Source organism: Eutrigla gurnardus (assembly GCF_963514095.1).
Source record: "Eutrigla gurnardus genome assembly, chromosome: 22".
NCBI lineage: Eukaryota > Metazoa > Chordata > Actinopteri > Perciformes > Triglidae > Eutrigla > Eutrigla gurnardus.
The window spans coordinates 18,254,474-18,326,562 of NC_139933.1; the positions used below are offsets into that span (position 1 = coordinate 18,254,474).

At 44.3% G+C, this 72,089-nt stretch overlaps 2 protein-coding genes across 3 annotated transcripts; both read right to left on the minus strand.

Moving 5' to 3' along the window:
- Window positions 1–22,815: 22,815 nt before the first annotated feature.
- Window positions 22,816–29,883, minus strand: pmp22b (peripheral myelin protein 22b). Its single transcript, XM_084002141.1, has 5 exons — window positions 29,740–29,883; window positions 29,101–29,191; window positions 28,792–28,885; window positions 25,938–26,078; window positions 22,816–25,184 (listed from the first exon to the last, which is right to left on the minus strand). Exons 2-5 carry the CDS (start codon window positions 29,176–29,178, stop codon window positions 25,024–25,026), a joined length of 474 nt encoding a protein of 157 aa, XP_083858267.1. The 5' UTR covers window positions 29,179–29,191; window positions 29,740–29,883; the 3' UTR covers window positions 22,816–25,023.
- Window positions 29,884–37,436: 7,553 nt separating this feature from the next.
- On the minus strand, window positions 37,437–42,060 carry tekt3 (tektin 3). 2 transcript variants are annotated; one of them, XM_084040142.1, is made up of 8 exons: window positions 41,944–42,060; window positions 41,147–41,789; window positions 40,563–40,646; window positions 40,405–40,475; window positions 40,134–40,277; window positions 39,248–39,470; window positions 38,190–38,344; window positions 37,437–37,731 (listed from the first exon to the last, which is right to left on the minus strand). In XM_084040142.1, the coding sequence occupies exons 2-8, from the start codon at window positions 41,714–41,716 to the stop codon at window positions 37,515–37,517; spliced, it is 1,464 nt and encodes a 487-aa protein (XP_083896268.1). In that variant the 5' UTR covers window positions 41,717–41,789; window positions 41,944–42,060; the 3' UTR covers window positions 37,437–37,514. The 2 variants fall into 2 exon arrangements, with proteins under 2 accessions (XP_083896268.1, XP_083896269.1); XM_084040143.1 differs by lacking the exon at window positions 41,944–42,060 and having other exon boundaries at window positions 41,147–41,850.
- Window positions 42,061–72,089: the final 30,029 nt, after the last annotated feature.

A 72,089-nucleotide genomic window follows, 5' to 3' on the forward strand; every position in this document is an offset into this window, starting at 1 on the left:
GGAAAGTTAAAGCTTTCAAACAAAAAGTTTTTACTAGAAGTCTAATCTCTGCAAACAATGTTTTTGCGTTTGGTTCCTCAACTGCCAGGTGATTAATTTATAAAGAATGTTTACAAATGTCATTCATCCTAAATTGTATGATTGCTTGATTGTATATTAATAATGTATAAATATACAGTATGCAGCATCGTTGCATGCAAGGCCAGAAATGAGATCTGTGCTTGGGGCTAAACCAACTTTAGCCACAGCTGCATGTGATGTATTACTAATAATACATAGGTCGCAAAGTCTCTTTCAGTCGTTCAGGTTTGTAATCAGGTTCCTGCTCCGTGTTTACTGAGAAAGCCGCTTTACTGCTTCTCATTTCTTGTCCTGTTTTGATGTCGTTTCACAGTTTACGTAGCATTTCACCCCGAGTTTATTTTTCTTCTGGTGCGATGTTGAGATTACGTTCTCTTTCAGCGGCTGCCAAGTGGCTAAAAGAAAATGAAAGCAGACTTTGAGCGCTCATGAGCAGTTTGCCAGAGCTTATCAAAAGCAGGGAGACGGATGGACAGCTCGATTGGGACGGTGGCGTGGGTGAGAGATGATCAATGGTAAAATTAGGGCGTGCTCCTCTGTGTATGTAGCCGGGGGCGGAGGCACGGGCGTGGGTGCTCATGCATGTGTGTGTGTGTGTGTGTGTGTGTGTGTGTGGGGGGGTGTGGGGGGGGGGGGGGGGGGGGGGGGGTAAGTGTGTCTCTATGAGTTGCAGAGGTCCCGTCAGTGAGCAGGAATGATTAATGGGCTTCTGCCACATGAAGGAGCCACAGACTAAAAACCCCACAGCCTGTACCGAAGCATGTAGCATACCTCACCTCTCCCTCATTCCTTCCTCCTTTTCTTGTTCCTCCTCCTCCTCCCTGTCCTCCTCCTCCTCCTCATCATCATCGTGGGCTTGTTTTCACACCTGCTTGCAGCTCTCAATGCTAAGGATGTGTTTCTTTCTTTTTCCCTTCCTGCAAGCTGTGCATCTGCAGCGTGGTGAAACTGGGCGGCACCACGGAGAATCAACCTTTCATGGGAGCGGAAGAAAAGCATCTCGGATGTGCAACGGAGCAAAGTGATCGCATGTTTTTGCTCGACACGACAAATAAAAATTGTGAGCTAATCGATGATTGATGAGCTCTTGTATTCCCAAAACGCCGCCTGTCGCGGTGTCACGATTGTCATGTGTAAGAGGTGGAGTTTGGAGGAGGGTATGGGCTGTTTTTTAAGGGTTTTCCTCTCCGGACTGGATGAGCTCAGGGCTGCAGGTGCCCCACAGTTGTAAGGCCTTTTGTGGGGTCGGTGTTTTGGATGAGTGCGGTCGTGCCGGTGCAGCGGGGAATATTTGGTTCCAGTCGCTGTAGCTGGTCAGAGGCAGCATGTGGCAGGTGCCACATATGCCAGAGGAGGGGACGATGGCGACGGGTGGTCCGAGTCACTTTCTGGCAGACGCGCTGGCACTGTCAGGTGGAAATGTGTGTGTGTGCGTCGACGGGTGGTCCGAGTCACTTTCTGGCAGACGCGCTGGCACTGTCAGGTGGAAATGTGTGTGTGTGCGTTTGTGTGTGTGTGCTCACAACGTGATTGATGAACATTCGGTTGAACGTAGACAGGCATGGCAGAGTGTGACAGATTAACACTGTAGACCCCTTTCTCTCAGTATTATTATTTCACACACACACACACACACACACACACACACACACACACACAGTGGATGTGCATGCCAGAGGGACACCTGTCTTTTCTGTTTCCACCGAGGCAGCTCTGATGATGTGTCAACCCGCCGGTATTAATTTATGTACAGTCTAATCAGGAAGCAGTGAGACAGCAGTTTGTGTTGATCCCGGGCTCCGGCCCGATGAGGGCCAACAGACTGGATCATCATGCAGACCCCGTGAACCAGGATTCATTAGCCAGATGTTCACCAACACGGAGAATCACAATGGATCTCATGCTAACTGTACGTGGGGGTTAATGTCTCTTTACCTTACTCTCATTTTTACCCAAATGGGAGTCTTATTAATTTATTAATTTGAAGTGTTTTTACCTTCATATACTGCCCATCATTGATCTCTTCTAATCTCTCATTTCAATAGCCTGTTATGCATTTAACACTTTATTATTGTTACTGAAGGACACCAAATGCAATTACATGTTTCTACTAGATGTTAGAAGTCTTCATCATATTTACTAACATGTCAACTACTCTGTTATGCTATAAAACTGGGGTTGGACAAATGACAGCCCGCTTTTTAAAAAAATAAACGAGAAAATTACTTTAGCATATTTCTAATTAATGGTACTTCCTGTACACTACACATCCTAGTTGAACCAACTAAATGTCGTGACATTATCTCTGTCTCAACCTTTTGCAGAGAAATCAATATTTCCCATTTGGACACACATCTTAATGGTAGACCTACAGATTTACATCTTATATTTACATTTGCATCGTAATATTTCAAGTATTTCAAAATCTGGCAATTTCTGCCTGTTTTGACTTTACTTATTTACACATAAAATCATAAATGTATTTGAGTTTTAAAGTATCAAATTATGTACAATTAGTGAGCAGCAGATGCAAAAAAAAAAGAAAAAGAAAAAAGTGTAATATGTGGGCAATCCAACAAACAGCTGTAGTGTTTAGTAGTGTTGACTGTTGCCTGTGACTCCTTATATTTTTCTCTATATGGCCAGCAATCCAAAAAGTTTGGCCACCTCTGCTCTGAACAATATGCACTCATCCACAAGGGGTAAAAAAAAAGCATTTGGAACCAATTCCACCTTCAGCTCATTTCAATCAATTCAAATATGCTACCTAGCAACACCCAGGCAGCATACGCCTGAACAAGAACTGCTTTCTGTACCAGTCTTCTGCCTTAACTTTTGAACTGAAGTAGCTCTGCCACTCTGCATGTGTTCCTAGAACTTCACGCATCCTCCTTCCAGCGTTGTGAGCAGAGCTGACAAGGACACGCAGAATGGAAAAGGACTTCCTTCATATCCACTTAGTCAAGTTCCTCTATTAAATCTGCTCCGGTATAACTGCTGTCATTGTTTGGTGTCCAACAGAGTAGCCTAAAGGAAATTTGACAGAGGTGGATCCTCTCCACTCCACCCAGTAATAAATAAGGAGGGGTTTAAATTTCAGCGAAGGGGCGGAAAAGAAAACTCAAAGTGAACTGAGATGGATGATAGGGAAAGAGGACTTTTGGTGTCTTTCTTGTTAATGAAATTGGAGTTCAGTCTGCTGTGAAGACTTGGAATTAGTTCTGACAATTTGCATTCCACGTCCACATTCAATTGCAACCTTGTGCTAATGATTATGTACATGATGTCACAGTCATATTTCACACATAATGTAACCCGAGCCCAAAGGTCACAAACACAACACATGTCCTCTTCCGGGATACGATGTCCATCTCTACTCTGTGCTAATAGAAAATGAGATCATGGGTCGGAGAGCGCCGCTGGCACACTGTACATGCCATTCCTATCCTCTGATGGAGAGAGCTGTTTTTTCTTTCTTTTTTGAAGGCGGGTGGGCTCATAATCGCCGTGCTCCTCTGCCCGCTTGTTATCCACTCCCTCCGCCACCGGTGACAAGCACAATCCCCACCTGGGCCCTGCCAATCCAGAGTTATTAGAGAGAAAGGAGGAGCAAAAAAAAACAAAAAAAGCCTGGCGGGAAAAGAGATGAACAAGGAACTGGGGAGAGAAATAAAGACTGTCCAGGAACATCTGAGGTAATGGGTAGTGAGAGAGAGGAATAGGAATGAGAATTTAATTTGGAGATCTGAGCGTCATGTGGCTGTTCCTGGGTACTGACAGAAAGAGTGCCGGTCGCCTGCAGGCTTCTCTTATCTCCGGTGCGGTGGACTCTCCGGTGATAATGGCCTCTCGTTCCAGGCTGTGGTCCCAGGGGGGCTCTCCGATGAGCTACGTCGGCGCGTCGCAGAAGGCTGTCCCGTCGTCACGCGGGGGGAAAGTGGGGCGATGAGAGGGGCCGTTCCCATCGGGGCAGCTCAAGCAGGAATGGGACACTCCAACAAGACAAACAGCGACACACACACACACACACACACACACACAATGCATGCTGTTTTATTGGACGCCTGAGTGTCTGGTGCGGAGCGGCCAGGAACAGCTGTGTGTCCAGTCCAGCTAGAGGCCCTCTGAGTACCAGCAGAGAGACAGCCCCGCTTAGCCCTGTAATCTGGCGTAATGCCTTCGCTGTAACTCTAGCTCGCATGTACAGCGACGGACGCGCTGCCAGTTCCCATCCTGCTGCTCCTCCCCAGCTGGCAAGAGCCGCCACCTTACCAATAGGTAACACATTTCACCCGTGCCAAATGCCATAATGCTTCCCGTTGACGAATGCATCCGCAATGCGACTGAACTCTCGCGCAGCTCCACCGACCATGACCGACGGCACCTGTTGTCGTGTCCACGAGGTTGGCACTGAAGGACACACGCACACACTCGTATCACGCAATCCTTTTCACTTTTCAGTTCAGAAAACAGTCTACAGTACAATATATGACCCCGAAGGTTCATTAAGATAAAGATAATATAATATTTAGCAGTCCTCAAATGGAAAAGGTAATCTCCTAGTCATTTCAGAAATGTGAGCCCGGTGCCCGGTCTCCCACCTGTCCCAATCAACCGGAGAAAAAGACATATTCAAGCATAAACACCGGATATCTATAAACACACACGCATATCCTGTATACCGTGCATTCACGCGAATGCAAATACCCACAAACACAATTTTCATCCGTTTTACTCAAATGTGTATGCACACACACACGGCTCCAACCAGCGAGCAGAAATAAGAGCTGTGCCCCCCTCCTCATTTCAAAACAGGTTCTTGTTGTCTTTATGACAGGCCTCCCTCCCCAACGCCAAGCTGTCCCACTGAGATAAGCCGGGCTGGCATTTTCATCACTCCGGCCACGCTGATTGGACCATTATCATAAGAAAGAGGCTGAGAATCCAGGAGGCCTTTCCCCCTGGTCGCCGATTCATGTTCAAAGTTGGGATTAGCAATCTCGCCCCCCCTCAAATCCCCTCAAACAAGGCCGGAGCTGAGCGGGCAAATTAAGCACACATTGGAGATGATAACGAAGAAGACTCGGCGGCAAACGGGCGGTTGCTTGGAGTGTGAATCCTTCCTGACATAAACCTCAGAGGAAGTGAGAGTCAATCTTGAGAGGCTGAATTTAGAGCTTCCTCACTATAGCTGTGTGTGGCAGACTTTCCTGTGCTAAATATAATTTACGCATAGCACCAGAGTATTTCCTTTGAAACAAGAATATAATCCAGGCTACTGCAGTTTTTCAAAAATGTCACAAATTCAAGCATTTGTGATATCGGCAAACGTTTCAGAACCTTGTTGCTAAATCTGTTGGCACCATGTGACTCACTTGCTACAGAATGAATGAGGGCATGCTGTGGTTTCAGTACTGTGGCTGCTGTAGCAGCGCTGTGGGCTTTTTAAAGCTGCGATCCTAAAGATTTTCACTATCAACCCAATTGTTCATATTATTTATGGCTGACATTCTTGCAGCAGTACTCAGTCAATGTGTTTGCATTCAGAAAATTCACTTTTTTATGGCATTACATTGTTAACGGCCACCTTTCCCAGCAGAGTTATAGTGCAGAGCCACATACACATGGAAGTCACAAGAAAACGATGAAGCCTGATGGGTCTGCTCACGGTTTACTACCCCCAGCGGTGCTGCTGGTGCTGCTGGTGCTGGTGTGTCGATTCATGTGTCATTTCAAACAAACTCCAGGAGCTGCCATTAAAGCAAACCTGCTTTTACAACCAGGCGGCTACCTTTGGTTCTGAAAAGTGAAGCCAACATGGGATTGCCTTAAACTTCAATTCAATTCAATTCAATTTTATTTATAGTGTCATGTCACAACAGAAGTTATCCCAGGACGTATTACACATTGGGCAGGACTAGCATACGCTCATGATTTCCAGAGTCAAAGATTTTCAAAGTCCCAACATCACCTGGGATTCAATCGTGCATTATCTCAAATGACAAGTCAGAAGGCATGAAATCTATGAGAAAATGACCCTACATAAACATTGTAAACACGAGTTTATGGTCTCAATCTCTAGTTTCAAGTCTTCTTCAATCCAGCATGATGTTCATTTAGTACATTATGGTCCATTTAGAGTCCAACAGACCAGAAAGCAGGGGATGCTTTAGGGGCGGGGCTACCTGCTGATTGACAGGTCGCTACCATGTTGTTGTCTGTGCTCTTTCTCGGAACTCTATATTTCACAGTGTGTTTTCAGTTCATGATAGGTTATTGTAACAATTTGGTCCCCTAAATTGTCTTATTCAGCGTTGGGTTGAATTTAGCTCCGCCCCCTCACTTCTGGTTGCAAAAAAAACAAACATGATGAAGACGGCCAAAATGCCGAACCTTAGCCCACAAACCAATGGGTGACGTCATGGAGCATTTTATTATTAATATTGCAAAAGCATAGTTTTTAATAAGCGACATTTGAAAAGCGTTTGAACATCTAGAACACAAATCTGCAATCTGCAACTCCAACATGTGGTGACGATGTGTTGAGCGTTTGTCGTGTAGACAAACTATTGCCTTATGTGTGAGGATGTTTTTTGAGTTCTGACTTCTCTTCACAGACTCTCTCGTTCCCCCAAAGTCATCATAAAGCTTTAGAGATGGTTATTGCTGCGTTTCCGCCAGTAAAACTGCAACAGCAGCAGCTTTAAAGTGAGACAAACCTTATAGTTTCCTAATTTCCTGTTTATTATACTATCGCTGTCTGTGCCGGTTACAACTGCTGGGCTGCAAGTCACAGACCTGCGTTCACGTTTGCACTGTTACTCGTTCCATTTATGCTTTCAAAGATGATCAAAAATGACACGTGATGTAGCACAGCGACCTAACAAACACGGCGGCCATACTGTACATCAATGCAGACTTCAGAGCGTGTTTTGGATTTAGCGCCGAGAGAAGACTGCATGTTATCACTGTCTCTGTCTCTGTCTCTCTAAAAAATTTATAAATAAACCCAACAACAGAGGGCTCTGAAATGTCTGGAAAGGCTTGTGTGACAGTATAGTGACACAGCTTCTTTTGATCTGCTGTCAATATACATCCTCGTGTGAGGTGTATGCCTCGTATCTGTACGTCTACATTGAGGAATAAGTCCTTTGCCTGAAATGCAAATAAGAGAAATCCTAGCAAATGTCAGTAATGTACTCCTCTCGGGAAATAGCGCAATACTGACATGAAAAAGCTCTGTTATATAAAAAAGCAAACAACGTACGGACCCTCTCCAGGTAGCTAAATCATAGATTACTTAAATTCCTGCCCATAACTCACACACAAGAGGTTAAGGTATCGGTATTGTAATTACACTCTGGCCGGGGGAGCGCTTGGCTCATCGGCACCCACGGCTGTGAGGTTCAAAGTGATCAAAAACCATCTGGGACCAGGTTGGTAGAAGGACAAACGCTGTGAGTTCCACACCGCTGAATGACTTTCCATTTCCCCTTGGAGTATGCAAAGTCATTCTGGGAAAAGTTTAAAGAAACATTCCGTTGCAGCATTTCAATATCTGTATTAATTAGCTGAGCTCATAGCATGAAATGCTGGATGGTACATTTCTACACATAGAGGTCTCAATGGAGACTCTGCAGAACTGCAAAAATACTCCTCAACCTCCACTTCATCCATTTAGTTTTATACTCAATGTCAACGCTTGTTTGAATATAAAGGTGCAAGTGGAGGGTATATGAGTTTCTGGTAGTGCTTCTCTGCTGGTGAAAGTAGTTGATTTTCCTGGATTCCCTTGTTACTGTCACATTTACTTACATCAAGTACAGATATCTGGATTATTTGCTGTGTGTTTGTAATTTACCCTCATTTCTCAAGTCAAACGTGAGTCTTGAACATCGTGAGTTCACAGAAGACTGCGAATCCAAGTCAACACAATGTAAACAATCAAAAACCATCTGCAGACCAACATTAGGTTTGGAGTAAAAGATAACAAAGAAGATGTAAAGCCAACGTAAACCGCATCAAAACGTTCATAAAAATGCGATGTGATGTAGAAAATGCATTCAGCATGTTGGTCAGACCTCGAAGGACACATACGGTGTTTTTTGATGAGAAACTTTGAATGTAAACAAAACTTTGAGTGAAAACTCCAGAGGGAGCCTTTTTTCAAACATGTTCAATTTCTTGCATCACGCAGGGTTTTGAGGGTCAAAGCCCCGGCGGCCATTAATCATCTGTTAGATCGTCTCGCCGCAGAAAATGATTTGATATAGAGATTTTCATTCTGCGATAGCAAAGCCAGTGGGGGAAAAAAGAGGGGCTCATATTTGCAATATTGATTCCTGAAGTTTTTTTAAGCACATAATCAGCGTGATTATTATTTTTTTCTTGCCATCGCTGAGGAAAATCCTGGTATTATTCAGAATAATACGCTCATTAATTACATTGACGAATGCAGCCGCTTGCAGCGTGGCAGTAATTAAATCACAGAGTAGCAATGTATGATTAACGTTCAGCGGGGGAAATTATTCCCACCGATGTTGAGTTCATTAAAATGCGTGTAATCCAAAGGGGATATCAATATGGGGTGATATTGCAAATGTAAGTGAAATAAGGAGAATGTGCTCAATTACAGTATGAAAAATGATTTTGAGTAAAGCTTACACTGGTGTACAAGCAGTCATTTAGACAATTACCATTTACAGATTGCTTCATGATAATAAATATAGATCTTTCTTCGTCTATGTTACAGTTTGCACTCACTGGCGTTCCTTAAATTGATCCAGATGAGTGCCGTTGTGGCTGTAGAAGAAAGCAGCTGTTCTGTGTTGCTGGTTTATCATTTGTTTCACAAGAACAAGGCACCTCAACATATGGCAGCGCTGCTCTTTAAGTGCAGCGACACACTTAAAAGCCGATAAATCCAAATACGGTAAATAAGAAACACTTAGGTGTTTCGTTTCACCTTGTTCCTCAATCAGTGTGGAAGTTACAGCCTCTTTTTCATGCCATGCGGCTCCCTTGAGCGAGAAGAAAAGGGGGATTTCACCTGATCCACATTAATGTGTAACAGTTTACGTGGTAAAGCTTATCTTCTAATGTTTGCATAAAGCAGCTCAGCGAGCCCCTCTGCACGATGTTTGCATTACGGTAAGAAAGTACCAAGTGTGCAGGGATTAGAGTTAGTGAAGGCTGAACCCGTACCTGGATCACATTAGACACGGCTAGGCAGCTGGGATCACATGGTGCGCAGAGCAGCGTCATTAATACATCAGCTCGTTCAAAGGACAGGTGGAAGATTTTGTCAGTGTCATTAAAATAACACAAACATGTGGCGTACAGGTGGGTTTTAAAGTGTTTTGGGAGGCCATCCTGGAAGTTAGCATCGCCCCGGTTCCCTTGAAAACAAGCCAGTAAGATTTTTCTTTTGGATTTTGGACTGCTGGTTCTCAAACGTTTCATTCTGCAAGATAATCTTCATAAATGTACACCACTTATACTCATTTTTGAAGCCTAAATGCAATCGCCAGAACGCACTACACGGTGTTCACATGACTGATTAGTGCTCTCATTTAGCCACTTCTGCCTTTTTTGAGACACCTTCATGGGATATATACTGATGTATTTGAATTTTCCATAGTAAAAAAATAAACATATTTTAAGCTCATGTTAACCACATATACGGTAATATAATAATAGAAAATGAGTTTTAAGAAAAATCTACTTTTTTATAAAAAGGTTTCAACATAGCTACAATGATCTTAGAGCAACACCCATAACATGAGTCCGTATAGGGTTTTTGTCTCCCTGTATTATGTCCACCCCCGGGGCTTTGAGATCCGACACACATCTATTGATTCTCCTCCATCTCGCCTTGTGCTTAATCAAAGCATCGCCGCTCATGTGTGCAAGACCATCCAATCACTTTTATGATCTCCCTGGTCTTAACCTCCATTGTGCATTCACTCCTTCTCCTACTTGGTAAAATCCTGGTCCTCCTCCTTTCTTGCTGAATGGCGCCATCACCACCTGGTCTCCATTCACTTATTGATTGCCGCAGGCTATGGTGATCATCTGGTCCGGCTTGGTATTTAGCATTTATAATGCCCTCTGCGCTTCAAAAGAGGCAACCGAAAAACACCGTCAGCCTCCTTTTATGCCCCCCAAAAATATCTGCATGATCCTCCATCAGCATTCACAGGAGATCAAGTTAACCCAAGAAAAGGCCAAGCTGCACTCGAGAGTTTCTCTGCAGGGACTTCTTTTCTTTATCATTATGATGATGTGTCAACACCGTGGCCCTTGCCCTCTCTCCTTTCGGGGGCCGGCCCATTTAGGTGTACCATAGTTATTCCTGCCTACTCTCTTGACAGTTTGCATATCCAAAGTTGCCAATCAAGCCTATGAAACTCTCTGCAGCCCTCATTTTATTCCCATCCGGTAGAATCCATCACTCATGGCACAATGGGACAAAAGGGGGGGGCTGTACCGCTCCGGGGGTAGTTGGTCTACTTTGGGAGGGTGGTGTTTGAGGTGTATGGGGCAGGGTGTTACGGTGGAGCTACCCCATTCTCTGGCTTCCATGAGCCAGGCAGAAGGGTTAATGACGGGTTGAATGCTTTTCTTGCCCCTTCTTCTGAGCTTGCGTTATAGCTGGAGATAGGGCTTCCATTGTCGCCTTGTGTCAAAGTGCACTGGGACAATGTGGACCTCAAAAGTTCAGGGCTTTACCTCTCGAGGCTCAAAAAGGGAACCTATCTGGGTTTTTCATGTGCAATGGGGTGTGCTGGCACTCCAGGTCTGCTCAATGGCGCTCTTTGATTCAGCTTTGGGTCACGGGGGACAAAGGGGGGAGAAAGTGAGTGTTGCATGTGGGAGGAGATGGGGGATTAGGGCAGACATCAATCTTTAACCTGTGCACCGTGGACGCCAAACACAGCTTAACTCTGGCGGTGCATCACGCCGCTTTGCCCCACCTTCCGGTACCAAATATCACCAAACTTGCTCATTGTTTCTTAGATAAGTCATAAATGCTTTTACATTCTTCCCACATCCTTTCTATGCAGCCAGTTCTTAAGACGCCTCCGTAATGCTTTGAGATACTGAACGGCTTTCAGAAATAACAATTACTGCTGTGCTTAAACATATCTGCATGGTAATACATTTTACACTGCAAGGCCCATTATTCCTAATTGGGCCTTATTTTACATTGTGAGTGACACGGGGTAGCCGGGGTCATCAGAAATGTTAGGAAAGGTGAGACTGGGTCACAGAGTCTTATTTTGGCCGATGCATTGCAGTCTGATCAGCCGTGGACACATTTCAACCTCCTTCTCCTCATCTGGATGCCATGCCGACAGCCCCCAAGGAAATGCCCCTTTGTGTGGCAAGTACTTTAAATTTATTTCCAGTCAATGATCCTCATTTACTTTTTCCTGCCTTCCAGAAAAACCACAGCGTGCTGGCATTCCATGGCGTCTCTGGCTGCGGCCTTTCATTCCTGATAAGTGCAAATTGTTCACACCGGTTTTTAGTGTTTTTGACGGACAGCGTTTCTACAAGCTGGACTGAAGATTGATGGGGGCTCTAAACCGATTCAACTAGCTCCATAATCCAGGCGAGCTCCCTTAATGTTAGTCCGTCGCTGGGTTTGAGGTACAGGGGACGAGATTCATCAGCTAACGACCATACTTTTTTGTGTTTTTTGTACATTTGAATTTATGGATGTTTTACTTAAATGGCTATCAAAGAGTAACACTCACGTGAGTAATAGCTGGTGAAGTGGCAATATATTTTCGAAACAAAAGAGCATTGTGAGCTGCTGAACAAAGTAAGGGCTTATAGCCACTAATGTGGCTCCCGATGTCTGATTTACGGCATATGAAAGCACTTTCCCCTCTTCCCTCGAGTAGGCCAGAAGACGGGGAAAAGAGTGAAAAATTGTTAACAAATGGTGTTAGTTGAAGAATTACACCATTAGGTCTCATCAATCTCCCATTATCCTCTTTTTACTGGCAATTTGGTGGGCAAAGGGCTGTGTCGGCCTTGATGAGAGAGGATACCTAATGCTATTGTCTCTCTGGCCCTTCTTCCATTTCTTCCTTCCTGAAAGGACCCAGAAGCTTCATTGGAGTCACCGGCGGGTGCAGTGTCTCTTCCTTTTTATAGGCAAAGAGCCCAATTCTTCCCCTTCTTCCTGAGATGCATGGCCTAATTGGAGCATGGGCTTTAGTAGCAGGGTGAGCGAGGACCCGAGGAGGGAGGAATCTGTCGTGAGGAGGGATCTTTACAGTGAAAGTTTCCTGTGAATGGGAATTCCTCTTCCCCCCTGGCCCCTCCCCCTGCACCTCCTCATTCCCACTGGCAAAGACAAAGTGTTTTTACAACAGCTCGTTAATGACAGAATGACTGATTTGACGGTACTTTGAAAAGGAAGCTAAGTCCCATTGTTGAGCCCACTGTCTCCAGTGGAAAGTTGGTTCATTTTGAGGTGATTGTGGTGGATTAGGGCACTTGCGGCCTTTCAGAGTGGGGGGTGGATAACCTCTTTCATTCCGCTCTACTTGCATTAGCATCCAAATGTCCTGAATGTCCCCGACTGATTTACTGGACTTCTTTAAGGAGATAAACTGTAATTTGCATTTGACTTGTGGTAACTCCAATCCAGCTGTGGTTGCTCTATTTAAAAGTAGAAGATTAGTCATATTTTCAATGCCAGGCATATAAAAGTATAGTACAGGGTACAATATAACTCACTATCTTAAAACAATTCACTCAAAGTGGGTTGAGACTTGAGCACATGTACATGCATGTTAGAACATGACATTCAAGCCACAGAAATTAGATGCATCTTGCTCCCCAATAAAAAAAATTACTTATACAAACAATATATTTTGTTATTATTCACATTTGAAATTCTGATGGCACTCGAACCTCCAGACGTCACCATTTTATTGTATTACAGATGAGCTTTGTACAAATAATTGTGCCTACATGAAAAATTGTTCTACCTAGACACCAAATTAGGACGGAAAATTGTGAATTTTATTCATTTCCAAAGCTCTTGTCCTCAATATCACATTAATAAATCCTACCCAATGCATACAATATTTTCTTCTTTCAATAGGTCATTCTTTCAGAAATAAATTTGAGGAAATATGTGTCTAATGTGGTGAACAACTTTTAATGCTGTTTTTAATTAAGTTTAATCTCAATCAGCTTCAGAGTAATACATCATTTCAGGCCTTCTGTGCCGTTCTCTGAAGATTCTGGTTCTGCATTGTACGGCAAATTTGTCCTTAGTTGACCTCAGACAATGGTTGTTTTTACACTAAAGGGGGGACTGCGGATCTAAACGAGGCCGGGTGACCTCTCCGCGGTGGTTATCTTGGGGTCGTGACATGTGGAAGTGGGACACAGCTGGTAGATGAAGGTGACAGGACAGGAACCAAACGGTCCTGCCGTCCACCTGCTGCCCCGGTACCAAGGCGTTCCTGCTGAGCGGCACCATGGCAACCAAAGAGCTCCTCGCCGATTGGCCAAGCTGTTACAAATTAGCACATCAGACAGCTTTGCAGCGTCATTAGCATATAAAGAGGTGAGCTGAGGGCACCGAGGTGAGATAATTTGCCGCTTCCCCCTGCAGTGGCGCCTGGTCCTCTATAATGACCACAGAGCACCTTCCTTTGGTCCCCGAACACAGGCGACAAGGTGCCTGCTCTGTCACTCATTTGTCACTGCTGCCTGCAGGCGATGGCGGGTCACCAGGGAGGACGGGACGGAGTCTAGCAGGGTATAGATGGAGCCCGTGGGATCAGCTGGGAGACGATGCCCCGGGGTAGCGGCGGCAAAGAGTGCAACATCAGCATCATCGTCACTTTCACCCTCATCATCACCCGAGTTATTTCTGACCTCCACATTTCCCTACTTCGCCGTCTTCTCCTTTTCCCCATGACAGATGCAGAGCACTCCGACCTCACATAAAAGCGCTCTGGCAGGCTTACAGTTTAACCACTGTGACTCCGGCCCAAAGGTCAAACAGCGAGCAGTCAACGGGCAGCGGGAGGATCAATTCTTCTCATCAGTCTAAATGAGACGGGACATCATTAAAAGCTAGTTTCTGTTAATGAGAAGCACTTTCCGGGGTCCCATCGCATTTACCATCAGCTCAATAGTGAATGAAGCAGGAGATCATTGATTCCACACAACCGGAGAACACGAGCAGCATCAACGATCTTGATCCTGTCGGGAAGGATTCTCTGTGATTTTGTAGAGGACTCGTCATTAAAAACATGTGATGGAAGCATCAGTGATGTTCATTTAATATGGAATGCTGGAAGGAATACAAAGTAGCTTACCTACTGCTCAACTCGTATCATGTAGTGGACTTTTTAAAAGACAGGTTAAGCAGATTTTCCACAAGGTGGATAATTACTGATATTTTAGATCGTTTTTAATTCAGTTTTGTTTTTTCTTATTCCTTTGTGTTCTGTGTTGTGTCCTTGTCCTTGTCTAGTTGTCCAAGGACCATGCTGGAAATAAGTGTTATACTTTTGCATGTTATCCTTTTGGATTTCCATTTTATGTGTATTTGATCCAAAGATAAATCAATCAATCAATCAATCAATCAATCAATCAAAAATGTTGTGATCCAAGCAAGCCAGAAGATATGTGGTGCCAGAGGCAGTTTGAACCATTTCACAAGCAATACATGGCACCACTGCTTTCCTAGCACTGCTTTGTAAGCAGTGATCTGCTGAATACAGTGGTGTCTCCGTTTGCATGTGCATGCTCATTAAGAGGAACGTCCCTGTTGCATCCAAGGTTATAGTTTCCAACACTCCCTTTATCTGCTTTCCATTTCTATGTGTCATTTCAGTCGCTGACTTTGAGCAATGATATCATATTTGCTGTCTGATGCCATCTCTTTTTAAGTCCGCCTGGGTCCTAATGATTTCTTTAATTACAAGGCTGGGAGCCGCAGCAGCAGCCGTGGAACAATAGCCCTCAGGAACTGCACCTCCCATGGTGCAATTAGCTGTGGGTGCAACATCCCGGTGTGTCCTGCAGCTTTCACCTGAGACTAATGACTCTGTAACCTGCCATCCATTATCACTCACATCCCTGCCTGCCTCCCACTATCCCATCCTCCGTTCTCCATCATTTCATTAGCACCCCCCCTCCCACTTCTTTTTAGCTCATCCCTCAATCCATCCTCTTCTTAAACACTTCACTCTGTTTTCACGGGGCCTTGTTTACTTCCTGTAGCAGGATCTTTCATCCTGAGTGCCGAGTCCATCCGGGGGGCTCCACAGAGAGAAATCTTTCAAGTGTTTCAAGGAGCGTAAGACCCTGAGCTCCCTCTTCACTGCACTCCTTCATTCTGTCTGGGGCGATGTTTACCCCCTCGTCCCCCCCTTTTTTTTACACTGAGCACCACACTCGCTTGCAATGAAAGTATCAAGTTCTCTGGAGGACACTTGTTTTCTATTTGGTGTGGGATGTTTCTCTTGACTCCTCACCAGAAGCTGTTTGCATATCCAAGCACAGAAAAAAAAGAACCTTTCAACTGGAGACGAGACAAAACAGACTTGAAAGGACGGGGAGGATGTTTTTTGGAATGTTTACCCACTAGGGAATAACAATTAACACATAATCATTTCCATTTTTCCAAAGGTACTTAATGGACCACAGAAGTGGATGATTTCTCAACAGAGGGCCTCTCGTTTTTAACAGGGCTTAGTGATGAGTGGTTTGCGAGGGAGTATTCTACGTCCCATACAGCTGAGTATGCGCTATGATGAGTCTTCTTCGCTCTCAAATCACCCCATCTTTCATCCGCCCATCGTAGCAGTCCCCTTCATTGTTCCTCCTCCTCGGTGCGACCCTTCAAAATGAAGGAGGAAGTCTCCAGATGGTTTAGCACTTGTCAGGGGACCCCCCCCCCCCCAGATGCTGTCCAGATGCAGGTCACCGGCGGGTGCAGGACACCGTCCGAGTGACTTACAGCTCGCTGTAAAAAAAAAAAGCCACTATGGACGGGAGAAGGGAGAGAGGTTAAACCCCAACCTCCACCTTGCACAATGAGCCAACGGGCCTTGAAGCTTCAGTTCTTTATGATTGCGTTTAGTTTCCCCTCTAATGTGTGGCAGCTCGTTTTTTTGGAGAAAGTTGACACGTTGGTCTGCCGGCTGTCACCAGAGGTTCTGTTCTGGATCAGTGGAACGGATTAAGGTTTCCAAATGTGGCTGAATTATTGCTGCCAGTAAAGGAAAACATTGCTGCAAACATTCCCATGTTAACACCCCCCCCCCCCCCCCCAATGTGTTTTAACTTTGGTGGCACTTTGCTGTGTCGGGCACTCTTGCCAAAATATTGTGGACCATTAACTTTTGAGCGAATGAACTTTTATGCAAGCGCCACAGTGGAGCCCAAAGTCACTTTCATGTGCCACTAAGACACTTGGAAGACAAATGGAATAATTTTTTGCTCAGCCGTCTAGTTAATGTGACTGCTTGAATCTCGGTGATGCACAATTAGCTCCAGTGAAGTGATCAAATGACGCATTAGAAGGGGCCGATGCCCGGGGAGCGTGTGCAGAGGTGCAGAAGAAAGCAGCAGCAGCATGCGTACTTTGCTTTTAAAACACTTTATGTGCTTGTGTTTTTCTTTCCTAATTAACCAGGTTGTTTGAATGGTCCCAGAGCGCCCAGTCACTGGACTCATAGACATAAAGGCCCTCTAATGGACTGAGGGCACACTATATTATTTTGCCCTTCAAACTGCCCCCCCCCGGAACACCCCGTCAACCGGCCCATTCTTTAAACAACAGCCATAAAAGCCAATGGACCGTAGGAATATGTTTGCCATGTGGCCTTTGATTATTAGTGGAGAAATAGAAGGGGGGGTCCTCAAAATTCCCAATGCTGTATGGGGCAAAGCCTGTGTGTGTGTGTGTGTGTGTGTGTGTGTGTGTGTGTGTGTGTGTGTGTGTGGTGGCAGTGTGAACATTATCCAGACGTACGTGTGTGTGATTTACAGCACTGAACTGCAAGTGGAACAGTGTTTCTGGGGATGAAGGGTGAAGGGTTGTATGGGGCTCTGGGGGTCAGGCCAGCAGGGGGGCTACACACACCAGCAGCACTGTGCAGAACCATGCAGACCCTAAACACACACACACACACACACACACACACACACACACACATATACACAGACATACTGTGGCCCATCAACATGTCTTTTTGATAAATGATCCAAAAATCAAACATGTGCAGCCGATATCTTTAAACTTCAACGGGGACCCTTGTGTTTGTTTTCAGTGAGGGTCGCAGGGACACAGTTTGTCATTTGGAGTTTGCAAAGTCCCTTAAAGATTACCCAGAATGCTCCTTTGCTACTGCATACTCGAGAAAAATAATGTTTGTTGAACATTATAGCATGTAAACAAATACAAGAATGACCCTGAAAATAAGCATGATATCCTGAAATGTTATTTATTTATGTATGCATTACATATAGTCCATAGATAATTAGCATTTCCTCCCTGTTATCGTGTTCTCATTCCAAGAGGAGAATAATTGACTGTAAACTGTGGGTGAACAGGGCCTTTGCTGCAGCAGGAATAATACATATAAATGCAGAGGGGCTGGATGAATACAGTTCAGATCAGCTCATACTTCACAGAATGCCATTTCTATGTGAGTGTGTGGAGTTTGTGGCCTGTGCACTTACACACACATACATGGTATATGTTGTGTCTTTGCTCGTTCCCCGTGTTGCATGCATAATGCAGCACGGCCATATTCATGCTACAGTGTCCTGCCTTATCTCCCCCAGCCTCGCTCCTTTGTCCTGGGATTCCACAGCCTTCCCAGCCCGACGGTCCCCCTTTGCTATCGGCCCCCCGGCCGGCTATCTCCTCCGGGGCTCTGGCTCGTACTCCATCCAGAGAAGATTACAGCATCCGTCTTTGTTTGACTAATCAGCCAGCCTCCATGTACGTGAGTGGTGATGGGGACATGTGAAAGCTGGGGAAAGTGGCTGACTAATTAGCTTTACTAATCACACTTGCCTTTAGGTCTGACTCTCTATGTTTCCAAGGAGAGGAAGTTGTTTTGTTTTTTGGTGATCTGCTCAATTATTCAAAAGGAGAGTGATATCATAATTAGGATGCATATGCGCCTTCCAGAGCTGTAAATAAATCATTTGGCTCTGAGCCGGGTGTCCTTTAAGAATTGGAGGACGTGCTTTGTTTTGGGCTGTTGATGTTTGAGGATTTGCTGCTCTCACACACACTGTCCAGACAGTGGCAGCAAAGCTCCTCCCGGCACTCAGACACAGTTATCATCAACAGGACACACAAAGTTATCATGCACACTTAATTAGCTTCAATGTTATTGTGTTTTCTTCGGTTATTGTCCTCAGATGTGTTGGGAATATCAGTGTGCAGAGAGGACAGCTGAACACAACACTGTGTGTACCGGGCTGGCGCCTTCAAGTCCAGCATTTTTTGTGGCATTTTTGCAGCGTTGGAAGCGTTGTGCTGTCCACGCAGACAAGATGCACACTAAAGAGGAATTTGATCAAAGTCTTTGTCATCCCAGAAGTGTCCCAGCCGGCGTTATTACCCGTACGGTATCTTTGCTGCACGCCGATGCATACATACAGTATGTATATAATATATATATGCAAGACTAGTCGACATGTTGTATGTGTGTGCTGTAGTAGAGACAGTGTAATGATAGTAACCCCCCCTCCCCCCAATCAATGGGGCTTTAAAATGCAGCACGGCTCCAAATAACTGGGCTGCCGCCGCGTGCTCTGTTCCCATAGGCGGTCCTATTATAGCCTGGGGAATTTATGAGGCTTCATCGACACCGTTGGAAGAGCTTTTACTGCAGTCCCTCCGACCGGTACGAAGCTTTGCTGATCTCAGGAGAGCCATCAGCCTGTCTGTCTGCCGAGATTAAAAAGTTCACTCAGAACTTGTTTCTAGGTTTGCAACCATTTCTGTGCTCTTTGTGTGTGACGTGAGTATTAAATGCTGTGAATAAAATTGCCCGTGTTATTTGCTGCAGATAGAGCTGAGAGATTCCTCTTTGAGGAATTCTTCTTTCATTGAAATGGAACTTGGGTGCAGACACCTGCCTCTTGTGTGGCACGTGGCCATCGTGTTGGCCATGTGTGATCATTGATGCTACAACACATATGATCCCTGTTTACGTGGATCTAGATATTCTGCTTATTGTAACATTAGCAATCTTTTTGTGCCACGTCAGTTTCACGGGACAGAAAGGAAGCCATTTTTATTTTTGACTACAGTACATGTTCTCTGATGTTCCCCAGCTGCAGTAGGAGCACCCGCTGATGTTTAAGTCATATCCAAAGACTTCCACGCCGCAGTCTTTCTCCAAATCCACCACAGAGCTCCTGTCCACCTGACCGAGCCGAGTCCAGCAGACTGCTTCATCTCCTCGGCTCTTTCATTGCCGATAAAGCGATTAGGGCCCTCAGAGGTGCGTGTTGGTGGAAGTGATTTTGATGTATGGCAGGAGCTGAAGTTAATTCAGTCCCCCGACTCCATCAGCTGCCAATCTCCGCTTTATTCCCTGAGCGTGATGGACGTTCGCGGGATCAAGGGTCAGGTATGTGTGGTGCTGACCCTGGCCCCAATCTTGACATTGGGAACGGGTTTGTGCAGTGGGTATTGGTAAGTGTTGTGTCTGTTGGTTCAATAAGGCCCTTTCTTATCCACATGACGAATGAATGGCTGTGTCATTGGGAGGAAAAGGGGAAAAAACACACTGTGTCCACTTTGACCTGTGAGAACGGCGCTCCGGGGAATGTAAGGGTCTGGTGTTCGGGTTATGGCTTGGCCCCCCAGCAGCCAGGGATCATGTTAACCTTCAGACACCCTCAGGAATTTCTGGACCCTCTCGGCTAGAAGTACACCTCGAATCGGATTGATGGCAAGTTTTGTGCCGCGGTGGCAATCGAGAGTGGGCCTGAATATACGGTTGCACATGTAACGCATGTGTACGCAAGCTCGCGTGTGATCAGAGTGCGTTTATGCCCGTGCTTAAGCGTAAGAGGTTAGACCTCCATGTGATCTGACCAGCTAATCTCAACCCTAATCTCAGCCAGATGCACGTCCTCGGCCCCCTTCATCCCCATCTTCCTCTTTCTCCCCCAGCTGAGAGAGAAAATTATTAAAGCTACAAATTACCGAGACCCAGAGGTTCTTCCACTGGAGGTGATGGCAAGCAGATGGCAGCGAAGCTAGGAGAGACCCAGCCCTCCTCCCCGAACCCCAACCCCTTCACATAAAACCTTATTTGCATTTCATGAGCCTTAATTGCGTCTGTTGCCCTCCTCCCCACCGGCTCTGCGATTTTGTGCCTGTCACCGTGCGCCCCTGCTCCCTCGGAGGAGCTGTGATAGATTAAGGTGGACCTTCTGTTTGCACCCCCCCTAAATGTGTTCCAGAAATTAGAAAATATTCTCTCCCAGTAGGGCCAAAAAAAAGTGTAGGGGGGGTGCAGGAGGTGATATTGACATTGGGTGGGATGAGACGAGACAGGGGGGCGTTTTTAAGACATTAATGGGAAAAGTGATTGTTTTAAAAGCTTTTCCTTGACCCTGTGATGGCAAACGAATGATGTGTGGAACCTCCAGACAGCTATTAAGCACGGAGGTAATAATGCGTATCAGTCAATACTTGACAGATGCAGATTCTGTCTGACAAAAAGAGATTTTGCTATATTCACACATGTGCCAATGGACACTTGCAAACATACTGCTGGAGAAAAGAGTGGCAGGATGTTAATGATGCTCATTGAACTGCCACCAAAAATAAATAAATAAAAGTCAGGTGGCGGTTAAAACAAATGGCATGCATGTTTATCTGTCATCATCGCAGTGTGACAGGGAGCGACCATTCTTTTCTCCAGACGGGCGTTTGGTTCAGGCCGACGTGATGAATACGTCTGTCTGCTTCGTCCCGAAGCACATTAGTAGTCACTGTCTCTGTGTACGTGTGGATGCATGTAGAAGAGCTATAAGATGAAGAGAGGCCCTCCATAAGGTCCGCCCTCCTGGGTCACCTCTATCAGAGAGAGGGAGAGAACCTGGCTCTCATGTATTGCACTTGTTTTTTTCAATTCTATATTTATTTCTCTGATATTGGGTATCGTTTTGGAATATGTCAGTGTAAGAATGGCTGAGGTTTAGTGCATTTGCCACAAGCTCAGTCAAAGTAAAATGTGGTAAATAAGCGAAATACTGCATGGAGACATTTTGATTCTTAATTTATTGTTGGTTGTTGCTTTTTTTTTTTATCTACATATTTATTTATATGCCTATTTTTTTTACTTGTGTCCAGTCCTGTCTATTCTTTATTATTGTGTTTAGTTTGATTGTCCTTTTCCTGAGGCCGTTAAGTCTGTTTCAGAGAGATGCAAAAAAACAAACAAATGATGTGAAATGAAAGTGAAGTGAAAAAAAGTCAAATAATACATGTGATAACATACATAATACATGGCAAATAAATGATTTGGATTCTGAAAATGATGTCAACCCTCCTACGGGTGTGTGCTAGTCGGTGCTCTCCATAATCATCATTGTCCCTCCTTTCTAATATATTCCAATCTGTTCCCCACCTTAATGTCATTCATTGTCAACTCACCTGATCTGAACCTGAAAAACTGTCTGTAAGCCAAATCTCCTCTTCCAGACTTATTTTTAATTCTTAGTAAGTGAAGCGTCGCTGATAACCGATAGATCAATAAAAACGTGTTTGACCTTCACCTTGACCCCGTTTTTGCATATTTCATTTAGAAACACAGCAGTGTTCTCTTGTTTTATTTCGATGTATCAAATGATTTATCAAACGTAGAAAAGTAGCTTGTCTGCCCTCTAATGATGTATTGTGCCTTAAAGGCCTTCATAATGGCTCCGGGGGAAGAGCGTTCATTAGACTGACTGAAGGGTAATAGTGAGCAGACAAGTAGGAGGAATCGCCTCTCTCCATCACATGCCTGCACGCTAATGGAAGAGTATCCACCCACGCAAACAAGCTGACTTCTAGACAATGCTTAATGATCATATATGGAACTAATGAGGTTTAGCACATTTTAATAAGAAAGAATTATCTGCTGAGCCCAAGGGAGACATCGAGTCTTCCACTCTCCGGAATGATATCCTGCTAGAGAGCGGATTGAACTGCAGTGCTCATATTGTACTACAAGGGGGCAGTGTGTGCCAACTGAGCGTGATATTAGAATGTTGTTGCTGTTACTATATGTGTCCACCAGATGGCGGTATTGCGCTGGACATGATAAACTAACTTGTTACCAACTTGTTGGAATTATACTTGTACACCCCCAAAATAAAGGATGTAATTGTGACACACACACACACACACACACAACACACAAACATGCAGACCAGAATGCAAGTGTCCCTACTTCACCCAGCACAAGTATGTGAGGGGGGGAGGCAGTGGGAGGCCGTGACCTCTCAGGCCTGCAGCAAGAATCCTCCTTAGGAGTTCTCTTTCATTGCTGCAGACTTTGAATACCTACACAGTTTGACACGGAAGCGCTGGCTGTGGTCTCTAAAAGGAATCAAGCTCATCACAAATCTGTAAGTGCACGCTGTGTGACGACTCTTGGAGAAAACAATTAGTCGTGTGTATGTGTGGTGTGATTGAAAGACAGGAAAAAATGCTCCATCGTGGTGGTAAGAAACATCCTTTAATGGTTAAACTCAAAGTACTCGAGTCGCCTTGGTAATATCAAGAGCATTTGGAAGTTTAGGTGTAAACATGGCACAGACAAGTTGAACTCTCTTTGCTTTACACAACACGGCAGGGCAGTTGTCATTAGAGGCAAGCTCTTCTAACTGAACCCTCTGATGAACATCATGCTAAAACAACGAGAACACACACACAGCAGACTAGCTAGTGTAAGCTCTGAATCACCACGCCTTAGCTGTGTTTGGGAAGCTGCAGGATCTCACAGATGTCAGGTGGAGGACGGACGCCCTCGCTTACAGAACACGTCCTCCTGTTTGCCATGTAGGAGAGACGCCGCTGGCGCCGCAACACGAGCCGCATGCTCTGAATAACTGCCGTTGGATGCCAAAACCTGTGTGTGTGTGTGTGTGTGTGTGTGTGTGTGTGTGTGTGTGCAACACGAGTCACATACAGCATTTGCAAACCACATGCACGAGGCAGCTCATTTGATCTTTGGTCAGAGGACGATGGCACGCTGTCAGGTGGATTTGTAAGCTAGACTGTACGCGGGAATTTACACGCATGCATTTCACCTTCCGACATCCTTCACGCATACATATTAAACGTGCGATCCCAGCTGCATCCGTCACCACAAGTGGTTCGGAATCGGCTCACGGTGCTTTGAAGCCGGGCCAGAGATGGAAGGAGTTTACGGGCAGCAGAGGAAATGACATGAACCTCTGCATGCATGGGGTGTTAGCATGAATCCCGTCCCTGGTAACAGTGGAACACACAGGTATTAGATCATGTGAGAGTAGTTTTTTATTGAGTGAGTGTTTTTAAAGCTAGATCGTCATCACCACCTGTTAAGCCCAAACACATACACGGCGTTGTTTTTTTACACAGTAGAAGCGATGGACTCGTCGACGTCGGTGGGCCGCAGCGTGTCAAACTTCAAGTATGTGAAACAGACATTTGTATCATCACTGCAAACCCACTCCGGTCCTTTTTCATCACATATAGAGTTAATACGAAATGTTTTTTTTCTGTCATCTGGTGTTTTCTTATATGGCTTCAACTCAATGTTAATGTATCCTTTTTTTTCTTAGGCTATGATGCCTCACAGTGTTATTTTCTTAATGGCATTCTGCTAAATAGGCAACTTGGCTTCTTGACTTTTAACAGCCAGACAAACATCACAATGGGGGGAAGATTAAGTCAAATCACGCTCAAATTAAAGCGATTTAAAGTCATTTCACTGTAATCCAACTCTTTACAAACACGCAGAATAATACTGACATTCCACTTTTGATTTCATCAGTGCACCACCCCAAACTCAGATATTCTTCTTCTTTTTACAGTAGCTGATGAAGAAATAAGAAATCAGACACTGCAATGTGAAATCGACCGTGTTCCCTAAAGAAGCAGTCAGGCACTGTATGTACAGGTGTACCTCTGTCTGATTCTCACTTTAATTAATGGCTGTTTGACTCTAAACAAGGTAACTCCGTTGTAAATGATCACTATCGCTAATAGGAATGATAAATACATAGCACCGTCTTTTGTTGAAAATAAGAAATAGAAAAAAAAAATACTGAAACAAATTTACAAAATAGAAAAGGACCAAATCTAGATTCCCTGGCTATGCTACATCCATGGATGATACCACTCTTTTTTTTAAAGCAAGCCTATCAAAAACACATCTTCTCCTTCTAACCCTTCTATTTCTATACATGCACTTTGGTTAATATACTTGAAGTCACTTTTTGCTTTTCTTTTTTGGCTTTTGTTTTTTTAAATAATTCTTTGGCAATTACCAAAAAAAAAAAAAAAAAACGCAACAAAACAGCGTGAAATTATTTCATCATTACAAACAAACATGGAGGCACTTAATCAGCTGAAACAAAGCTACACGGATCCATCGACAGGGCAACACAACAACTATGTACATATATGTAAAAAGTGTTATAAATAGGTTTTAAACCATAGATACTATATACATCTTTTAACTGAGACAGTATTGGTTGTTTTGTGTTGGTTTGCATGTTGATTTTTTTTGTATTACCCCCACCCCCCCGTATTGGCCTGGTGGCTCCAGGGGCCGTCGGTACTCAGGCATCAAAACTTTCACTTCTTCAGAGTGGGACTGGTGACACTTGCAGTTGGGGCGGGGGGGATTACTGGGAACACTGGGATGGAGCGACGGCTCATTCTCGCTTCCTCAAGATGACGTAGATCAGTCCGCTGATCAGCGCCAATGGGAAGGCCACCCACGCCAGGATGTAGGAGTAGCCGAAGGCGTCCGTCTCTGGCACCCACTGCGGACTCATCACCGTGTAGATGATGGCTCCGCTCATCACGAACAAACCTGCAGCGGAGAAAACAGTTATCAGATCATGTGTCTCCGCGCTCGTGTCCTGTGCTGAACCCTGTCTGGCAGAGGAGGCGAGCAGGCCAGCGTTTTCCCAGAAGGCATTCCTCTACAGTGTCTGATGCTTATTCATCTCTGAGCCCATTCCCTAGCTCTGCCCACCTTGCTGGTCGACATGGCACAATGTGTTTACGCTGCCCGCCTTCCTGACATTTAAACTGGCCCGTGCGGCCCGGCTTTGTGCCCAGTGTCATTCCTGTTTGGCTGAGTGGGCACCTGGGCGCCGGGCAATGCGCTGGCACTGTACAGAGCAAACCTGGGCTGGTGGAAAGGGCTGCCAAGAGAGGACACAATGGGGCTGGCTGGTGTTGCCGCCCTCTGACTAAAGGGCATGAAGTACAATAGACAAGTGGAGCGTTGCATCAGGAACCCGGCTCAGACTCACTTAACTCCATCCTCTGCCACAGTAGATGCAGTGTGATGATGATTGCTTTGGAGGTGAGGGAGGGGTATATGTTTAGACTACTCAAGGTACAAATCAGTAGGAGTGCTGAAAACGTTTACAGCTTGACAAACGTGAGTTATGGTGATTTTCACCATTTTCTGACATGATCTTTATCTTTGACGACATATATATCCCCTTCTATGAATCCCAATAATCCAAATCATCTACCAGTATGATAATGTTTATCTGACCTTTCTAACACATATATATTGTATCGTCAGTGGGTTTGTGGGTGTTGAACTCACTGGCCAGGATCTGGAAGGTTCCAGTGAGGAAGAAGCGTCCGCCCTTCTGCAAAGTGAAGAGCTGGCAGAAGAAGAGGAAGAGAGACAGGCAGCTGAAGATGATGGATAGGATCATGAGAGCCTGGACAGCTTGGATCCACTCTGCAGGGGGGGGGAGATGGAGAGTGTTGTCAATTACTGACCCACAGTCATCACATAACATTAACTTCATGATCACATGAGATGGGAACAATACAAACAAACAAAAAAGAAGAAGGCTGCCGGTCTGGTCCCCGCTGAATCGAAGCATCCTCTCAGTAATGTTTACTTCTGGGAATGCAGTAATGGATCCGTAATAATGAAACCTAGGTGTCTTGTTCCTAAAAGCTCTGTGCACCCCTCAGAGCAGATCGATCGTTACTGAGTCCTCCAAGGCCCGGGCTGCCAGAGGCCCATTAACCCATTAGACACCTGTATTGACGGGGGAAACCATTTATCTCGTCCGTGCTTCACTCCTGCCACCATTGCCGGGAATTCCACGATTTCCAAGAAGGGTCTATTTCTTGTCTGAGAGTCATCCATGCTGCCTAAGCACTCACTCTTTCCCTCTCTGGATCCATCTAGTTCTTCCCTTTGGCTGCTGCATCTGCTCTTACTGTCCACTCTGTTCCTTCTGTGCTATCCTAAACAACAGTTTTACTGTGGCTCCATTTGTATGCGCCGCCATCGCTGCCGCCGAACTTTTGACTTTCAAATCTCTTGATTCCTTCAACATTGCTCAGGCGTCCGCGGTTTATTGATTCTCTTGCATTTTGTGTTTTTATGGTTTTAAAAAGTCATGATGCATAATTTATAATGCAACAAAATGGACGATTAAGTAACACAACAGCTTGCTGTGTGTGATGATGTGACTTTGTGTAATCGCATTTGAGCACCGTAGGCTGAAATGAATACAATCCTTTGACCTGTCTTTACAACATTTTTTTTGTTTTGTCTGTGGACATTTAAATGCAGTGAAATGACTCTGTGTTCAAAGGGAAACATGATCATAAACGGTTGCTCGGGGTTACCAGGATGGAGTCAGGTTACCTACAATAACACAGTGCATCCCGATGATCACCGGGAAACATGATACGCTGCAAGAAAAATCTCCATCCGCTAAATGCAGCCAGAGCAACAATTAGATTCCGTTAACACGACCCCGCTCTCCGGAGTTACATAATACTGTATGATAACGCTGTGAGAAATGGGGAGGAATGTTCCATCCCTTCCCCACCTATAAATACCCACAATGCATCACCACTCTCTTATAAACACACATCTTGTCCCTCCTTCCTTCCTGCATGGACCAGTAGTAGGAAACGGTGACATGGGGGCATTTCCTGTCCGGAGGCTCAAGGCCTCAGAAATATCACTGTCGTTTTCTACAACGCAGAACCATCTCCCGGAGCCGTTCATGGACAAGCCAAACAGGAAACTTACTGTTGATGTATACTGTCTTCTATTCTGAGGCCCAGCTGTGCTGACGAGTCACACTACTGTAGCATTTACTTTGTTTTGTTGATGTGCTGTTCGGCCTGCTGGGAGCACAAGACATTCTTCCCCCAACAGCTAATTTTAGAGCGAGTAAATTCTATGAAGTCATTTTCCTGGCTGTAAGGAAGTGGTGTTTGACTCAAGCTCGGCATGTGATAACTGCTTGCTCGGGCGTCATCAAAACCCAAACGGGGGGACGGGATATTTTTGTAACCAAGGCAACGACGAGGGGATACTCAGAGGTTTCAGGAATGCCCTCAACAACAACAAAAAATGGTGATTATGATTCACTTCAGTAGGAACTCGATTGCTCAGCAAAGCTATCAGGAAGCTCTGTTGAAGGCTGGCTCGGCCCCCCACGTGAGAACGGCCCTCCATCTCCCAAAGCCTGGGCATAGACGGCCCTTCTTCAACAAACAGCGTGCGTCAGCGCTAATGAAAGCAAGTCAAACCAACTGGAAGCTACCTGGCAGAGTGTGCAGGCGGCTGCAGCCCCGACAAAACACAGACACACACACACACACACACACACACACACACACACACACTGAGTACGGCTCATTCTAGACAAATGACATCACCCAGACGCTCCTGCAGCACTGTGATGGCACATTTAGTGGCAAAAAGAAAATAATGCTAAGTCATTGATTCAATCATTCAAATGTTATTATGTAGGGGATGTATTCAACCCTCTGTATCTTATCTACTTCAAGTGGAGGTGACTGTCTTCATAAATCAATGCCACAGCTGCTGCCTTTAAAGATCCCTGCTCAGTAACACTAGGATCTGACAGGGGGGGGGTAACCCGCCAGCAGCATGCAATGTTCTGCATGAGGTAGTCCAAGGTCTCCATGCTTTCAAACACTCGTCGCAGGCATGCACAGACACACACACACACACACACACACAGATCTGAAACTTTAAATACTCTCGGCGGCCCCACCCTGATAACTCCACAACAACTCCCAAAGTCCTGTCACTGTGGACCCCGACACGGGATCCTGAATATGGACATCACACCACGACTATTTATACAGCGGCAGCCTATCAGCTAGCACTTCAAAACAACACTGCCACATTCTTTGCCCTAGATGGCACCAGAGTCCCCGAGGGGGGGGGGGGGGGCTGACACACCCACATCATCAACGTTTGAAATGTTGGATTTCAGCAAAGTCATTTTCTCCAAGTTCATTGATATCAATGCGGATGGTTTCAGATCTTTTTTGCCCAAAGCAAATCTGAGAAGCGGGCGGATCCTGAATCACAGCTTCACATCACAGGGGGGATTAAAATGACATGCATATTGTAATAAAAGGAGAAGATTAGGCAGGACTCTGACCTCCAGCTGTGGCCGGGTCACAGTGGTACCCCCCATTGGCAGTGGAGCAGTTTATCCAGAGGTCCGAGGTGCTGGTTTCACCTGACGTCCATACCTGTTGTCAACAACACACAAGTGGATCAGCAATGAGGGGGGGGGGCAACATATTCAAAATCCATAAAACATAACTGTGAAGTAATTACTCCGCAGTGGATCTCAATGGAGACCAAAAATGGAAACATTTGAATTTAGTTTAGTCCATTTCTTTTTCTATTGAATCCTTTAAATGTGCGCGTGAACACAGAATAAAAAAAATCCGTTTTTACTCACGCTGACAATTGTTGACACAAACAGCAGAACCAGACCAGCGACGTGCAGGAGGATGATTCCCAGTAGTAGGAGCAGCATCTTTACAGGCGATCTGGGCAGTAATGACAAGAGGAGACGCTCTGTCAGTGCGTGTGCGCGCGTGTGTGTCCGATTGGTGGGACATGGGTGTGTCCCTGCAGCAGCGCGGACACGGACAGCCTCCAGAGAAACTTCATCCAGCCAGCACGCAGCACATTAACACTCATAACACCACATAGAAGAGAAACGTTATTCTATGAAGTTTGACCGGATTCAACTGATCTGTTTTTATTTTACTGAAACAGAATGAAAGAAAAGCGCGACTCTTTTCAAACTGCGTCCCTTTTTTTATAAGACGGTCATCTACGACATGGAAACAATCCAAAGTATCTACATCACATTTAGAAGCAACACGACGCACTTCAAACAATAGCGAAGTACAAATACCTTCAATTGAACTGTATTTGTTTAAATAAAAAGGGTAGCGACCCACTGACAGCTGAGCTGTGTGCGCGCAGCGGAGCAGGCGGTTACCAACCCAACAGGACGGCTCCCCTCCTTGAATCCAGGACCGGACTGAGCGCGGATTAATAAGAGAAAAGTTTATAAGAGACCACTTACCTACAGTGGCGAGCTTGTATTTCCACAAAAAACAACCCCAAAGAGTTTCAGGCTCGTAAGAAGCAAAAGCAAGTTTTCCCCAACGAGTCCAACAGCGGTAGTCCGTCAGTTGTAAACGTCGCTCTCAGACTACATTGATGCCAGGGGGGCTGACGTTCTGTTATAAAGTGTCTCATTATGGCAGAACAACGCCCTGCGTGCGTCGCTGCGTCATGGAGTTGACCCTCTGGTCCGCGGCCAGGGTTCCCAATATAGACGCGCCATGCGTAACAGCGCATGGGTTGCCTTAGTTACCGGCTTGTTGTAGCCGGCAGTGACCTGACCGACCATTGTTTGGCTGTCTGGTAACTAAAAGCAGCATCTGCTTTCGAGGATTTCCTTCTTCTTCTCCTTCTTCTCTCACACTGTCGCCAGCTGGTTTTTGTTGCTATTATTAAAAACTACTCAGCAGTTTAAATTCAATGCTGCTTTTGTTTTCTTGCTCAGTTAATATATAATTATATAAACATACTTCATTTAAATTCATGTTTTATAATATACTGAGATATCAACATATTTAGGTGGAACATTTGGCAACATTGGGATGTATAGAAGTTTACACAGCTTCATCCAAACCCTTTATTTATGACTTTCCAGCCTTTTGCTCATTCAACACAATTTGCTGTTTCAGCCAGCCAAGATGTCTTGGGTCAAGTTGAGTGCATTTATACAGCACAGTGACAGAAAGGTATTTTGAATCCTTTCCAAACATGTAAAACTCTTTTTCGTTGCCTTGGCGATGGGAAACACAAACGTGTAGCCGTGGTCTTTCCCCCCTCCGGTAGCCGTGAGCCGTCAGTGACTCACAGCATGTGTGAAAGTGTGGATGGGTGGGTATGCCCCAGCGGCCGCCAGCGAGAGATAGCATCTGGGGCTCTCCTCTGTTTGACATGACTCACTTCCAGTGGGAGGGGGAGGGGGGGAGGGGGTTGATGGCGTTTCCATCCTGATTAGCCGCTGTTGTTAACATGCACCTAAGAATGTACGCACTGAGGCAGGGCCCTATGAATTGTTGAATTCCAGGAATAGGGAGCGGTCAAAAGTGTAAATATTTGAAAGTATGTATGGGATTCTTATCTCTTCTTCCTCTGGATCTTCTTCTGGACCAGATCAACCAAAGTCTGCTGTCACATCTATGGACTAAAAACTGAGTCTTTCTTTAGCGTCTTGCAGGCGTAGTGTCCAAACATAGTATGTTTTTGATGCAGTCCTGATAACACTGGATGTACCATGTAATACTTTGTCGCGTCTGCAAAATGTCAAACACTGACTTCCACACCCTGCACAGAAATAAATCCCGGGCTTCTTGGCATTAGCAGGCTGGTGGAGGAGCGTATAGGCGCCGTGCGACCTCAGATAACCCCTGTCATCGTCCACTCTGTTCTTCACCACTCAACTGCACACTTCCTGGATGCCTTTGCTTGTGTTTTTCACACACACGTGAAAACAGAGGGCTTTGTGCTGTGCTCACACACACACACACACACACACACACACACACACACACACACACACACACACACACACACACACACACACACACACACACATACACACATGGCCATGAAAGGGACAGTTACAAGACCTGCTCTGAGTGAGAGCTTTGTGCCGCTCGGTAAGTATGTGGCATTCTTAGAGCGAGCCGCATAGAAGTACCTCTTTGTCTGACATGATTGTCCTGTTGTTTGGAGCTGATATGCGTATTTTTGTTAGCACGAACCATTCGGGCTTAACGGCACATGGTTTGATGGTCAAGTTTACGGTGACTTGCCGAGGAGAACTCCTTGTTAAAAGTGTGAGTAGCCGCGCAGGCGCTCCCCAACCCTTATATGTCAATGTTTGTAAAAGACTTGACAATCAGTGGGCCGGGTGGACGCAGGAGTGTTACGTTTACTGTGTTTGTTATTGAGCCCGGAGCCAAACTCCCTGAGGAGAGAGAGCCACATAGCAAACATTCAGGCCCGAGATAGTGAATAATGTTACATCTGGAGCAGCGTCTAACGTTTCACCTCGTTAAAGTGGGACGACTTATCTCCGCGTTAGCACGGCAGACAGTGAGAGTGCATACCAAAACCATAGATAGGACCTGGGGGGGGGGGGGGGTGTCTAGTTACAGTAACTCCATCCACATATCAACACAGACCACACTGTTTCCTACAAGTTTTTTAAACTAAAGAAGAAAATGGAGCAGGAAGGCCAAAGATGGTCCTCCACACAATTATTCCATTCTTTGTGATTTTTAAAACAAAGTAACACCTGATTGCATTATATGCAATTTGAATGATCTTGGCTGAAACAGCATGAATGAATGTACTCCTACTCACAGCAGATATTATATCTGTGGATCCAGATGGAGCTCCTTGCAGGTCAGAGGGAAGGCCTATCTGCACCACTGTTTTGTTTACCGGGCCTTTCTGCCTTGTGTGTTGTGGGAAGGTCAGTCGTCATGTCCTGTCATCAGCATGTGAAGCCCACGCCGACGTGCCGTAGTTTAATAGCTCCCCCTCCTGCTGCAGCTGTGGTCAGACTAGCCCCCCTCTCTCTCTGGACTCTCTCAGACTCTTCTGCTCCCAAAGCTACCTAAAGGTTTTTACAATCATGCTGTACTTGCATGCACAAACATGATGATGCTGAAACAGAAATCACACTGCAATCATGATAATTGCCAAGTTAAACGTGCAAATAAGACATGAGAACAACCAACGGATGGCGTACCGGCTGAAAGAGAAACTGTCTGATTGGTTGTTTGTCCATAGGTGTTGAGCTACTCGCAGCCTTTGTCTTGTCATCACACTTTAATCAGACGAGACAGAGGGTGATGATAACACAGGGAGAAACGGAGCCCTGTCCCTTTAAATGCACTAAATACACAAAAGATTTCATGTGATGTGAGTGTGAATCCAGCCGTTGGGAAAGTGAAGGGGTTCCCTTTAAAATGCTACCAAAGCCGTCGCGTCATTGCTATAATATTTCACTTCATTTTAATTCTAAGCACTGGAAGATGTTGGTGATTGCATCATTCCATTGCTCATTGGTTTTTAAATAAAGTTTGTCAGCTGACTGACTTTAAAGTGGAAACTTGAAGAATCGTAAAGTCACTCTGACATAACTCAAATCACATGCTCATGAATCACAAAATATCCCGTGATACGTGTCCATGTGCATATATGATTATAAACATGGCAGTGAGGTCGATGTGAAAAATAGATGAAGAAAAACTGCAAATTTTACCAGCCTTGTTTCTTTTTATTGTGCTCTGCTTGTTCCTATAGTTCCTGATAAAGCCACATTTATTGATTTTATTCTTTCCTCTCCAGTCAGACCACATTGCATAACTTATCCTCACCCAACTATGATTCAGCAGGAAAGCCTGCAGCACTGTATCATGACTCCAGTGCCTCGCCCCTCCTTTCAGTGCAGAATGGGAAGAATTGGACTCACGGATCGATGTTATGGATCCTTCCAGAATTCCACTCAATTCACACAAATGACCCTGAGACCTCTGTTTCCACATGGCGTCTATGTGGCCGATCTCTGAACTTTGGTTAGCAGTTACACTTCTCCGGCTTATCTTGGCTCCCTTATTGGAGACTGTTGTGAGCTGAATGTTTGGGGGGGCATAGTGTTGATTGGTTGGTTTTAAGAGTGGCAAAGATTTCTGGGGAGCAAAGCTATCAGCAGACAGTCACACACGGCGGAGGATGGCAGTTGAGATGGTGAACCACATTATGCATTCTGTGTGTTATCAGCCCGTCTCCAGCTTCCTCTCTGCTGTTACTGGGCCGATTACCCAACGGATTCCGGCTCAGTTTCTTTGCTTGTTTCTTGTGTCGTACACTAATAGACGGATCTTCACAGCCCGACAGCAGAGCAGCCAAAACAGCCTCTTGAGAAAACTCAACTATTGGCACCGATCCAAGAGTGGCAGGAAGAGCTGGTTCCCATGAATGTTTAGTGTTCAGGCCAAACTGAGCTCCCCGGCTGTATGAGATGACTGGAGATGAAGTGATAAATGTTCCATATTGTAGAGGATTTTAAACTAGAAATCACAGTAATATCCATCATCCCGAGGTTCCCAGGCAACACCTTGAGGTTATTTGGCCATTTTTACAACAATTATGGGCCAGAAATATTTCTCCATGTGTAATTTCTTATTCATCATATTCCTGTTGCCAATATTTGATCATGGCAAAATATCCCAAATACATTTGTTTATTCCCATTCCAATTGAACATCTTCCATTTGCTGCATTAAATTGTATTCAGATTTACATCCACATGACGTGGTGTTTCTCATGTTTTTAGTTTCTGTATTTTACACTGAAGTTCAAGCTGGAGTATTGGTTTCATGAAGTAAGAGACGGTCTGCTTTGCAGAGGATTCAATTTAATTATACTTGGTTACTATGGGGACTGCATCAGGGTATCAGACAAATGGCCGTAATTGAATTGGCCCAAAGGATGTAGTGGACAAATCACCTGTGAGTACGGCTTTTAAATGGTATCCTATGAAAAAGAAAGCATTAGGAATATAGATTTTTTTCTAAATAGATTTATACTGACTTGAAGCTAGAGTATGGCAGGCAGCTAAAGCTACATTCATAACACTGAATCAGATGACTATGTGTCATATGATAGGGTTTATTCCCAGTGATTAATCTATCTAATCTAAGCAATTATATCACTTTGCAGCTCTGCAAAGCTTTTAAAAAATGTTTTATTGAATACATAGATGAAGACATTTCATTTGACAATATAGTTGACATTGACAACTGTCATCAAGCCTGTTTCCAGCTGCACCAGGAAGCCAAAGAAACCGCAGGTTTGCCTGAAACGCATTTCATCTGGAGCAGAAAGTCAACAACTAGCGATATAAACCAGATTGAACCCAGGCGTTGGTGGAGACCAAAACGGAGTTAAAAGACAGGCCAATATTCTACATTTGGCCGGTCTCCATGACATCCAGCACTTTTCTCCACTGCAGGCTCAGTACATGTCTGTAATTAAAACACGGAGTAAGGAACCATCGGTGGCCAGTCTCAAGTGACCTGCGATCAGCTCTTTAGTATGGCATGGTGGTATGTCAGAAACATAAAATAACACGGGGCACGAGGGGATCTTTAACAAGAACGTGTGTTAAGAATAAACCGCCCAATATGCGTGGACCGCGGGGAGAATTCCAGAGTACATTCCCCGTATGCGGGGGTCAAATACGAAGATCTATTTGTGTTCCATCCAACAGAGACGCGTACCCTCAAACAGACATGCGCCATGAAAACGGGGGTTGGTTTTTCTCACGCGGACCTCCCTTCAGTGCTTCTGATCGGCCAAAGGGGGACAGATAAGTACGGTAGAATACCTCTTTGCTATCTGCCAGTGTGTTTAATCACAAGGTGATGAGAGCAGGGAGGCTTTTGATGTTAGCGAGACAACAGGGGCCCTTTCTTTGCGATACCAGGGCTCAGGAATGTAGGAAACCATGGCAGAGCCTCCTGCCATTCACTCGCTCCTAGGTTTTTTTTTTAGTCAAACATGGTAGAAAGAGCTCACTGTGACTGCTGCTCACAATGTGGTTGTAAAACATTACTCCAAACTCAAAGTGCAAGTTACACATGCACACACACAAAAACACACGCACACACACACACACCTATGCACTGAGTGGTTTATCTTTACAGCCGCTCCCTCCCCTCCTGTAAAGAATCTGTGTAATGAAACTGCTCTGTTTACACCAGAGATGCTGTCATGCTTTTACTTTATTTGCCGCCAAAAGGGTTTAGGTGAAACCAGATTCTGTGATTGATTTGAGAAAAAGCTCAGATGACGAGTCTTATTGCTGATTGCCAGTCAAGCAAGTGTTTGTCTCCAACTTTCATTCACTATGTTTACAGATTGGATTTGGTACAGCCCCTCTTCCCCACTTAGTTTTTATCTTTGGCCTTTTCTGAGAGAGAGAGGACAGCATGAGAGTGAAAGGGGGAGAGAGAGGGGGACGACATGCAGAAAGGGGAGCATTGGAACCCGGTGCCGCTGCAGTGAGGACTTGGCCTCACTACGTGGGCCGTGGGACTCTACCACTGAGCTATCAGTACACCCCATCACACTCTTTTGCTTTGTGACGGGACCTTTGCTCCGACAAGTGATCAATTTAACGATTGGAGACGTGGTGACTATTGTACGGACGGACATTGTTAAACTCAAACAGTATTGGTGATTAGAGCAGAGTTTGCATTATCCACTGAGGCCAAAGGTTGTGTTAGTGGGAGGGATTGGTCAAGAAAGTGTGAAAATGTGTTGGTTCAGCCTCTGTTTGGGATCCAGCTGGGTCAGCTGTATAGATCGCACCCCTCCCTGTACTGGACCATGAAGACATGAGGGAGCTGGAGGTGGGGAGGGCAAGGGTGAAAGAAAGAGGCCAAAGAGGAAACCAGTGATATGGGGCTAGAGTCCTGTACGATGGGTGTGGGGGTTTCATTCATAACTTTTACTGTTGTTTGTTCAGCTTCTCCTATGGGTGAGGTTATGAGTAATTGCTCATCAAAGAATGATGGCAAAACCACAAACGTCCTTCACAAGCCATATTTTTCGTTGTGGGTCCATTGACTGAGGGTGTATGCTCGGATTCAAACCTTCAACGGCCACCTTAAGGTGACATCCACGTCAGTGTAAGCAAACAGATGGAAAAACTGAAGGAACGTAGTAGGCTCACATTACAAGCGATGAGTCTCTCTCGTGCCGCCATTAATGATAATGGATGGTGGGTTTTTAGCGGTCGAGAGATACAGAATGAATTCCTCCTCTAGTCACCTCAGTTTCCAAAGTGCACAGATGAGGATTCTCTTTCTTACTATGACGTCACACATTCATCCCAAGGTGCTGTTGATTGTGTCTCGTTTTAAGTATACAGGAAGCATTCCACCTCAGTGTTTGTTTCCTGGTCGTAATTATGAATAGCATCTACATGATCTACAACACAGTTGTAAAGACTATGAAATTGAATGAAAACACATTCAAATACAAGACACAAATTTCACACACCTTCTATGAATCGTCATGCATATAATGCATCATAAGCACATTCATAACGCTTTATGCCCAAGTGAGCCCAGTGTTTGAAAGAAGAATCTGAGTCCTGGATGTTACACAGCACATTATAACTACCAAACGTTAGAATTTATAATCTCTAATGATACATTAGGGCAGTTCCCTGTGTCTTTATAACTGGCTAATGTTGTTACCCAAAAATGTCTTTTGGACCGTTTCAATAGGAACTGAATCACTAGGCAACAGCTTGGAATAGGAAATAAACTTGGAGACATTTGTAATATTGCCTACATGTCATATCTGTGGATGCTGTCAGAACATACAGTATGTGATTGTTTATTCACAGTTATGGCACCGCTTCCCTTTGACCATTGAGGTACCTCTTCTTGTGTGACAAAAATACATTTCCCAGGAGATGTGAGGGTTGTAAAGGGTCGTAAAGATTTACAAGGCTTTTAATATGTAACTTTTCAATGTTAATAACCATGGCAGTGGAATCTCCAATGACATGACATAAGTTCAAGTTTCTTCTCTAAATGCAACGTGTAAATACATTACAGGTGCAATACTCAAAATAGGGATAATACATTGTTTATAATCAGATTTCTATTTCTCAAATCACCCACAGCACCCTCAAAATCACTCCAAGACCATTAAAGCAGCCATTGATAATAACATCGGTCCTCCAATGGATTTAGGTGTAGCCCACCAGGCGGGGCATGCTGGGAAAGCTCTTGCGCATGCTCATGCACTTCTCCTGGTCCAGGAAAAGTGAGTTGGCTTTGACGGACAGGTCATGCTCCAGGGTCACCTTGGTTTTGACCAGAGTCTGCAGGGTGTTCTCCGCCTCCATCAGCCTCTCCTGCAGCTTCTGAATGGTGTCCTCGATCACCCTCACCTCACTCACGAGTCTGAACGAGGAAGGGTTCACTGTTAGGTTACTTGGAGACCAAACAGACTAAAACATGGTCAGGGTTGATGGGCAATGTTTCCCTGCTGTTTAGATGCCTGCCATACTATCTGCCTAGAAAATTGTTTTTGTTGCTGCATATTGTTTGCATTCCTCCTGGTGCACTTCTGTTTTTGTTTAGTATTTTTGTCTCGTTTTTCTGGTGTAGCAAATGGGCTGCAACTGCATTTCGTTGTGCATTCCTGTGTTGCACAATGACAATAAATGATCCGTGAATCCATGATGGCTAGCAAAAGTGCTACAAAACAAACAACCAAATATACAAAAGTATTTTCTCGGAAATAAATAGTGTAATACTAATACTGTTGAGAGGAGAACTATGGGTGTGATGCAAACAGGAAAATGTCTATAGAAATAATATGTATATGTATGTATGTGTTGGCTGCACATCTACTGAACCTGTGGTGTGGGTTGTCCCTGCAGAGCTCTACATTGGGCCTGCGGGTCCTCTCCTCCAGCCTGGTTTGGGCCACTTTCAGCGGGCACTCTTTGTCTCTGAGGGCCTTCTTCACAGACTCGATCAGCATCTCTGTCTGGAAGATCTCCTGAAGGGTCTGGTTCATGAAACCGGATAGAAAATAATTCACTGTTAGATCGTGGTAGTAACGGCCGAGTGTCTCATTCATGAAAATAGCAGGTCAGCTGGTGTAGAGGATGTTAATTAGGCTATAGAAGGAAACATTGATGAGAAATGGGGGGGAAAAAGATGAGATTGTCAATGGTGGAAGCCGAGAACAAGTAAACATTGTGAACTGCAAGCTTTGAATCAGCTGAGCACGGCGCTGCACAGTGGCCTGCTCTGTCCAAACCCAATTGGTGTAATTGAATTCCAGTGAATCACTACTTCTTACAACTGACAGTGACGGAGGTTTATTGAGGACTGTGTGCCTCGCATTACAGCTGCTGTCGGTGTTCAAACGCATCCAACAGCTGATGGGGATTCTAAGTTTGACCCTGCAGCAATGTACCCACGAACCAGTGTAGAATACGGCACACGCAATGAAGGTTTTTTTTATTTTATTACCGTTTCCTTTTTTTGACAGAAAGGTTTTAGTAAACATGCACATCATTCAGACATGACACGTCCCGTGGAGGCCGTGATGCAGACAATAAAGAGTTACTCGACATATTTCCACAGATATGTAGCAGAGGTATCGTTTGCACTGCGTGTAGAAAACAACAGGCAATAGTGCAAACACATGACCTCGCTAATAAGTGACAAATCTAGTTACCCTCTGATGCAAACCAGTGGATGGATTTAACCCGGAACCATGTGATTGCTTCTTTAAAGCCGTTTTTTTTTCACAATGGCTGCCATTTCACTTATCATTTTTATGCAGGGAAACATCAGACGAAGGCAAATGAATCAAAAAGCAGTTTGACGTCGCCAAAGTAGATTTGCGGTTACGCAAACATAACAAGACTGTATTAGCGTTCATGCTATGAAAGGTCATGACCTTAGCCAGGTGTGTCTGCAGGCTGTTCTTAGCGTCGGCCGTTTCTGATATGCGGTTGGTGAAGGCGACGTTGGCGTTGTTGAACTGGTTCCACATTTCGTTGGACGTGGCGTTCAGCAGGATCTCTATCTCGTCCCTCAGCTTGTGAGAGGCGGCCCGTCCGCTCTGGGACTGCAGGATGTTGTCGTCCGTGAACTTGGACCACAGGTCAGGCAGAGAGAGCCTGGCAGCAGGGGAAGAACATGTGTTTTCTGGAAGTGGACACTCAAGTTGTATTTGAACATGTTGCACATGGAGACTTGGCTGAGAAGGAAGTCGGGTACTTCAACCACGCTAGAGATGTTGGCTGTCGGGATGGAAATGTTGGGTCTGGCTGTCTTTTAGTTGCTCCACATCTTTAGGCCAAATTGTCTTGAAATTCTGAACAGAAATTCATGGTTCCCAGAGGATGAAGGCCACTGATCCCCTGACTTTTCCTCTGCCGTCATTTTTTTTTAGTGAAGCCTCTCAAATATTAATGAATTTCCCTCTCAGCATATATTGTCAGAACTTTGGTGATCACTTAATTTTCCATCTATTATTAATATTTCAGTCATTGTGAGGTAAAAAAATGAGACAGCGATGGATAAATTCAAATTGTATCCGTTACATCGGTTTATGACCAGATACCTGCAAAGCGAATGCCATTTCCTTCAGCCTTTGTTGTCATTTTTGTTAAATCCCTAATTGTCATTATGCAAGTGTTATCATTTAGCTCAAAACACCACTGGGAGGCTTTTCTGTGATTGACAATTTAACTTAACAGCCCAGTCCGGTCTTCCAACCGTGGTTTAAACAAACATGAGAAGTTTGATGTGATGAAAGCGTTAATATTTTATACACTCACGAGGGGTCGAGTCTTTCAATCCCTCTGTAGTAGCCGATACCGTCGGATGTGTTCCTCAGGTGGTGACACCTGTCATCTATCCTCTGAGCTGTCACTTTGTCGCTCATGTCTCTTTCCAATTCGTGCTGGGTCGCTCGGTTTGACCTAGAAATGCACGAAGCAACTCAGAGCCACAACTATTCATCAACATGTCAAACGTCGCAGTTCCACGTCACTGAAAGAATACAACACCGTGTTTAGTCACATTGATGAATTGATTTGTCAGACTCACGCCAGCTGAGCGATGGCTCTGTCCAGATGTCGCCTCATCCTCTCCTGACATGACTTGATGACCCCCACTTCCTTGTTGATGCAGGCACATCAAAACATGCTTATTTCTTCTGCCACCAGAAGCCACAGACACGCACATACTCCCTGCTTTAATGTTACCTTTATAAGGTCTTTCTCCACGTCGTCATGCACCAGATCGATGGACATCCGCTTCTCTCTGTGGTACAAACACTCTTGAGACACCTATTGACAAAGTGATTGTGACTAAAACCAGTTGAGATTGAGTGCAATTAAAAGCAAATGCAGCATTGTCTTGGTGGCGATGTTGGAAAAGGGTGTGCAGGTGTGGTATGTAAGTAAAGTCCCCGTGTGCATATATGGTGCAACATATCGGCTGCCTTCTCCAGTTTCAGCTACCCGGACGAGTCTCTTAGAAAGCCTCCTGCCATACGATCTTAGGCTAGCAAGGTGTCCGCGTCATCAGATCTCATTAAGAGTCTGTGTTTTTAAGTGGTGTGAAAGAGACAAGCCACTGTTGCTACAACTAAACTGGGAAACCTTTTCCCCTGAGATACTGTGACACCATAGCACTAATGTTAGTACGAACAAAAGGCCTGATTTCAAGGCAAATCTCAAATTGTACTCACAGGAAATATTCATATTTCAACAAAAAAAATCAAATTACTTTCTGGACAAATTCAAGGCAACACACACACAGACACATGTATTCCTTCCAGCCTCACCTGAAGGGGCCCCTCGGTCTCTGCCAAGGCTCTCTCCAGCCTCCTCTTTACCTCGGTGAGCGCTGCGATCTCCGTCACCATGTTGTCGATCTCGTGGCTCAGCTCGGACTTCCAGAAGACGATATCATTGAGCCGCTCGCCAATGTTCTTGCTGGTGGTCTCCTGGGTCCGCCTGGTCAGCTGCTCTTTGTCCTGCATCATCCTGATGGTGTCTCTCCTCAGTCTCTCCGCACTGTTCCGCGACGACTCCGACTCCCTGTAGTTGCTTATGTTGGACTTGTACCAGTCGTCGGGGGTGTAGCGGGTGGACAGCGCCGTCCTGTTGGATGGGTAGAACATGGTCTTGGCTCGAACCAGATCCAGATTCTCCCGCTGCATGGAGAAGGGGGTCAGGACAGTGTTGCTGCTTTTGAAATAGCCGTTGGTCCTCCAGAGGTTGGCGCTGGGGTTCATGGCAAAGGCGGGCTGGGGGTTGCGATAGCTGGACGCCATGGTGGAGATGGCGGGGAGGAAGTGGCCCGTTTTTGGCCGAGCGTAGGTGGCCGTTAGAGTGGATCCCAACAGCTCCATCTTTGACTCTCCTCGGGGTGATCCTGGTTTCAGTTTTCACACATCAACTTCAACTTGTAGGCATCTAAATTGTCTTTACAATTTAAATGCAGATATGTTAATTCTTTTTTTATAGATCCAAGATATTTAGAGGACATACTCATGGGTTAATTCATCTTTTTGGTATCATTAGTGTTGATAGAAATGTAACAAAAATAAAATGACAAAAAAGCAAGGAAAAGTCTTACCACGGTGAACTAATGGCTGTTCGGAGTCTGAATGCAGGCAGGCTGCCTCTCAGCTGTGCTTACCTGGAAAAATGAGCTCAAGAACGCCTAAGGTAAACTGACATGCATAATAGACAAGTGAGCGAGTCATTCATTCGGCCGGCCAATGGTGGTGCACGGTCCTCGCCCTGCAGGGAACTGGCCCAAGATTTCTGTTGTCACAGAAGCAGTTGCCATAGGTTACTGGAACACTCTGCCTGGGTTTTTCAGATTAATGGTGAGCTGGTGCTTTTACTTTGTTCAAGTAAATGCACCTAAAAAATACAGTGTAGTCATTTTTTATTTATTTATTCCTGTCTGTTTTTTTAATTCTCTGAGTTGCTTCTTGTCTCCCTGCAACTCCAAATAAGGCCGCTCTACTTTCCCCCTGGACGTTTCAACATGAAGCTGCATAGCTGCTGGACTTGATGCTTCTCTGCAAATTGTTCACACCCTCTAATTAACTTGGCAACATCGTCTACTTTGAAACATCTCATTTATAGGTGAGCAGTCTGAACTTTTGTCTTCAAAGCAGAGGAGTCCAGTTGGTCCCCAGGCAGCAGCAGGTAGCTCACCCTGAGAAGCTCTGCCGTCTGTATGGATTACAGTCGCTTGTTTAATGATTCATGCCACAGGAAGAGTCACACAAACCCCGGTAGCACACAACAATAATCTGTGTTGTGTTACCTACCATTGGAAGTGAGGATCATTTACACTTATCTGGTCTGAAAGAGTTGGGCCGGACAGATGATAGCCTGGTTTCCACTGTAGCCAGGAGTTACTCAGCTGCTCTATCTTTATCACTGAAATATATATTTTTATATTACACAGGATTCCAAATTAAATTGAAGAAATAAATAAAGCTGCGATTTAATTGCAATAAACACGTAAAAAAAAGGATGCGGAAATAACTACATAATGACGACAATTTGTAAAATGTCGGAAATCATTGTTTGTTTGGTCCATCCCCAAGACAATAAGCAAACACCTTTTAAAATGCTTATTTTCTGAATGGAGTTCAGCTTTGTGTGAAAACACCTTTTAGTCATGTATTCCTTCCTGATGCTCATTTCTGTTCTAAATAGAGGCAAAATGATTTTTGAGCAAACATGAGGGTAAGTTGCCCCCTTAATTCATAGTATCAGTATTCCAGTATATCAGTCATGCTCCAGTTCTAAATGTATACTAGGGTTTCTTTCCCTGAATCCTCCTCTGTGTCCAGTATTTAAAAGGGCAGGTCCTTCAAAGAGGCCACTCCCTGTACTATTTTGCACCTCGTGGTCAGCCTACTATTGTCATAAACATGGCAGTATAGATTTAGAATGGAATGACATGTCATTGCTCCACCCCTGCGGCCTCAACATCACTTAACATGGCGAGGTTGAAGAAGGCCACCCTACACGCCTGTACCGCCGTGACCTCAGCTGCTACAACTACCCCCCCCCCCCCCCAGAAAAAAGCATGAAAAGCCAGCCCTCGTATGAATTCCTCCCTCGATGGAGCTCCGAGTGTCTGCTGGAAAAGTGCTTCCTAGTCGATCTCCCCACTGGTCTCAGAACGTGAGGGAAATGTTAGAGGGGCCTATATATAGAGCATGTTGTGAATTACTGCATAGTGGAAATGTCTGAGGGCTGTCCACTCCACTAATACCCACGGGGTTTTCATTCAAATACCTGAAATCTGAGAAATGATTCCCGTTGGTGTGGCGTCGTAGCTACTTAGTGGTTAAATTGTATAGTTTGGGGATGAAAAGTCACCCAAGCATGACAGGAAAAATACCATGCTGTCTGTCATTTATGTCATTTGGTTGGATGTTTCTCATTTCTGTCCTTGACGTGTGGCGAGTGCTCACATTTGCACAGATGGGGACAAAATAAATGGTGCCCTGAACCTCCTGTCTCAGGTGATGGCACACAGGGGGCTTGAATTTCATCGATCCGTGAGTAAGAAAAGGTTGTTTCTCCTTATCTTTATGTTCTTTACGACATCAATGCTGGAAGACACAAACTGCCTCCAACATCTTTGATCACTTGTAACCAGGCAGCAATGCTCTTTCCAAAAAACTAGAGACATAAAGCAAAGTAGTAAACCAAACCCCTCGGTACCAATCTGAAGACATTACAGAGAGTGAACACAAACACGAGCAGTCTGCTCATGAGCTATCGGGCAGCACCAAAGAAACATGTGGTGCGTTCTCTTTAAGACTTGAAGCATCGCAAACCCGAGGAGATTCCATACTTTCTCACTGATAACGACACATGTGACCTTGTGGCCTTAACTAACACGGCAACAATTCTATCATTTCTTGCTATATAAAGAAACGCACGCTCCCTCAGGCCTTGACACATCCTTCACTTTTCACCGTTGACCTTGAGCTTATCAGGTGAGAATAGACAAGCAGAGGAGGTCAGAAGTGTTCTCTAAACATTCACACCCAGTGAAAACAAGTCCTTGTCTGTTCCGTCTCTGGACCCTGGTGTTTTCATTGCTTCAACCCCCCCCCCATTTTTTTAAATCAGTAGTCTGCTTTGCTTGCTCTTGCAACTGCACAGTCCAAAGGGTGAACCAGTTTGTGTATGTAGGATGTATGTAGGCCATTGTGACGGCATCGGTTTCCTCTCATGAATAGTGGATGGAGCGCGGGGAGGGCGACCACACCTGGAGAGGAACACAGGAGAGGAAATCTAACATTAAATTTGATGACAGCATTAGAGACGCCCGCCCCCCCCTGGAGGTAAGGGCTCATCCAGATGGGAAAATCACAGGTCATCGCCAGCTGTTTGAGATGGTTTGTGGTCTGACTGTGAAGTCTTGGACCAGCGGTACCAAGTATGCAGGTGGAGCACAAATGCGTCAGAAATACAAACAACTGTAGAGACAAAAGTGGGACCTCTCTATCGGTGCTCACTGCCACTTCATTTCCAACAAAAACAATTAGATTCTATTAGCCAGTCTCCAAAGGACTCCGATTTAATTAGATAATGATAATGAGGCAATTCTCAGAGCTGCTCAAATGAAAAGCTGACAGTTTTCAGCTTTGATGATTCTGCAATCATTCCATTTTGGTGGTTACGTAATGCAGAACATTTATAATTCATGTTGTTGGAGGATACGTTCCTATTGGACTAATTGGAAATCTTTAAAATGGTCCACAAATAAATATTTTTTTTTTTTTTGCAAGAGGAATGTATTTGTCGGAGATTATTTTCAACCACAGATTTGCTCCGCTAGCTGGTACTCAAAATTCAAAAAGCCCAATTTCGTAGCAATTTCTAATAGTTTTAGAGGACAACGGAGCTCTATGGTATACAGGAATAAGACTTTGTACACATTCTAGGTTTCGTAGGTCTTTTGATGGGATTTGTTGACAATAAAGATATATATAGAATATCACCCTTTAGGAAGCCATATGCAAATGTGTAGTTATATATCAGTGTGCAGCTGTTGTAGTATGAAGCATATCCATGTTGCATAGCAATAAGAATCTAATAACATGCTCTGTGCGTGTTTGTGTGGGGTTGCATGGAAACTGCTGTGTTTGCAGTTGGATGTGTACATTGGAGGAGCCTCTGAGGCATTCTATGGGCGCTATTATATGACCTACACAAACGAGGCAAATGGATACTGTATGAGAGACTTGGATGGAGGAAGTAGAGACAGACAGGCGGGCAGGCAGCAGATGATGCATGTGCAGCCTTGTTTATGTTATCAGCTCTCATGTGATTATCTGTGAGCCAGCATTGAAGTGGACATTTCCCTGCACACAAACTTAGCCGTCCTCGATTCCGTTGCTCACATTACAAGCGATGAGTCTCTCTCGTGCCGCCATTAACGATAATGGATGGTGGGTTTTTAGCGGTCGAGAGATACAGAATGAATTCCACCTCTAGTCACCTGTTTCCAAAGTGCACAGATGAGGATTCTCTTTCTTCCACCTCAGTGTTTGTTTCCTGGTTGTAATTATGAATAGCATCTACATGATCTACACAATTGTCACACTTTCTATGAAGGTCATGTATATAATGCATCATATGCACGTTATACATTAACACATAAGGCTTACCCAGGACTCAGATTCTTCTTTCAAACACTGGGCTCACTTGGGCATGGAGCGTAATGAATGCTGAACTTATAATACTTTATAAACCTTGTTATAAGGTGTCATGATTATAAACATTTATTACAACTTTTATAAAGCCTTATGCATTATAATGTGTTATACATGTGCTTATGATGCATTTTATACATGACCTTCATAGAAAGTGTTAACAAAAAAGCTTCTGCAAATGTTTACGCTAAAGTCCAATAAAGGTGTGCGGCTAATGTGGCGGCTGTCGGGAACTACGGCTTGGGCCGTGTGTCTGACAGGACAGTTGAATGCCCCCCCCACACACACACACACACTCTGTGATCAAGGCTCCCAGTCGCAAAACTTCCAGAGTGGGCCGAGGGGTCATGAATGCAGGGCTTTGTCCAGCCCGTGGTCATCACATTCCACTGGAGCCACTCTGGTGGCGCAGCAGAGCGGAGGAGAGGGCAGGCCGGGGCAGGAGAGGACAGGGCAGGGGAGGCCTGCTGGAGACCGAACCCTCAACCCAGTCTCCGCCTGTGGCACTGTCACAATGCAACAATGCAGATCACATCGGTTCTGCCGTGACATGGTGAATTGTTTACATGGTACAGTTTTCTCTGCGTAACTACTTCGGCTCAAACTGTCCACAGGGCTGATGTTTGGAGATCTCCTTGCTGCATGTCATGCAAGACAGCAGCTCAGCTGGTCGGCCCTAGGTAGTGGGAACTTCTCTTGGTTGCACGAAGCCCTTGTTTTAATCTCTGACTGGATGCCCACCAGTGTTGGAAAGTATGAGTCATCTGGATCGGTGGAGTGCTCCTGACACAGAAATGCCCATGGCTGCAGCGTATATGTCCCAGAACACAACAGCCAAACTATTGCTTTCTATTATCTCCTCCATTGGTCTCCTCTCCATGTTGGATTTGTCTGGTGATTTGTTTCTCAACAACCTTTGGAAAAATCCTCAGTTTGAAGCTTTGCTACAAGTTCAATATTGTTTTTTTTGTTTTTTTTCTATATAGCTGTTCAAGTATCTATAAACGTGAGTTAACAGTGTTCTTTGTGGTTACAACCAGCTTGGTGCTTGTAATTCTAGCTATTTTGGGCCAAACGTTTATAAAGGTGGAGAGAGGTCTAATGTTTCCGTGCTGACTCAGCAGTTGAATTATTCACCGTGATGTGTGTGTGTGTGTGTGTGTGTGTGTGTGTGTGTGTGTGTGTTTCTTTCTTTCTCTCACACGCGGACCTCCACCCCAAATTAGGGAAAATGCAGCTTGTTGCTCGTCATCCGGGCAAGGCAGGAAGGGAGCACGCACGATAGAAAACTGTGGAGGGTTGCACGGTGACTCACGATCTTGCAAGTAATGGTGATGAGGAATATCAGGGGCCTTCATCATGAGGAAAGGGCCGGTGCATTCCACATGTTGGTGACAATTAGTAGCGAGGCGTGGGATGAGCCATGTTAAACACGTGGCCGGCTGATGTGGAACCGCATCGAGCACCGCGGCCAAAAAGACTAATGAAGGGGAAAAAATGAGGAAGTTAAATGTTAAATGTCTGTGTCCTAATTCCTATGCTTCCCTTTTTCTCTTTCCTCATGTGGAGTCTCCCCACCACCACCACCAGCACCACCACCCTTTTCCATATTCCTCCCATCACTCCCTTTTAATCACTTCTTAAATGTTCCATTTGCCACAGTTCTCTTTGTCCCCTTTTTTTCTTTTATTGCCAGTTGTAGTCTATGTCCTCTCGCACAAAGAGGTGTCTGTCAGTGTTGATGGGCTCATGTGCAACAGCTGGACCTTGGCAAGCATGGGAACAAGGGTTGGAACTGGGACCGGGGCTGCAGGGTCCAGATGGACTCAGTGACTGCAACTGTTTCTGCCACGCGATTAACAGCCTTCCAAACACGCCGTTGTCAGACGTGAACGCCTGTTCTTCTTTGGCAGGAATGCTCCTTTTTTTGGCTAATGTCTTTATTTGAAAAGCCCCGACGTTTAATGTGACAGTTCTTTTTTTATTACACGCTGTTTCAACATTGACTCTTGGAGCCACTGCTGGCAAAGTGTGGGAGCTGAAGAGAGCTTATGGCAAACTGTGGCTAGAAATGACAAGCATGGTGGGATTTTGACTTTTTCGTTGATCATTTCATTGACACCCTGCATGATTGGCCATCTGGGCTGCTGTTATTACTATGGTCATTTGAAAGGGGAATACTCATAAAACATATTTCCTTTCAATTCACTTCAAAATGCATATTGCATATTGCATGCACACGTGGTGAACTCAAATTACTAATGAGATAAGAAGAAGATGCTCCAGACTTGAGAGTTTGGCTTGATCTTTGAGCACATGTACTGTATAGTGCCACATGCTCTGCACTACACATACATTCAACATATACACAGCTGCGACTGCAGCATTCCCTAGACGTGCATTTTCTTTGCGCACAGCCAAAGGTCAGAGTTCATGGAGTGAGCTATCAGATGGATTCAAAGGCATGTTGTCATGTTAGGCCTTCAGAGTGACACACCCTGCTGCAATGTAACCCTGCTGCCATTTAGCAGCTTCTAATCAGACTTAGAGGAAACATAGTTCACATTTTATATTTTTCTATGTTGGTGGAGGTTTTTATGCCAGTATTTTTTATGGCACGTGTGGAAACAATTCAAATTCACCCCCAAAGTGACCTCTGTGACGAGTCTGAAAGTGGCTTGTTTGTGGTTTCTGTAGTTTGACTGCATTACATTGTCATTGTCCATTGTAGCTGCGTTTTCCTGTAAATATACAGTGTGCACTTGACCACAAAGCAAATTTTTGCATACAGCATAACTGAATGCTCTGTCGTTTGCGCACACACACACACTCTGTCTGAATTCTTCCCTAATGGCTCACTCTGGCCAAACAAAAGGCCAAGGAAGATTCAGATTTAGTGCCACAAGGCGGAGAAAGGCCTTTAAAACCATGGCTTTTTTGTTCAGAGGCATTTTCCAACCCCTGCACCCTCCCTCTCCTTCTGAAATGCCAAAGGCATCTGGTTGACAGCTCTCCTCACAAGCTTTCAAATTGTTCCCCTTCTCCCAAATTTGGACCGAAGTAGAATGGGGCTATTGTCGACTTGTTTAGCGGGGCTTGAGGGAAATTAATGTATCTTTTCCTGGCAGCTTAACCTTCTCATGGAGGGATGTAGTGGGAACTTCTCAGTTTGCTTAACAATTTTGCCTTTCCCACCTTGTCTTGTGCCCCGGGATGTAGGATGTGTTAGAATCAAACTGTGGGTCACTGGTATGACATTCATTTGGTAGAGATGCCAAGATATCATAAATAGAGTAGGCATGTGACAATTATGGCCACACGGTTCCCAATTTGGGCGCCACACAGAGGGTCTGGCTGTAAAAATGTCTTAGCGTTATTTTGAGTGGCAACTTCTGCAGCCTCTGTTAAATCCCCATCCCAGAGTATCATATGACCCTCATTAAAGTCCATTCTAACTGTTATGATGATGCTTGGGTATGTGTGTGTGTAGCATGCATGCCATGTCAGGTGTATGTGCCACGTGAGGCGTTTGCGTGAGTTCGCCATGTGTGGCTCTGCGGCGGCTATATGCCCTCGTCTTGTGTGCGTGGACAGGACAAGCTGCAGCAGCTGGGAATGCAAATTGACCGCAGTGGGAGGAGCCAAGATCAGCAGAAGTGAGGTCAAAAGAAAGATCAGACCTGTTGGTTGGGAAGGTAAAGCACGCGTGACCCTAAAACCAAACGTGGAGGAGAAAAGCAGGGATGCCTTTTTTTTTCTTCTTCTTCTCCTTCGATAAAGCTCACCACATATTTTGTTTGCATTTCAAACTATTTCGATTGGCATTCATTTTGCTTCGTTCTTCATCTTTGAGCCGTTTGGACCACCAGTTGTAAGAGAATCTCTGTAGTACGCCGACAACAACAAGAACACTCACTAGCCTTGCTCCAGATCTGAACCGAAGAGAAATTGCGGTATCCAAACATATTTAGCTCTAGTAAACACTTGTCACTATTTCAGTTCCTTCTGTCTAATCCTCCGTGTGAGTGCTGTCAACCCTCCCTCCTCTGGGTCTGTGTGTAACACAAGCCGTTGCGGCCAACTCTTCAGTTGCTGAACACAGTTCTTTTTTTTCTCCACGCGGCGCTTGGCGCGACCACCCATGACCTCTGACCACAGCTACGTCGCTCCCAAAACCAGAGCGGGAAGCGGAGGAAGACCTACGATTGTGTTGCCGCCTAAATCCTCTCTCTCCCCTCATTCACCCAGCACAGGCATCACATGCCCACATAGTTGATCCTGGCCGCTGAGGACAGCAGGGCACAGCTGCACTCGAGGCTGGATTTCACCTCCTCACGTTGGAAAAACCTCTTCACACTCTCTCGTGGACAGGTGCACTGGACCACCACAGGCACATAGGCGTGACGTCTGCATTCATTCCTCGGCTGTGTGCAGTCGGTATGGTGAAGTAATTTGAGGGGATGGTCTCAGTTTCACCCATGACAGTTCCATGCATGTATCTGTCCATTTAACTGAGTGTACGGCCACCGATGCACCGGCAGATGTGTTAACAGTTTTCAGTATTTCACATTGTATTATGCTTTGTTCTCGTTTCTGAGGTTAAACAACACTTTGCATTGGACCAGATTCATGATAGCTCAGATCTATTATTACTTAAAGGTGGGTCCAGATTGTTGATAATATCTGCCAACCAGATATTTTTGGTGGAAGTGGAAACATTCCCATCCTCCTGACAGAGAGAAGAGACAGGCGCTAACGCCATGAGCAGTGCAAACAATGGTAACATTGCTGACGAAGCTAACGGCGTTTACCTGAGGGGAGAGGACAGGCTCCTTTTCTATAAAAGTAGCTCAAATTTGTTATGAACCTAAACAACCAACATGGCTATTAGTACTGACAGCTGTCGAGCAGGTAGATAGACAGGCAGGTAGATAGACAGGTAGATCCAATCAAGGCCTCGAAATCAAACCATTTATTAATTATTCTGTCAGGATCTAAACTAAATGTTTGCAGAAGATGACCAACCCTAGCCCGATCCTAGCTTTAAATAATTCAAATGAGGTATACCAGAGCTCTCAAGCACTCAATGCAACTCTAAACCGAAGGCGTATCCTCTCGGGACCAAAGGCCCCCACTGAACAGGGCCTTTAAGATGAAATCAACAGGTACATGTGGAGGCATGTTGCACAGAAACAAATCACATAGGTTCTCATGATAGAATCTGTGATATATCAGACCCTTTAGCATACAGTGATACTCCTTTGGTATGGTATGTGTCTGCAGCATCCATTAGGACACACGGTGCTTTTGTCTGGGCAGACACAGTGTTGTGATTACTGCCCACAACCCGTCTGTGTATCTGAGCGATCCGAGAGCTCAGCTGTTTTTCTGTGAACCCAATCAGTGTACAAAAAAACCTACTCGTAACCACGGCCTCTACACAGGAAATAAATGGCATTGTCTCCTCTTGTCCTTAGAAGGTTCTGCAGACGAGGAACTGTTGCATAAGTGTTTGCATGGGAGGGAGGTGCTGCTGAACTGTTATTACCGTAGGTGTAGTTTATTAGCCACGACTGGCCCGCTATCCTGGCTCCCGTCCAGCGAAGCAGCCCAGTGCCCCCTGTCTGCAAACAAAGACCGCTATGTGTCACATGCACAGTTTAACTGCCTCGCCGATCCAAACCCCCAGTATGCTTCCATCTGCCAGTGCTGAGCGGAGAAAATGATGACCCCGCCCGACACTCTCCCACCTTGCAAATTGATGTCATACCACCATCCTACTGCGGCTGTTATTGTGTCTGTGCTATCTAGTAACTGTAACAAATCAGTGCACATGCATGTGTGATGCGCAGCCGTTTCAATGCACGCACAGTGATCAGTTCAAGAGGCAGCTACAGTATGATGTCATGTTACATCTCTCCTCCTCCTCCCCCGCCCAATCCCTCTGTCTGCAGAAGAGGATCCTGTGGGAGTGACTGCTATGTGAGAACGAGGCTGTAAGAGCTGTAAGAGCTTTTTGAGAAAATGCTCTCTGGAGGAAGTGTAAGATGAGTGAGGCCGATGAAACTTGTGGATTTAGAGGGGGAAGAAAGGGGAGAAGACGGCAGGGGTGAGGAGAAGATGGGAATACGAGGCAGGTGGAGAGGTGACACAAACAAGAAGAAATTGCCAATTTTTAGATGAGAGGCCTCGAGCAATGACAGTGCACCGCATCCTCTCAAAGGCGCTCCCTTTTGCCCCCTGTATTTCATATGTGGGAATGAAAGGAACACTGTTCCCTTTGTCTCTCACCAACTTGTTGCTTTTGGACTATTTGAGACGAATGCTATAGGCAGGCAATATCTGGGGCTGGGAAGAATGGCAGGCTGCTTTTTGTCATCTGAAACTCTTGGCAAGCAGACGGTACTCTAAGGAGTTAAAGGAGAACAAAGAAGATTGCAAAGAAACGGCAGGAAGTCTATACAGAGAAAGAAAAGGGTATAAATGAGAGAGGTGGGGAGAGAGGGGGGACTAAGGTGGCGAAAGATGTAAACACAGACGTTGGACTTTTTCTTCACTAACTGATCTGGAGTTACCTGCTCTGTCATTAGAGGCGTAATGAGGAGCAGACAGGGCAGCGGCTCGCCCCCTGGCAGGGAATGTCCTGAGCAGGCAATGGCAAGAAACTTTGATGTGTGCAATTAAATCCTCTCTGTTCCCCGAATAAGAATGAGGTGATTTAACTGAATTTAAGAAAATCCCCCCATGAACATAAAAGCTCCCATCCTGCTCCTGACTGGGATTAAGATAAAAGGCAACGGTTCTTGTTTTGCAGATTATTGTTGCTTTTAAATGTGCATTACGCCGTTTAAAGCAGCAGAACCTAATCTCATGATCTATTTCAAGTTATAATGCATTACTGTAGGTCCGTGGCATGCATGGCCTCTTTAGTCTGGCATTGTTTTTGCTGTTTAAACTGAGGCCAAAAGCAGAATGAAACAGGATAAAGAGAAAATTGGCTTCTTTAAATTTAATTTCCTGACTCGGCAGACCGGTCTTCCTTCAACTGTGCAGATGAAAAAACAGAGAGGAAGTCGCCAGACATCCGGGGCTGCACTGTATAAACTCACATGCTGTACAGCATATGGCTCTCACACATGCAAAGTTATATTCTGCTTCCTGAATGTACATTTGAAGCTACAGTTCAGCTTCAGGGATTCAGCCAAAGCATTCCTAAGTCCCGCCTCTTTCCCCTCTGTGCTCTAATAACCGCTGAGCAAGCAGAACCTCTGTCCACTTTCCCCTTCCTGTTATAGTATAGATATCACAGATATATTCATTGTATGGCCAATATAGTCGCATCTTAAGATAGCTAATGCTACATATAGGTGCTTAATATCAGACATCAGCCAGGTTCGCTGTGGTTTTAGTTTTGTGATAAAGTTAAAGAAGTTTGGAACATATAGGTCAGACTGGATCGTTCCATTGGATCATTTCACGGTTTCAGTGGCATATACTTACCTTTAGGCTGTTGGAAATTAATGTTTGAATGTAGGTTTATAAGTTACATTATTGCTTCTTCAACTTTATTTTTTTTATGTATTTTGGTGTATTTTATCATTTTGGGTAGATGATTTATGAAGTCATCTGGAAGCCCAATCTGATTAAGATGCACTTTCTATTAAATGGAGATTTAAAACCTTTTCTTAAAAACAAAAAAACAAAACACAGAGACTTTAACCCTCCTTAGAGACAGACTACTGCTGCTCAGAGAATGACAAATCCATAACTTTCCACTATGCATTTTCCCTGTTTTGAATGGTTTTGAATTATTAAGCCAAAAACTGTTGTCATATATTCGAATAAGTACAGTTGATATTTTCTATTTGAAACCACAGATGAAGAAATGGAAACCTTTGCATAGTGTGTGTGTGTGTGTGTGGGGGGGGGGGAGTCCTCCTAATGTGTGTGGTTGTGTTAGAAAAGAGAGAGGGAGAGTGAACAAAAGAGAGAGAGAGAGAGAGAGAGAGAGAGAGCGCAGTTATTTTCTGGACGTGCAAAAGAGGAAGGTGTGACCTGACATATAATGTCACATACATAATGTCAGGTCACCATGGCGATCTCTTTACATGTCAATAACTCAATATTCCTACTCTTGATTTGAATAGAATGATGTAAATGTGAAATGAAATGTGAAATGTGAAAATGTTTCCCCTTTTTGTGTCCAATGCTGCAGCTTCAGGAATGCTGGTGGACTTCATCGGTGCAGTTCTGGTAACAACCGAAGCATCTGAAGCACGCCAGCCAGGGTGGGCTGCCATTTATAAATACACCCCTCAGAACGTGGCCGAAATTCACCGTGGGCTTTTTTTTTTTACCGCCACAACGTTCACCGCTCAAATAAGGCTTATGTGTATTTGCATTCATCACGTGCCTGTGTGTGCATATGTCCGAGGAGCAGTCAACAGGATATCACACAAGGTCGCTGCTGCAGACAGAGTTGACATCATCTATGCTCCCCTGGTTATGTTATGTATTCAGAGCCTGTGAAGAGCTATTGAGGATTTATGCAAACATGCTTCACATGTGTTCATGCAGTCGTAGGTCACGCCTCAGCTGGGTCAACTCAATCACAGCAACAGCTTAAAGATTTGTTTTTTAAATTCCAGGTATGAACAAAACTGACTATTCGTGCAAGATTTAATAGAGACAAAGGCAAGGCAATTTTATTTGCAACAACAGGGCAATTCAAATTGCTTTACATAAAACATTAAAAGGACTGGAGAAAAAACATTAAAATAAGCCAATAAAATAACATACGAATTTAAAAAAATAAATAAAAACAAGAATATCAATGAATAGAAATTATAGTGCAGTATAAGAAGTTCATGAATTGTATTGTTTACTAAGGCAGCGGCAAACTTCAGTCTTGATTTAAAAGAGCTGAGATTTGCAGCAGACCTGCAGTTTTCTGGAAGTTGGTTCCAGATATGTGGTGTGTAAAAACTGAAGGCTGCCTCTCCATGTTTGGTTCTGACTCTGGGGACACAGAGCAGACCTGTCCCAGACCATCGAGATCTGGATGGTTCATAGCTTATCAAACAATATTGTAGCGGTCTATGGTACCCAGAACTCTAGAGTAAAGAATAGAGTACAGGATTTATGTAATTCCATAAAGACAATTAGCTGCTCCCAGGGTATCGTATTATCTGTTACTTGCTTATTATTTACACTCCATCCAGACCGCCTCTTGAGTATCTTAAAAGGAATTCATTTAAATTTGAAATGAAAAAACTGTGTGAGATCAACATGCGGCATGTGAACCAGCGTGGTTAACAATAAATACTGTAGGGTTATTAGTTCCACCTTAACACGTTTCACTGCTCTCCTATAAAATAGCTGCTCTGTTTCCAAGCCGAGGCATCAGCAGCCCGTTCTTTCTGCAGCACCGCTATGTGCAGAGGTGTATAGATTTAAAGGTCCCATATTCTGAAAAACTGGTTTTCTCTGGTCTCTATAAACTGGTTCTCCCTGAGCCTGTGAACTCCCAGAATGAGGAAACAAGCGACTCCTGCATGGTCTCTGCAGCCCCCCCACTGGTACAACGGCGCTCCTACAGGCTGTTCAGATTCAGCTCCTGTTGTTACCTAATGAAGGAAGTCATTTGCATCGGCCAAACTCCTCTGATGATAGGAGATATCCGAGAGGGGGCGTTCATCACCGAGGTGAAGTTCGGTGTGTCCTGATAGGCCGAACTCCTCTGATGATAGGAGATATCCGAGAGGGGGCGTTCATCACCGAGGTGAAGTTCGGTGTGTCCTCCGGTGAGACAGCAGTGAGATAGCAGTGTTTCACAATGTCGTCACTCAGAGACACACAGATTGCTCTGTTGTTGGATGTACAAATCAACATAAGTGCTTATATTCTGTCCCAGCTACAGAAGAACAGGAGAGACGGTGGTTGCGTTTCATTTTTAATGACAATGTGCCGGCTACGGTCCGTGTTAGCTTATATGTGTGTGCTAACCACTTCACATCGGACTGCTTCAGTAACGAGGGTCAGTACAAAGCTGGCTTTGCCCCCACACTGACCCTTGTAAAAGGATCTGTCCCAACCATACGGGACCAGCAACTTCACCTGAGCCACATAGGCGAGCCATAGCGACACATCCACTTAAACATTGCCGCATGCTACCGCTAGCGTAAGCGGCATCGTCTCCGTCGCTCTCCAAGTAGGCGTTGACAGACGGAGCTCATTAGCATTTAAAGGTGCAGGCACTGAAACAGCCTGTTCTCAGCAGAGCTCATTTGAGCAACTTTTAGACAGCTGAAATTCAGGACCATGGATGGGTCCATTGGGGCAATGCATATCAATAGGGGACCTTTAAGACTTCTGAGTGTGCAGATTGTCTTGGCAGCACGTCTGTCAGATTTGTGGAGCGATGCATACCTGTTGTGAGTGAGTGAAAACTTGACATCAGGGAGATGCAGATGCAGCTTGTTCACGTAGAGACGAGCAGAGTGAAACATGTGGCGCGTCAGGTCGTTTTCTGCAGCACTCTTTACATCCGACGGTTCTGTGATGAAGAGGGAGGGAAACGTTCGGCTTGACAGACAATGCAAACCAAGGCAATGCCTCTCTTTTTTCTTCCTGAGGTGATTCTTATATTGTGTATAGGGGCAGACAAACGGGATAGTTATTTTTAGCTCCTGAGAGAAATTGTTTTCAGATGTATTTGGTTTTTTGAATGTTTTTAAGTTGGAGCGTGCAGGCAGTGCCCATGTAAATAAACTCTTGACCTAAAGTGGAGGTGTGAGGTTCCACTGTGTGTGTGGTCTTCGCACAAACCTCTTGGCGCTCGCACGCTCGACAAAAACGCTTCCTGGAAATGAGACGTATTGAGGTCAATCATCTAAATTCCTCCGCGGCTTGACAAGCTTGTGTGTCATTCCTTATTCATAGCGATCTATTATTCTGCTTAATCATTCAAATACTGTCATGCATCAGTGTTGCTGTAAGTCCAATTATGACTCTTTTTTAAGGCCTCCACACATGCTTCCTAGACTCCCTGACTTTCCAGAGCCCAAAAGCTTTTAACTGCACTTAGAGATTTTTTCCATTGCTGGGGAAAACCATCCGAAGAGCCAGCAGTCCTCTGGTGATGTCTGAGGGCCTGTCCACACGAAAACGTTTCCAGTGCATAAACGCAGAAGTCTTGTTCGTTTCGCCCTTCCGTCCATACGAATCCGGCGTTTTCGCGGTGTCACTTCTTTGAAACCAGCTCTCAGGGTGGAAAAGAAAAAAACGACACGCCTCCGTTTCGTGATCGTTTTCGTGTGGACGGCGAAAACGAATACGCTGACGTCATCGCCGCGCTCCTCGACACTCGAGCCTGACTTCTTCCCCCGCGACTTCTCGTAACAACAACAAGAACGGCGGCCTCCGTGCTCGTAGCGGATATTCTGCTCGTCTGTACGTCGGCGTATCAGGGCCACTGTATGGAGAAAAAAACGGAGACGAGAGAGGGGCCGATATTCCGGGGAAAAAGCTACTTTATTACGATGCTAACAAACAACTGCTAGCTAACTTCCCATGAATGTAGGCATTTATTTGTCTAATTAATCCATCCCAACGTGTGACAACGCCTCGTCAAGGTCCTTAGGGTGACGGCTTTTGATGCTTATTGTTGGTTTTATTTATACGGGCCAAATTGTCATGTTATGTTTATTGATTGGGTGGTCGGGTGGATATTTAGCCGTAACTCTCACGTGTTGCCATAGCAATGGCAAACATCCGGTCAAGCTCCGTCTCTTCTTCTGCAGTTTTGTAGCAGAAACAGCGCCACATATAGGCCTGGAATATGTACTACAGTGCGCTGAGTCGTTTTCAGTGGATTCGTCTGGACGCGGATTTTCTTGAAACGACGCCAAGGCAAAACGGAGAAAAAAAGTTTGTTTTGCTTCGTCTGGACGCCCCCTGAGTGAGGAGGCCAGCCGGAGGTTCGTCAACGGCCAGTTAATGGCCCATTAATCTGCCAGTGGCTGCGACCACTGTCAGTCAACGTGGACCTGCTGGGTTTGCTAAGTAAATGGCAGAGATCATGAATGGAACCAACAAAGACTCACATATCCTTTTTCTGTTGCAATTGTGGCGGGGGGGGGGGGGGGGTTAGGGGGGGCATTCAGGGGGATGCCAGACAACGCCACCTGGGGTTTACAATAATCAAAATAATCAATATAAACAGACGGGGGGGAACTGTTGAAGGGAAAAGAAAGGGTTAATGAGTAATAACAAAAACTCGAAAAATCAATTAAAAATGGTCGAAAGTACTTTCTCACAAATAATTTAAAAAGGCCTCAATATAAAATGTTAAGAGCCAGTGAATTGGTATTCAAATTCAACCCAACCATAACGGAAAGGAAAACCAAGCAGAGTCCCTATGTGGAGCGGCAGTCTACAAAGAGGAAGTGTCCAGGGCTACTACCACTACTCACCTTCAGTGCAGCACAGCAAACCTCACAGCTAATGGTGCAGTCAAAAGTGTATCCGTGTGTTTATTTACTGACAAAGTCAGTGTTGGGCAAGTTACTTCAAAAGCGTAATGCATTATTTATTACTTGTTACTGTCATTTCAAAGTAATTAGTTACATTACAATATTACTGTCTTTGAATTGTAAGGCATTACACTACTTTTACATTACTTTTGCATTACTTTTCGCCAAAATAAAAGGAAATATGGATTTTTTTGTTCTCAATAGATCTTCTTGTGTTCAATGCAGCTCATTACACAGCAGGATGTGATGTTTTTCGCTTCAAAATAAAAGAACGAAAACCGGAAAATGACTCGTTAACTGATATTAGATATTGTGTTTATGAATGGGATTCGGGGATGAAATAACAGTGCCATTTTTCATTCCAGATTTGCCGTACGTCTTTTTTAATGACCCTGAAGGCGATGTGTTATGCTGCGAAATTACCTGAAAGCCTACCTGAGACATTTACGGGGAGCTCTAAAACACTGTTCATTAACGCTCTGACAGCGTCTGACGCTCGCGTTTTGAAGTAAACCCACTGTTTTAAACTCGCACCTAAAGCGTTATGAGGCGGACATAAAAGCGGTTCAAAACCGACGGGGAGAATCGGAGCCTCCGCCTCGCCGCCGCCCCTCAGCTGTTGATCCTCAGTGTGCCGGGTCGGCTGCGCTCTGACCGACCGGGAGCCGCTCCGTGAGTCGGTGTCCAGCTCATGGAGGCTGCTAACAACAGCGCTTAATTAACATAGTGTAAGAGTTACACGGACCGGCTTTCACACTTTTCCAAAAGTGGAGCGTATGCCCATCTCTATGGAAGCAAATCTGTTCCATAATTCAAATTAAAATGGATTAACAGAAATGCTTTTTCATTTTCAGAATATAGCTGCATTTTTTGACTCATAAATAAAATGAGTAATAAATAATCCAAACTGCATTTTCATTTTCTTCTTCAAGACTGCTCATTCTGTAACTTAATTAAAATGAAAAAGAAAAGGACATTTAAGATTTCATTTTCAAAAGATGCCCCAGCAAATAGGTACCAAAATTCAATTTGAAATGTCAAATTTGAAAATTAAAATGCATTAGCAGAAAGGCTTTTGCATTTCAAGGTCATAGCTGCGTTATTTGACTCATAAATAAAATGAGTAATAAATAATCCAAACTGCATTTTCATGTTCTTCTTCAAGACTGCTCATTGTGTAACTTAATTAAAATGAAAAAGAAAAGGACTTTTAAGATTTCATTTTCAAAAGATGCCCCAGCAAATAGGTACCAAAATTCAATTTGAAATGTCAAATTTGAAAATGAAAATGCATTAGCAGAAAGGCTTTTGCATTTCAAGGTCATAGCTGCATTATTTGACTCATAAATAAAATGAGTAATAAATAATCCAAACTGCATTTTCATTTTCTTCTTCAAGACTGCTCATTGTGTAACTTAATTAAAATGAAAAAGAAAAGGACTTTTAAGATTTCATTTTCAAAAGATGCCCCAGCAAATAGGTACCAAAATTAAATTTGAAATGTCAAATTTGAAAATGAAAATGCATTAGCAGAAAGGCTTTTGCATTTCAAGGTCATAGCTGCATTATTTGACTCATAAATAAAATGAGTAATAAATAATCCAAACTGCATTTTCATTTTCTTCTTCAAGACTGCTCATTGTGTAACTTAATTAAAATGAAAAAGAAAAGGACTTTTAAGATTTCATTTTCAAAGGATGCCCCAGCAAATAGGTACCAAAATTCAATTTGAAATGTCAAATCATTCTGTCTCATTCTGTGACACAACTAAAAAGAACATTGCTTTTTCGTTTTCATGCCCGACCCCCGCAAAAAAGGTAACATAATTCAATTTGGATTCGCAATCCCAAGCGGCGCAGGAGAGTGACGTCAGTGGCAGTTCTTCTCCTTCAGCCCCCACCGCTGTTCAACCAACAATGGCGGCCAAAGACGGCAGCAGCAGCGGCACCGGCAGCAGTGCCGAATACACATTTAAATGTAAGTAACGGGTTTTTGCTTAACGTCGGACGTTCAAGGGGCCTTAAAACACATTTGAGTGTTAAAATGCGTGAAGTTAAAAATGCTAATACGTGTAGCCACCGGAATGTAGGGCCAGCTACGTGATGTAGCTTAAGGCTGTTGATACGAGGAGCTCAGTTAACGTTAGCCTTTAAACGTAACTTAAGCCTAAAACCCTTCACTTTTAAATGTTACAAGCTCCGATGGTAACTTATATCTTATTGTAACCGTGGAGCTGTTAAGTTAATTTGTTCTCGTTGTAAGTTGTGTAGGCTACAGTTCGCTCCTCTCGCAGCTGAATATATGACATTAACGCTGGGTTGTGAGCCCCGCTGTATTTCTAGGCTGTAAAACTGTAAACGTTTGGATTGAATACAGAGCTAACCTTAGGAGCATTATTACTGTTAATATCGTTATTATATCGTACAATCGTTTTGCATGTTGACATAACAGGAAATGTGCTTTACATGTCGTTTTGTTGTAGAGAGCAAGGAGCAGACTGAGGATTTGATCAAACTCCGGGTCCGGGATGAGAACGACCACCTGTTGAGGCCAAGAACACAGGTCCACCGACAGCAGCAAGAAAGAGGAAAACAGATGACTTGCTGGATTTGATCAGGGAGGACATGAAGTTACAGAGGGAGAGCGAGGAAACGAGAGAACGAGAGAGGATGGAGAGACTTTTTAGTTTATTGGAGAGAATGGTTGAGAGGCGTCAAATTTTTGGGGGGGTGGTGGATGTTTTTTTTCTGTTCGATTAAGTTCTGTGTTGATTTGTAATTTAAATAATTAAAAATATTGTATTGTTCCATTTTCTTTTCCAAATATTGTAAATAGTTAAATTAAAATCTTATAACCTTGTAACATTATCTGTTCCATTTCTTATTTACAACTAAAGTCAACTTTTGAACTGCTTTTCAGTGACAAGAAAATAATTTATTTTTTGTGTAATTAACAAATATTTACAAAGTTACAATAACTATTGACAAGTGGGTGTTCTTAACATGTAGAACTATTTACAAAAGATCATCAGAAATGACTATTTACAGAGAACATATATACAGTATTGACTGAGCAGGAGTCCCTGGTGGTGCTGCTGGACTGGATGGGATGCTAAGGACCCTGGACTCTTCTGGCTCTGAGTGGGACATCATCTGGAAGGTGGGGGGTGTGGGATGCATGTCTCCACTGTCCACCACATCGTCCATCATCGGGGTTTCAGGGCTGATGCAATCGACGGATGCCATGTCACTAAAATGTTTAAAAGAGAGGCAAGAATAAAATATTGAATTAAGTCGGGGTTATTTACAGGGTTCGTACACATTTTACTATTCAATTCAATCACTTTATAAGCCAAGCATTTAAACTAAGATTCAAGCACTTTTCAGACCTTGAAAAACAGCATTAAAATTATAGCATTTTCAAAGATTTTACATTTTAAGCACCTGTACGAACCCTGTATTAAGTCTTATGGTTAAATGACATTATCCATGTCAATCTATACTTAATATGGGTCATCACTTAGCGGTATCATTTATTAACGGGTATATTAATTACCACGTACTACGCTAGCTATGTATGAACATTAATATGGGTTAAAATAACAGCTTTAACGTTACCTCCCCACGGCTCTCCCAGCCGGAGATAAACAAGCCACCGGTGTCGCCGCAGCCGCCTCTCCTTTTGCTCCGAAGGTGTTGCCTCCGTAGACCGCAAAGGCTGGGTCCTCCGAAGGCTGCAGACCCTGTGCAGGTGAGCCCAACTAACACGGAAGGAGAAGAACTGCCACTGACGTCACTCTCCTGCGCCGCTTGGGATTGCGAATCCAAATTGCATTATGTTACCTTTTTTGCAGGGGTCGGGCATGAAAACGAAAAAGCAATGTTCTTTTTAGTTGTGTCACAGAATGAGCAGTCTTGAGGAAGAAAATGAAAATGCAGTTTGGATTATTTATTACTCATTTTATTTATGAGTCAAATAACGCAGCTATGACCTTGAAATGCAAAAGCCTTTCTGTTAATGCATTTTCATTTTCAAATTTGACATTTCAAATTGAATTTTGGTACCTATTTGCTGGGGCATCTTTTGGCAATGAAATCTTAAAAGTCCTTTTCTTTTTCATTTTAATTAAGTTACACAATGAGCAGTCTTGAAGAAGAACATGAAAATGCAGTTTGGATTATTTATTACTCATTTTATTTATGAGTCAAATAACGCAGCTATGACCTTGAAATGCAAAAGCCTTTCTGCTAATGCATTTTAATTTTCAAATTTGACATTTCAAATTGAATTTTGGTACCTATTTGCTGGGGCATCTTTTGAAAATGAAATCTTAAATGTCCTTTTCTTTTTCATTTTAATTAAGTTACACAATGAGCAGTCTTGAAGAAGAAAATGAAAATGCAGTTTGGATTATTTATTACTCATTTTATTTATGAGTCAAAAAATGCAGCTATATTCTGAAAATGAAAAAGCATTTCTTTAATCCATTTTAATTTGAATTATGGAACAGATTTGCTTCCATACATCTCGCGATCGCGAATGTAGAGTCAATTGATTTCGGGTTTAAAATGCATTGTAACGCGCGTTACTGAGATTTGTACCGAGTAAAATATTACCAGTTTTTTTTTTTGTAATGCCTTACATTACCGCGTTACAGCAAAACGTAATGCATTACAGTAATGCATTACTTTTGTAACGCGTTACTCCCAACACTGGACAAAGTAAACCTCACCACAAGTGCCTAGCCTCCCAACAATATGGCACTCTGCTTATAAAAGACAAAATGGTCAAAAACACAATTAAGTAAATAACAGAAAGTAATGACCAACAAAGTCAAGTAAAGTTAAGTAACCCAGTTGGTCTTAGACACAAAACTAAGGAAAAAAGGGGAAAGCAATTGCAAAATGCAACTAGATGGGTAAGGCAAAGTAAATATAAACAATTTCAACAAGTAAATTAAATGTGGGATGTGGGCAAAACAGCAGTGTTATGGTGCAGGTGAACCCCTCATGCACCATCTAAACACCTTGGCTGCGGTGGAATAGTCTTCGGGTGCAGTTGAATAGTCAAAAAATAAGATCCTAAATCCTATGTCCATCCCTGTATCACCACCATGTACCATCCTCTGATGGCTACTTACAGCAGAATAATGCACCATGTCACAAAGCTCCAATCATTTCAAATTACACATGACAATGAGTTCACTGTCCTAAAATGCCTCCCACAGTTACCAGATCTCAACCCAATAGAACTTCTTCCAAACTTAGATCTTTGGGATGTAGTGGAACGGAGCTTCATGCCCTGGATGTGCATCCCACAAATCTCCATCAACTGCAAGATGCTAACCTACCAAGATGGGCCAACATCTCTCAAGACTGCTTCCAGCACCTTGTTGCATCAACGCCACGAAGAATTCAGGCAGTTCTGAAGGTGAAAGGGGGTCAAACACGGTATTAGTATGGTGTTCCTTATCATACTTTAGGCAAGGCCGTAGCTACCATTGAGGACACCGAGGTCATGTCCTCGGCATTTTTTTTTCACTGATTTCACTTTCCAATTTTTAAAAGTTGACTTTTTTTTCCTTCCATAACCAAGGGAAAATAAGTATAGCGGTAGAGCTTTTACAGCTGTTATAGAGCGTGGTCGCAGGTATTATTACAATGTTTCCATTTCATTGTCTTCGCGACAAGTCTATTTTTTTCTCACGAGATATTGTTTTTAACATTCATTATTTTATGCCGACCGGGGGCGAGCGCGCACGCACCAGATCAGGCACAGATAAAAAACTAAAAAGGAGCCGGTTAGAAATGAAGATAGGAAAAGCACAAAGAATTTCCAGGAGACCCGTCCTCACGAACGAGGGAGGATCAGATCGGATGGTGGCACAGGTTTAGCGATGAGGAAATCGTCACTGTCAGCTGCACATTCAGTCAGCAGGTCCGCTCCATGCAGACACTTTACAATTGATTGGTGCGACTGTTTGATGTGATTTAAAATAAAAGATTCTTCTGTGAATTTCGGGTTCGTTGTGGTGGTATGTCTTCTTGATGCTCAGCCAGGTACACAGGACAATCAAACGGAGAAACGGAGACGTACTTTTCAGTGTTTACTTTCTTAACTAGCCGGCTTCATCACCATGACAGCGACCAAACAATCACAACTACTAGGCTACTGAACCAATCACAGGCCAGGGGAACAGGGTCTATGACACACACGTAGGAACATGAATAGGCCGATACAAAATATCTAACAACTAATTTACATCTGTCAACAATTAATTAAATTTACTATACCCAAACATATCCCAACTTAACACTATTTGATTGGTTTGTGGTTGGGAATTATTGAAACAGGGTGATAAGCAACTGCAGAGCAGTGCAGGGATGTAAAACCAAGGGGGCCACTCCCCCTTGAGTTGGGATTGACCTCGGTATTTGAAAAATCCTGGCTACGGCCTTGACTTTAGGTGAGTGTATGTGTGGACAGTGATAATAATTTAACAGTAATTTTATTTATTTATTTCAATCATGTTAAAAAAGTTTGAAAAACAACAACTGAAATGAAATGTAAACAGTCAAATATTCAAACAGGAAGGAGGAGCAGCTGGACCTGAAGCCGGTCAGTGAACCAGCTGTTTATAAAACCAACAACATGGGGAGATGTGGACTATGTGCTTTCTGTAGTGTTGGGAGCTGGGGTGCCGATGCATTGGAGCTTATGCCGAGTAATCCAGGAAGTGATAAGTGGAGCACGTACCGGGGCGTGTACGATTTGGGGGGGCTGACGTCATCGATGACAGATCAGGCCTCGTCGGCTCAACGTGAGTGGCCTGATTCGCTAACACATAAAAGCGTCAATGCGACCCCTGCCTCCAGCGCGATATGACGTCTCTATGAGAGTTCCGGGTGTTTCTGTGCGAGTTTCAGCGCGATTTTCAGTGTATAAGCTTGCAATTGGATACTTGTACACCCCAGCCTCATCTGTTCCCTGTGAGAGAGTGTTCTCAAAAGCAGGAGAAGTAATTTCCAAGAAGAGGAATCACCTGAATCCTAATACAGTAGAACAAATACTGTTCTTGAATAAAAAACCCATAAAAATATCCATATCAGTTGCACAAGCACATATACCACCCTCCCCAATGTTCACAAGCACAATCCTCTTCAAATCATCTTCCTCCATAAGTACAACAGTCTTCCTTGTTAAAACACAGTGGCACTTCAAAACAAATACTCTTCTGTCAATGTCATGTTTGTTATCGTCTCATCAAACATTGATGAAAATGACATACCATATTGAAACACTATTTACAATATTATTATCATTTATGAGTGCACATGCAGATAGAAATTTCATTTATTTGGATCAACACCTTAAATCCAATACATATAGGTGAATGTACACTCAACAAAAATATAAACGCAACACTTTTGTTTTTGCTCCCATTTTTCATGAGATGGACTTAAAGATCTAAAATTCATTCCAGATACACAATATTACCATTTCTCTCAAACATTGTTCACAAATCAGTCTAAATGTGTGATAGTGAGCACTTCTGCTTTGCTGAGATAATCCATCCCACCTCACAGGTGTGCCACATCAAGATGCTGATCTGACATCATGATTAGTACACAGGTGTGCCTTAGACTGTCCACAATAAAAGGCCACCCTGAAATGTGCATTTTTTTTGCTTTATTGGGGGTCTGGGGACTCAGAACCAGTCAGTATCTGGTGTGACCACCATTTGCCTCATGCAGTGCAACACATCTTCTTTGCATAGAGTTTATCAGATTGTCAATTGTGGCCTGTGGAATGTTGGTCCACTCCTCTTCAATGGCTGTGCGAAGTTGCTGGATATTAGTGGGAACTGGTACACGCTGTCGTATACGCCGGTCAAGCACATCCCAAACATGCTCAATGGGTGACATGTCCGGTGAGTATGCTGGCCATGCAAGAACTGGGACATTTTCAGCTTCCAAGAATTGTGTACAGATCCTTGCAACATGGGGCCGTGCATTATCTTGCTGAAACATGAGGTGATGTTCATGGATGTATGGCACAACAATGGGCCTCAGGATCTCATCACGGTATCTCTGTGCATTCAAAATGCCATCAATAAAATACACCTGTGTTCTTCGTCCATAACAGATGCCTGCCCATACCATAACCCCACCACCACCATGGGCCACTCGATCCACAACATTGACATCAGCAAAGCGCTCACCCACACGACGCCACACACGCTGTGTGCCATCTGCCCTGAACAATGTAAACCGAGATTCATCCGTGAAGAGAACACCTCTCCAACGTGCCAGACGCCATCGAATGTGAGCATTTGCCCACTCAAGTCTGTTACGGCGACGAGCTGGAGTCAGGTCAAGACCCCGATGAGGACGACGAGCATGCAGTTGAGCTTCCCTGAGACGGTTTCTGAGAGTTTGTGCAGAAATTGTTTGGTTATGCAAACCAATTGTTTCAGCAGCTGTCTGAGTGGCTGGTCTCAGACGATCTTGGAGGTGAACCTGCTGGATGTGGAGGTCCTGGGCTGGTGTGGTTACACGTGGCCTGCGGTTGTGAGGCCGGTTGGATGTACTGCCATATTCTCTGAAACGCCTTTGGAGACGGCTTATGGTGGAGAAATGAACATTCAATGCACGAGCAACAGATCTGGTTGACATTCCTGCTGTCAGCATGCCAATTGCACGCTCCCTCAATGCTTGTGGCATCTGTGGCATTTTGCTGTGAGACAAAACTGCACATTTCAGAGTGGCCTTTTATTGTGGGCAGTATAAGGTACACCTGTGCACTAATCATGATGTCAGATCAGCATCTTGATGTGGCACACCTGTGAGGTGGGATGGATTATCTCAGCAAAGAAGAAGTGCTCACTATCACACATTTAGACAGATTTGTGAACAATGTTTGAGAGAAATGGTAATATTGTGTATCTGGAATGAATTTTAGATCTTTAAGTCCATCTCATGAAAAATGGGAGCAAAAACAAAAGTGTTGCGTTTATATTTTTTTTGTTGAGTGTAATTCTCATTCATGGCATGAATGACTCCTGTAGCACTTGTTGACCAGCAGGGGGGTTTGTATGCACATGAAGCCTCGAGAAATTAACCTATTTGTGAATGCTTGGCTGGAAAGCCTCAAAGTGTAATGAAGCCTCATCTGCCCATCACTAGCTTTTTGTAGTCCATTATTGTAGTTTCTTCAGCGCAGACGCACGTCACTCACATGTGTCACATTAGAATGATGTAGCAGTGTGAAAATCCTCTTTCCCTAAATCCTGAGGAGTTCTCCTTCCACCTTTCCTTCACTTCGAGGTCAAGGAAAAAGGCTTTAGGATCTCATTTTTTGACTATTCGACTGCAGGCATGCTCCGGTATGGGTAAACAGCAATCTCATAGCCACTGGGACACCAACACGCCAGCCACAGCAGAGAGCAGGAAGCAGAGGTTGAACAATGGGCCACAGGTGCCTTATATCTGGGTGCTGATTAGAAAAGGAGTTGTGGGAGGAGTTGGCCCAAGGCTGCGTTCACCAGCACTACTGAGGGGAATCTATCCCACCACACATGAAAAAATGCAACAAAAAAAGAAGGCAATCACACATAGTACTTCTTGACTTTGCGTTTGTATTGTATTACTATGGTTTTTTTTTTAGCTCTTAGGCCTGTGTAGTACTGTAGCAGAGCATCAGCATTTCAGATCAAAAGCTGCCACATGCAACAACAACCCATTTCTTTAAGGGTAAAGAAGTACATTCTAAAAACCTTCACAATTAATGAACATTTTATAAAAAGATGACAAACTAAAAGCTGACTTAAGACTGACTGCTGTTTCCTCAAAGCCACCATGTCCTTGCAAGTTCTTGTTTCACCATGAGTCTGATAGCGGTGCCTTCCCATTCACTTCTAGGAAGGGTCCCGTCTTCTTGGAAAACCACATTTCAGACTCATCTAGTGGGCCGGATCGGACCCTTTGCTGGGCCGGTTCTGGCCCCTCCAGCCATACCTTTGGGACCCGTGCCTTTGGATGCAAAGACTTTTGGATCAACCAGTGACTCAGCGCTGCATCCTACAGGAAATCCCTATGAGACGGAACGAGGACTAAATTCTTAGGCGGAGCTCCAGAATGCAGAGCAAGGTCACAGATGTGTGAGACTCAGGAATTCCAATATGTCTCTTTTTCTTTCTGGCTTCTATCAACAATGAAACAATTACGAAACGGAGTCTGAGATCACTTCTTTAAAAAAAAATAATAATAGAGACCTTCATGTCTCATTTGTGAGTCACTTTTCAAGACGTTTTTATTTGATAATGTTGCAGCAACCACAGTTTTAAAGTCGTGCTTTATCTCAGCAGTCGTGAGTCGGCATTAGTAAACCAATCAGGGGCGCTGGATGCAGGAGGAGGAGGCTCTAGGAAGATACCAGACTCTCCTGGTCCACACGAGACTTCAAGGCTGTGGCCTATCTAAAACCAGAGAAACACCTCCTCTGGATGTGTGCAACCACACACACACACACACACACACACACACACACACACACACACACACACAGACATCTGGTAGAAAATAAACACTTGAGGGTAAAGGGAGGTGTAGATGATGGAGTGGTGAGGTATCCGTCCAGTCCATTTCCTCCTCTGCGTTTGGTGGTTAGATCCCACCCCGGCCTCTTTCATTCAGAGGGAGAGAATGTGCGGCTACGCCTGTAGTTTTCTGTAAATATATCTTGGCCACCTCCTCACAGGGCAAAGATGACCAGTCGTGTCCCTTCCTCCTCATGGGGAAGGAAGCTGACCCTTTCCACCCAGCGAGAGGTTAAATCCCAGAGGGCGGAAGAGCAGGGTGTCGGCCGGGACGCTTGGACTGACAGCAGGAAACGCTCGGAGCAGACCGAGAGGAACTGTGTCTGTTTTTCACTAACAGACAGGATGTGGAATGTCAGTGTGATGTTGCGAAGCTGTGGCGTGTCAGGGCTCTGCAACCTCACAGTCTGTGAAAAACACCCACTAGTTTGATATCTCTGGTATTTAAGTGCTTTATGTTATTCACTTAAACTAACAGCACTCCATTCAATTAAAAGCCAACAAGCAAGTTTCTTCCTTTTCAGAAATACCAATGCTGCTCGAACATGATGAATACCAAAAATAAAAAAATCTGTACACAGAAATATTTACTGAAAGAAGGGCCTTTATACCCAACAGACCGACGCTCGCTACATTACCAAAATGCTATTATTATAATCACATCCAGCGCATGGATTCCAGAGCGTAGACGTGTATCCAAGGCCACACTGTACACAACATCACACACTTCCTGTGTGCGCTTCGAGCCAGTTTGAATGGACGTCTGTCTTGTTTCGGCTATAATCCAGTGTGATGAGTAAAATGTATGGAGAAATGGATCGCTGATGATGACGATGGCGTGCTGGCCACTCCAACAGCAGCAGCAGTTTAACTGACATTATGACTCCAGCGTTTTGGTCACATGCGAGCAAACACACGCTGACGGGCATCTTTTATCTACTTCCCAAATGTCATTGTTGACACTTTAACTGTGGATTCTCTTTATGATTACATCTGTTTTATGAAAGTCTCCCAGCAAGATGTTTGAAAAGCACAGAAGGTCGTTTAAAAGCACTTACTGCTGTTTGGATGGATTTCCCTGAATCCTGAGACATCATTTCAACCATCTGTATTATATTCTGCCTGTCTCATGATAACAAAAATTGGTGTTTCTGTTTAAAGCTGCAGTAGCCTCTGGCTACTTGTTTGATTTAGGACAGGCCTAAAATGGGTTTATTTATTTATTATTATTGGTTATTATTACACTTCAGAACAGACTGACTTGAATGTAACATTAATGCCAATAATACGAGTGCAAATACACATTTCTTTTCATTTACAATCACTATCGTTGAATTTGTTCTATTAATACTGTTTCCGTTCATCAAGTTTATCTGTGCTCATGCGTTGACAGTAAATGTTTGATTCACATTTCGTCTTGCTGCTGACGATGACAAAAGTGACATTTTTTAAACAAGGTTGATTTTTCTGAACTTTGAACTCTGAGGCTCTGTGATCCGAATCATGATGACAACTTTATTACTCCTTTCAACCTGGACAAAGGCAGCACAGACCAGGTTCACCAGGTTTTTCACATTTTTTCCCCCCAAAGAAGCCTGTGATGAGATCAGCAGTCGATCAGAAACGTGGGTCCCCTTTTTTCACTACTGAGCAATTCTGCTTTAATGGTTGCGTTTCCTTTGGAATGCTCACTCCCAGCCTTCCAAGTATGAAGGTGAAAACAGGAGGTCAACAATCAATTTCACCACCTGGACCGACTTTCATCGAAGTTGGAAATATTGTTGCCTGGTTTCCTGTCGGTTTGAGGGTTCCTGACGGTTTTGCCCAGCAGTCAAACCCACACGAGGAGGTCATTTCCAAACGTATTATTCTTCCAGCGAAAGCCTAAGTGAGCGACTGTTATCCCTTCACTAAATGTGCTTTTCTCAGCTGAAAATGATACCAGAGGAGAAAAAACACCTGCCAGACTCATTAATTATCATTTATGAGGAACAGACCTTGGACCTTGACTTGATTGATGATTTCAAACAGCTTTCAGAATGAACCTTTAGGCCTTTGTGGATGGAGGTTATAAACAGAACAGTTTAGGAACAACTGGCAAATAGCTGTGATCTCCTCCATGAAGCCTCGCTCCCTCCGGTCACTGCTGCTTTGTCACACGTACTCACACACATTTAGGCTGCATCCGCAACACATGCATGCTGGTGTAAACAGTACAGCCATGGCTCCTTGCCGTTGGTTGCTTAGTTACAGAAAATACAACGTTATGTAACAAGTATGGCTGTACATTCTGTGATATAAGGTCTCATCTGATACATAAACTCTACTTTATCTTCTCCACACATGCTCTTGTGAGGATTTAGTGACGGAAATAGTTTTTATTTTTCACATTCATTGGTTACCACTAGATGACCATATCTCTCTCTTAATCACACACAGAAAATGGCACTACAAATCACAGATCATCATGGGTCAACACATTTGGTCAACACAGGTCTCACTTATTTGCCGGATGTAGCTTAAGGGGTAACTGGGGCATTTTGAGCCCCAGTTTGGTTTGTTTGACCGCTCTCTTGTGAGAAGATGAGTTGGCGGGCTCAGACTGGCACGGCTCGCCTCAACTAAATATCGAAGTGTTGAGGTGGTGCTGTTCGCTTCAGACCCTCTGTGGCGGTCTGTACTTGAACCCAGGTCGTTCTTCTCAGCCCGCGCTGCAATCACACTAACTCCCCTTATAGAAGAATTTGTTTATAAATCACATTACTGTCTGTCATGGGCGAGCGGTCATAATAAGCTATAAATGCAGTGCATGCCCAAGCCCTTCAATAAAAATAATTGAAAATATTAATCTGGCAGTGTGTTCAATTATACAATACCTTAGTTTTACTGT

What these genes read in the sequence shown, in the direction of transcription:
- pmp22b (XM_084002141.1), bottom strand. Translation starts at nt 29,178, where the DNA reads ATGCTGCTCCTACTACTGGGAATCATCCTCCTGCACGTCGCTGGTCTG. An exon ending in TTGTGTCAACAATTGTCAGC is followed by an intron (nt 28,886 to 29,100) that starts GTGAGTAAAAAC and finishes TGTTGACAACAG; the next exon opens with GTATGGACGTCAGGTGAAAC. An exon ending in TGACCCGGCCACAGCTGGAG is followed by an intron (nt 26,079 to 28,791) that starts GTCAGAGTCCTG and finishes CCCCCCCTGCAG; the next exon opens with AGTGGATCCAAGCTGTCCAG.
- tekt3 (XM_084040142.1), bottom strand. Translation starts at nt 41,716, where the DNA reads ATGGAGCTGTTGGGATCCACTCTAACGGCCACCTACGCTCGGCCAAAA. An exon ending in ATTGAAAGACTCGACCCCTC is followed by an intron (nt 39,471 to 40,133) that starts GTGAGTGTATAA and finishes CCCTGCTGCCAG; the next exon opens with GCTCTCTCTGCCTGACCTGT. An exon ending in TGCAGACACACCTGGCTAAG is followed by an intron (nt 38,345 to 39,247) that starts GTCATGACCTTT and finishes TTCATGAACCAG; the next exon opens with ACCCTTCAGGAGATCTTCCA.